This window comes from Ovis aries, chromosome 5, assembly GCF_016772045.2.
Source record: "Ovis aries strain OAR_USU_Benz2616 breed Rambouillet chromosome 5, ARS-UI_Ramb_v3.0, whole genome shotgun sequence".
NCBI lineage: Eukaryota > Metazoa > Chordata > Mammalia > Artiodactyla > Bovidae > Ovis > Ovis aries.
Genome location: NC_056058.1, coordinates 95,566,963 through 95,627,910, shown reverse-complemented (window position 1 = coordinate 95,627,910; position 60,948 = coordinate 95,566,963). Strand labels below are relative to the sequence as shown.

The following is a 60,948-nucleotide window of genomic DNA, read 5'->3' as shown; positions in this document are numbered from 1 at the left end:
ATGGCAGCCCACTCCAGTACTCTTGCCTGGAAAATCCCATGGATGGAGGAGCCTGGTGGGCTGCAGTCCATGGGGTCACAGAGTTGAACATGACTGAGCGACTTCAGTTCACGTCTTTGGTCTATATCCACTCTGGTAGCAGAATGTTTCCTCTTTTTTTCCCTCTTCTTCTGGAGTTGGAGTTTTCATTATTAAACTAAAAATGGCCCTAGAACTGTCACCCATCAAGAACCTTCAGTTAGAAAACATTGCCTGGTTGCTTTCTTCTGGTTGGAGTTGTTTTTCTTTTAATATGATTTTATTTATTATTTTTGGCTGTGCCGGGTCTTCCCCGCCACCCAGGCTTTCTCTAGTTGCAGAGAGGGGGCTACTTCCTAGTTGGGGTGCTTGGGCGTCTCATCGCAGGGGCTTCTCTTGCCGCGGAGCACGGGCTCTGGGATGCGAGGGCTTCAGTAGTCGCAGCGCCGGCTTCCTGGGGTCGAGCTGCGGTTCCTGGGGTCTAGAGAACAAGGCTCAACAGCTGCGGTGCACCAGCTTAGTTGCTGTGTGGCATTTGGGATCTTCCTGGACCAGTGATCGAACCCATGTCTCCCGCAGTGGATGGCAGATTCTTCACCACTGAGCCACTAGGGAAGCACTGGTTGGCGTTTGATGGGCCTACTTTAACACATTTTAGTTGACAAGGCTGGTCTGTTCAGCTGATTAGAACGTCATTTTAACGAGGCCAGCGGCATATGCTCCACCTCTATAGGATCTGTTAGTGTGTCCTCCTGGAGTCTGGATGCCCAGATTATAAACCCACACAATGCTCGCAAGGAAGAGGGGACACAAAGACAGCCCCCCTCCAAGCACACAGCTCAGACATCACATTGAGGGCACAAGGGACTGCGTGTTCTATTACTGAGTTGATAGTGTTAAGCATCGTGCTTACTAGAGGTACTCGGGGCAAGAACAGTAAATTCAAAGGGAAATACCATCGAAATGAAAACGTGAATGTGACTCGTCCAATTAACAGACATGCTGAAATGGATGCAGGCAGAAACAACACGGTGAGCTAGGGAGTGAGATAGCAAAGAACTGGGAACTGCTCCCTGCTTCTTGGATGTCTGGGTTACATTCTCTGTGGGGGAGATGTTCCTTGGTTCACATACAAATAGATCACTGTTTGTGGGAACGGGGGAAAAACTGAGGCAAAAGTATCTTGGCCCAGAAAGGACGGCAGAAACCCCTGTGCTTTATTCCAGGTGATTACAAGCAACAGGATTCTGCTCAACGCTGTGGCTACCAAAACAGAGGGAGAGAGAGAAACTGAGATAACAGGATTCTTAGAATCTGTTAGTCACCATTTGCTCTTCAAGACAGTAACAGCTTCTTTTTAAGGCTTTGGACAGCTGCTCACATTTCAATCCCTGAAAAGCTGGAGATCTGGATGTGAATACAGTGAGGAATGTTTTTCCTCTTAAGCACAGACTTCACGGTGACATAGATTATTTCTTGGTGTTCGTTCAGTACAGACATAAGCACTAGGTCCTCGGTGGCTGTAACACTGGCATCTTACTTTGTGTGTGTGGCTCAGCTGGAATAATTTTCCTTTTTCATTTGTTCTGAAAGGCCACACATAAACACCACATGTAAGGGTTAACTTTCTCTTTTAAGAAATGACTATGTATGTTTTCCCCAGTCAGAATTCGCTCCATTTAGTATTCTACCCAGTGGCACGAACAGTGCGTTTCTGTGTCTTCAGTTTGGGTGTAATTCTCTCCCAAGCTTTTCTACCCTTTGGCATGTTTCTTGAACAAAGACCAAATTGTGATCTTGTGATGTCTCTTTCTGGAACACCCAAGAAGTGAGAATTTACAAAAGTTTACAAAGCCAGAAAATCCTGCCCCAATATCCTCCCCACCAGGACTAACAAAGTTACTACCATCCAAGCTGCCTTCAAAGAACCAAATGCAGGTTCCATGTTTACAGGGGACCAAAACCAACACTAAAAAAAAGACCTTTGGGATGATACCAGTGGACTAATCTCACAGATACTGACTTATTTCCAATTGCTTAGAAATTAAAAAAGGAAAAACTATGGTAGTGATATAGTTCAGAAAATAAGTGAGTTTGTGGACAGGTTGAACAACATTGTCAGTAACCATGAAGGATTTTGCACACACACCCCCCGACTCCCTTTCTTCTGCTATTTCTCCACTCTTCCAGCAGGTGGCACTACAGTCACAGACCAAACATTCCACAGCAGGGTATGTAACTTTATTTTTCTACCATAATAATTTAAAGTATTTACACACTGCACACTCACTGTTTTACACAGATACTTATTCATATACCTATGAAACACATCTAAAGGTTTCTTTGCAAAGACTCGACACACTGTGGGGGTTTCCGAGCGTAACAAAGAGAAGGGAAGGACAAAAAAAGTTTTGAGTCTTCAGACAGCCATGTGGTGCATCTGTGAAAACCAGTGTGTTCCCACAAGATTAAGCTCCCCCAGAAGATGTCCTACCTAACGTGTATGACCCAAAATGCTTCTGGTTAAGGGGGGGGGGGATTTCAAAAACCAACATGTGCAAGGAACATTTTTTTTTTTCTCCCTCTCCAGACATTCTATGAAAGAAACAGAAGAAAATACACCAGAGAAATACTTGTAGAGAAATACCTGTATTTCTGAAACGGTTATCTGTGGGGAAGACTTCAGAGTCATAGAGAGACACTGACTGCAAAGTGAGAACAGCCAAATCCACTGGTACTAAGAGCTGTGATTCAGCCTTTCCAGGCAGATGATGCATCAGAACAACCTGGTTTCCTCTTCCCAGCTATTAGGAGAGGCGGTTGTTTTGCTTTCATTGAAAAGGACACAGGTATATTACATCATGTACACACTAAACCCAGACATCGTAGAAAACTTCTACCGTTTTCCACTTGTAGACTATTTGCACAAAAATAGTGGTTAGAGGTACCCTAAATATTTTTCCTCCTGCATTCTACTCGGTTACATAACAGAAGTACTAGGTAACTACAGCTTCTGACCTGGGCACGTGATTCCGTAAGGGAACAAAAGCAGTCACCATTCAGAGCTGATGGTAGGTGGGCCCCCGTTCGGCTTTGATACAAGGATAACAGGTTGGGGTTCAGCTCTCTGGCCCTGCATCTTTGCCCAGTAAGAGGCAGGATGCCTTCGGGATTTTTCCCAGACTGGCCAAGATCATTCTCTCATACATTGGAAGACAGGCTCGAGAGAAGCTTTGCCACCTCTGGTGAGTCGACAGCTCCATGCTGTGACCGACAGATCAGTTCACTAAGAAACAGAACTTTCACGAAGCGACATCCTCTTTGCTACCAGTCTGGTAGTGCCACTCATCAAAAGGAAGAAATTTACCTGGCCAACTAAAACTAGGCACAACCTTGACCCAAATCTCTGCGGCCTTTCAAGTTCACCGTCTGTTTGCATTTATGTAAATGATTCAACTACAAACTCTACCACTAATTCTAGGAACCAGATATTTACATTTTAGGTATAACAATAGAAACCTTCCCATCCTGGAGTTCCTGTTCGCAGCTACTGCTCTTGCTGTTGGGTGGTGGTGGTTTCCTTTTTTCAAGAGGTGCCAGCAATGATGGAATGGAAGGAGTGTAGCTCGGTGAAATCACTATCAAGTTAAACGAGCAACTAATAAGTCACCTACGCATATGAAGAGGGAAAGTGATTACATCGAGAGGCCACGTGGGGAGCAACACTGGCCAATGAGAATGTCTGACCAACCAGCACCCAGTCAAGCTGCATACAGGGTCAGGCCAAGGAAGCACGCCCATTGTCAGGACCCCAGTCCGTCCCATCACACACACAGACACAGAGTGGGAGACAGGAAGACCACGGTGTGGGCGGGGCCAAGGAAGAGGAAACCTTTGTGACGGGATCTGGGTCTTCACATGAAAGAATCAAATACACCCCAGAGCCTGAGCTCCCGGGCTCCAACAGTGAGCCTGGGGAGGGCTAACTGGGCGTGGACACTGTGAGTACAAGTCCAGACAGCCGGAGAGGAGGCGGCTGAGAACGCGGGCTTGTACAAATCACAGAGGGACGAGCAAGGCACGATCGCTGCACTTAGGTGTTTGCCTTTCTTTGTTCAATGTAGAATGGAGTTAAAAGAGGGAAAAGAGACAGTTTGAACAGGGAATGAGGGATGACAGAAGTCTGAGAGGGCTCTAGCAAGGTGCCTGCTATCTCCTTACCCATTGCCATCTGGAGCCCCTCCCGACCTAGAAAAACAGCAGTTTCATACCGTTTAACCTGCCACGCTCTAAGTGCTCGGATGTAACAATCCTAGTTAATAAGAACTGTGCTAACATTCTCCCCACCCTCTGAAAACAAGTGGCAGCTGTCCAAGAGGGAGAGGGCTTCCTAGAATCAGTGTTTAACAGCCAAAAGCACCTGTCGGGGGGTGGGGTGGGGCGGTTAACAATCCTTCCGCGTGGAGCGAGGGCAGGAGAAGTGGGCAAGGACCTAGTTCCAAAGAACAAGGCAGTGGCACCAGGAGAGCAGCAGGTGAAAGCTGGGCGCGCGGTGATGGTCAAGGCCGTGAGGGCACCGCCAGCAAGAGCTGCAAACGAGGTCGCCGGTCCTCTGCCAAGGGCGCGCGCCGCATCCGGTGTCTGTGCGCGTGTACTATATACGTACTGACCAGGTACACACATAAATATTTAATATATAAAAAATAAAGTGCTTTCTAACAGGTCCCCGGGCAGGGACGTTATAAAACATTTCACAAAACTGCAAAAAAAACAAAAACAAAAAAACAAAAAACCAAAAAACCACCAAAAACCAAAATTGGTAACGGTCCAAAACACTACATCCAACATTATGTGGAAAACAGCCAAACGCGATATGTACAAATCAGGTGGGCATCCCGGGACACACGCATCCTGTCATATACATGGTATATACATATATACTCTTTTTACTCAATATATTATGACAATATATATTTTTAAAAAATTTTGTTATAGACAGGAGAAACGGAACAGGAAAAAAAAAAAAAACACGAAAAAGACAATCCCCTACAAAAACACAACAAGGATCAAACATGTGAGTCCAAGACTGACAGACGACAGGGGGCGTCCACGGGGAGCCGCGCGGGCACTGCTCGGGAAAATATGCCAGCGTTCCTTCCTGGGGTGCAGTGCCTCCACGTCCTCCAGGGCGCTGTGCGCGGCGGCCGTGAAGTTGGCATCGCCGGTGGTGAGCAGGTCAAAGACACAGGACTGGAAGTAGATGTCCTTCACCGGCATCTGCTCGTGGCACCGCGCGCTGGCTGTCTCCAGCGTGTAGCCGGGCCAGGCCGCGGCTGCGGGGCTGCGGGGCAGGCCGGGCCCCAGGATGGCGGACACCTGGCCCTGCCCATCGTCGATGCGCTCGCCCAGGGGGCAGCCGGTCACGCACAGCTGCAGGTCCTGGCTCTCCTCGTAGGCCATGGCCAGCGCCTCGGGCATGCGGATGGCCAGCGTCAGGTAGCGGCCCAGCTGCCGCACGAACACCGTGGTCCCCATGTAGCGCGCGTGCATCTCCACTGAGCGGCCACTCTCCCGCTCCACGATCCGCAGGCTCTTGGGGTCGCCGTCCCCGCCGCTGGTGCTGCCGTCCACGAAGGCGGCCGGCAGGTCATCGGTCACGGCTTGGTACACTTTCTGATCCGTACACTCCCGGTGCGCTTTGAAGATGATGGTGATCTGTGAGGGAAGGAAGGCGGACAAAGTTTTAACACAGATGGGAGAGATATGGGCGCGACAGCATCCTTGGGCCATGAGAGCTGCCCTCCAGTTCTAGAGGCTGAACCAGCTAGAGACAGAATCTCCCAACTCAGCCTGTATCTGCTTCTGCCTTGCAAGTGAATGGTGTCACTGTTAGGGACAATTTTGAAGACCCTATGTATTCATTCATTGGAAGGATGGATGCTGAAGCTGAAACTCTAATACTCTGGCCATCTGATGAGAAGAGCTGACTCATCGGTAAAGACCCTGATGCTGGGAAAGATTGAGGGCAGGAGAAGGGGTCGACAGGGGATGAGATGGTTGGATGGCATCATCAACTCAATGGAACTTGAGTTTGAGCCACTGAACTCATGTATTTTTTCTTGATGTGGACTTTTTCTTTTTTAACTTTTTATTTCATATTGGAGAACAGCTGATTAACAATGTTGCGATAGTTTCCTGGTGGACAGCAAAGGGACTCAACCATACATATACACGTATTCATTCTGACGTGGACCATTTTTTAAAAGTCTTTATTGAATTTGTTACGCTACTGTTTCAGTTTTATGGGGGTTTCTTTTGGCCATGAGGCAGGTGGGATCTTAGCCCCTCACCAGGGATTGAACCTGCACTCCTCTACACTGGAAAGCGAAGTTTTAACCACTAGACGGCCAGGGAAGTCCCAAAGTCCTATGTATTTAGAATGTAAAACTGACACAGATCCAGAGAGTGTCTCAGCAAAAAATTTTTATTTTCCTAAGACCGAAAAATGTCGTTGGGATATAGGCAAGTTTTATTGATCATCTGTATCCTGTCTCCTCAAAGACAGATGAGTGGTGGTAGCTAGCTCTGAGAAAAAAAGAAAGAAGATTCCTTTCTGAGTTATGCAGATGCTCTAAGTAAACCTACCAGAACTGTGATTTCTAAAAAGTTTCTCCCTTGGACTCTAAAACAATATCCTATGACTCATCACTGCAAACTGAGCTATACACACACACTCAGGGAAGAGAGAAAGCTGAGGAAGGAGCCAGCCCAGCAACAGCTACCAACCATGTGCCTCAGGAAAGATTCTCTAAGTCTCTTAATCAAATGTTTCACATGACCAGCTAATCCTCGGGACAGCGAAATCACTTGGCAAGTGCGCTCCCAAGCACTGGCAGAGAATAAATACCCTAAACCTAGTTACAGCAAATGTTTTCCCCAAACAGCATGCTGGCCCTTCAGCTTCTCAGAAATCTGTCCCCCAGTCAACTCTCAACTCTCCAAATTAAGCAGAAAATTCATGGAGGGGAAAAAAAAAATCTAGTGATAATATAAAAACTTCCCTTTAGTGAACTTTCTTTCCTTAATTAGAATAGTACTTAGGAAAAAAAATGAACTCTGAGCACCTTCACCTCCAAACTCCTCGACATCTCTGCTACAGGGAATAGAAAGATGCTAAGACAGATACGGGCTTCTGGATCACCCAAGGTGGGAAAATGGCCCCCAAGCGGCAGCGGGGCGGGGAGAGGAGGGAGACAACATTTTGAGATTTGAGTTATTGTCTGTAAGTGAGGTAATGGCTTATTATGCTTTCTTCTTGAAGAAAATAAAAAAGTATCAGGTGACTTCAGTCAAGGAGGAAGGGAGACAGGCCAAACACTCTACAAATTACTCTGGATGGAGGCAAACCGCCACCTCCTGCAAGGGGACTAATCAAAACAATAGACCCTTGTTAAAAGGCCACGAGGGCCTCCCTCCCCACCCTTCTCCCTACAAGCCGCCCCCCGCCCCCCCGCCACCCTCAGGCTTATGTCTGAAGGCTTTCCCCCGGGCTCAGCCGGCATCTGCTCACGCTATTTAATTCCACATGTTCCCACTGGTGTTACTTGACTGGAATTTTCCAGCCATTTCATTTCACTTCAGCCAGTTGTAAAGCCAGATCCGAACCAGCTGTGGCTGCAGCAACTGGTTAAATTCATATCCGTTGTTTGCAGCTGCAACCAAAAGCCAGACAATGCACTGTGAGAATGCCTGGTGTTCTCCCTGCCTAATTACTCTGAGCCACAATTTAATTTCATGACCAGCCTTCTCACGTTTCAACACCTTCCTAACAACCTGAAGGAGGTGTACCAGAGATGATTTCAGGAAATTTTCTGTGCATCCAACCATACGACCTTCCAGAGCGAGTGCGATTTTTCGAGCTAGGTATCTAATGGGACTATAAAATAGATTTATTTGGTGACTCTAAAGACAGTTTGACAAGGGCTTTTTAGAGGCAAGCTGGGATCTCTTGGAGGTGAAAAGATTAATTCAAGTAAATTCTGCACCTGAAAGGACTGCAAGTTAATACAGATGGCTACAATAAGAGTAACAGACTTTGCATACAGCCGCTGTTCTCATTTTCAACCAGAACATCCACACTCAAAGAGTAACTGAATTCTTCTACAACAGCTAAGCCATCTGTCCTTCCAACCTAACAAACCTCAAATTTAAACCAACTTGGCCTTATTTGCAACAATTAAGGACTTTTCAGTTCCCCTTAGGAAAAACACAGAGGAATTAGTTTTGTTGGGACAACACAGCAGAGAGATCCAATTCCAAACAAGTTTCCTACAAAGGCAAGCAAGGGTCAATATTAACGTGAATGGAATAGTTCCTTGTCTCACCAAGTCTCTGCTGTTTTCATTAAAAACACCAATTCCAACTCAGGAGTCATTTCAAACACCTCTCACGCTACTGTCCTCTGCTCTACCTGTGACACCAACAGGTAACTCTCACGCCTCTGGGAGATCAGGTGAACCTTAAAGCTTGACCTCTGTACTACTATCTACACGCACAAAATATTCCAGTTTACCTAATGCGTTTTTGTCTATCTGTCGAATTTCCTAGGAGTGACTTTCTCTACAAGACAAGGAAGTTGATGTTTCTCTAGTTGTTTCTCTTTTCGGTGAGATAATTTGCTCTCAGAGTCTATGTATAGAATCAGCCCTTGAATCAAGATGTTGAGGGGAATGAATTAACCTCAAAGCATAAGAGAGGTTTCCTGAGCGGTCCTCAGGAGTTTAAGAAGATATTGAAGAGGTACCTAGAGATATAAGCAATGAAAATGTAGAAAGCACAGGTAACAGTCCCTGACAAGCTGTGTAAGGTATTTTCATTCCTCATACAATTACAATCTCAGGTCTTAAGCAAGCACTTAACCAGAAAGGGCCAGAAATTCATTTTCCAGTTCTATCCTCCTCTTCAGAAAAATTAAATAAAATTTATTCATTCTCAATAATTCTTCCTTTAAAAACACTCAAATGTTAATGGAAATGTTTGGAAATTCCACACGTTTTCTATTTCCAGCTAGCAGCTATCAGAGGGTCAGAACAGGACATTCAAAATTGTATTCTAAAGCTCTTAAACAGATATTTTAAAAACAGCTATGGGAGTTGGCGATGGACAGGGAGGCCTGGCGTGCTGCGATTCATGGGGTCGCAAAGAGTCGGACACGACTGAGTGACTGAACTGAGCTGAGCTGATGCTCTTTACTTTTCCCCCCTCTATGAACTGATCCGTATGCTGTAGTGACTCAATTTGGCACATCTGTTCTGTGCCACACCATTTATTATTGATGGATGGCATTTCTGTGCATTTCAAACATCAATGCCTTTTGTTAAACCTTCCCCGCCCAGCTCCTCCCAACCCCCACCTCAGACACACTACTCCAGTCTCCTCATTCGTTTTTAACGTTTCACTGCCTGAGATCCTTACCACCTACAGGGTCTCTTAGGAGAAGCAAGACAGCAGCTACAAATCAACCTTTCCACATGAGAAAGGCAATGAGGATTTAGGGTTTGCTGTGAAATGCCAACACTGAGAGGCACCTGTCTCTCCTCTCCATCAGGAAAAAACAAAAATAAAAATGAACTAAATGAAAGGGAGGTCACCTAGAGAACCAAGCACTGCCTTGCCAAAGCACAGAGCTTCTCCAGGCTCAACAGCCTTGTACAGTGCTGTGAGGTTTTCAAACAGCAGAATTCCCCATAGGCTGTGCCCTGAACTATTTGTGCTTATCATTCTTTGGAAGAAATGTTTATCGGGGTTTAAATCAGACCATTTGGCACTGCATGTGTGGGACCTTACTGGAATTCTCTTAATACCAGAATTGGGACTTTTATAGACAAGGGGCTCCAGCTCTCGGGTTAAGATGGGCCAGCAAACCAAACTGAAAATCACAGGAAATCAGCCTGGAACACAGGGAAACCCAATGTTGACAGGTATCCAGTTAAAATTCTGCTTGTGTTAAGAAAGCTAAGATTAATTTTATTTCATGTAATTAGCTGATATGTCTGCTTCCTCAGATCCTCTGGGTGCAATTATAGGTTGAAAAAACAGATGACTGTGGGAGAAATCAGAGAACGCTGTGCCCATGGCCTTTGCTCTTACCAGGTCAGCAGCATACAGCCTCTGCTTAGTCCTCAGAGCTGAACACAAAGGAGATCATTCCTACGAGAGCGTGTGTTTCAAAGAAATAAACACACCTGCTCTATCGCTAGCTCTAAAACACATCATCTTAACTCGAGGGGGCCAATGTTTCTCTATGTTGAGAAGTCTGAGACTAGGAAGCTCCAAAGCACTAAGGAAGGATCTCGGTTAGGCTGGGGAGAACTCTGGATTTCGCTCCTTTTTATGAGGCAGGAAATAAAAGCATATCCGTCTAGAATAACTTTCTGTTTGAACAATTTCACACAAAGCCTAGGAGAGTACATGGACCATACATAAGGAGGTCAGTAACTGATATCATTGATCATTTTCCTGAAAAACTAAAAAAAAAAAGAAATGAAAAAAAGTCTTGCCAGGAAGGCGTAAACTCAATGAAACAAATGGAACGTTACCATTGCAATTCAGCCTAGCATCAGCTAGCTACCTACAGGAAGTCTGAATTCAACATCTACAAAAGCACAGCTTAAGTCATTTCACTGGGTCAGGACAAGATAGCTCACAGGAAGATAGCCATACATGAGTTTCAGAGGAGGGTGGCAGAAAAAATTTCCCCCTAGATTCTTTTCCGGGCTTGAATGAGACTATAAAATTCTACAGCCTCCTAAAGATACCCAAAGAGGTTTCTCTGTCATCTCGAGTTTCTTTCCACCGAGCTCTGCTGTAGCAGCACTCACAGGATTCCAGAGACACAGAATGGATCAGACTTATTTATTCTTCAGGGTTGCCCTAGGTAATACATGCAGGAACAAGGGCTGCCTTGGCTCCTGGAGGGCTTCTTGGCAGCAGCTGGAGAAAGAAGAAACCAAACCAGAGAAGGACACCCACGGTTGAGGCTGCTAGGGTGGTCCAGGGGGGAAGCATTAAGCTCGGTGGCTGGAAGGCGCATGTGAGAGAGAGAGAGAGAGAGAGAGAGAGAGAGAGAGAGAGAAGCAGGCCCAGGGATGATACAGAAAAGTGACAGGCCAAAAAAAAAAAAAAAAGTCGACATCCAAAGAGCAATTTTTGTGCATTTAAAACAAGGAAGGCTGGAAGCATAAATAGGCTCAGAGGGAAATGGGCCAGCTTCCTTGTACAGACCAGAGGCACAAGGTGCTGAGTTTACAGGGAGGAGGGAAGGCCTGGGGTGCTTTGGCCCTCCCGGTACCCCGAGAACTCCAGAGGGACCTTCTTACTTGTTGTGCCCGGTCTCTGCACTGTGAGGAGGCCCTCGCTAGACCTCTAGATGGGAAGTCAGGTGCGTGGGGACAGTATTCCAGGCAGAGGCTGCCGCTACACTTTGGAAAAGTGAAAGTGAAGTTGCTCAGTCGTGTCCGACTCTTTGCGACCCCATGGACTAGAGTCTACCAGGCTCCTCTGTCCATGGAATTTTCCAGGCAAGAATACTGGAGTGGGTTGACATTTCCTTCTCCACGGGATCTTCCTGACCCAGGGATCAAACCCAGGTCTCCCACATCACAGGCAGACGCTTTACCCTCTGAGCCACCAGGGAAGCTGCTGCGGTTTGGACCAGAGGCTAAAAATACTGCAGTCACTAAGGGGCAGGAATCTGTCCCGGCAGGTCTGGCTTTCTGGGATCTCCCTCCTAATGGGGTGGAGGGGGGGCACACAGATCCCCAGGCTCTCGCAGCACCCTGGGTGAACGCTCTGGGCCGAGGTTCAGCACAGCTGTTTCCCAAACCAACGGGGATTATCAGGAAATCACAGCCCCTTTGATCATTTTTCAGTTTGGGTAGGTGATTTAAAAAGCAAAAGGCCTTAAAGGTCTTGCAATGCACTCACATTCTGTCACTTCTAGGTTGAGTTTCAGGTTCCCAGGGCTATTAAAAAAAAAAAAAAAAGCAAAGCCCAGTCAGGAACAAGGTGGTTAGAGCTGGTGACCATATATTCCAAGAAGCCAGTTAACTGGAAAGTTCCAAAACAATATCCTTCTGTCTTCATTTTCCTGAGGCAGGGAGTGGGGAAGGCATGGACCCCACATAAACACACACGTGTGCTTGTGTGTGTACTCACACCTTTAAAAAGGAAAGAGCAAACACTGACACCCTTTTCAGGGGCACATGCAGAGCAGATGAGAAGCTGGCCTTTAAATGCTGTCACACTAATCCCATCCACAGTGTACACAGTCAGCTCCAGCACGGAGACAACCCCACCGGCAGGAGCTAAGGGTTTTTGGGCTCCTACTCTTAAAAAAAACCAGCTCACTGGGACATACTGAGCTCCTCTCTGCACGGACCCAATTTCATCTGAAGTTCTTTCTAGACCCAACAGCGACGGGTTTTCACTGCAAGGCTCCCCCGTTAAATTCTGCATCTTAGCTGTGAGATGCTATTCTTGTTATACTGAGGACAAGCTGAGCAGCTTAAGAAGTCCTGAAGTTACCCCACCCAGGAGAACACAAAATCCAAACCAGTGGAAGAGCAAGTTCTACTTGCAGTCAAAACAAATAAAGACGAAACGGGTAAGGTAGCAGCTTTCATTGTTCAACACTGTAGGTACGACTCTTTTTACTTGCCACATTCCACAGGGGCAGAAACTGTTTGGTTAGCATTAATTGAAGCCAACAACCAAAAAAAAAAAAAAAAAAAAGTACCAACCATCCAATGTTTCCTGTTCACCCCTTCCTCTCAAAATGTTGACTCAAAGAAAATTTAACAGGGCAGAGAGAGACATTTGGAAACGTTACAGAAAAACAAGTTCTAACTCTCAGCTGTGTATCAGACTTGGCTGGGCACCTCTGGTTCCAACTATGGAGGAGGGTGGATTTGTTTTAAAGTAGCAGAGGCCCAGAGCACTCACAGGGAATTCCGGCTGGCTCAGGCAGGCGCTGGGTTACTGTCACTTACACATGGGGGATTCGGAAGGTCCTTTTCATCCTTCCAAACCACGTCTGGGACAGAGACACTGGCACACGCAGAGATTCGAAATGTGAAACTGACAAGGTATACACAGACACATTTTATACATTTTTAGACAGTTTTCACTGACATCGTATATATTTCTTCCTCCAGGGAACAGAGAGAAGACAGAGGCCTAGTTGCCCAGAGTACATGCAATTTGTACGGACAGAATGAAGGCAGACCTTGTTAAAGTATGGTCTAAAGAATAAGCCAGGTAGGCCTGTTTTCATCCCACAAAATGATTGTTCACATTACGGGGACATCATGGAGCTAAGAATGTCGCCCCCTTTTCTTCTGCTTCCTTTGCCCAAATATACTTTCATCCCCAGGCAGTCTGCTGAAACCTATATGAAGCGAAGGTGAAAGTTTCTGGGCCTAAGACCTTAAAATCCAGTACAAACCAGAGCTATGCAGGAAGCAGAAAAGAGCCAACAGGAATACCACCACCTGGAACAACTATAGCTGGTTTAGAAACTATTCTTTTAATATTGTCTCTACAATAAGGAAATTCAGGGAGGATGAGGATTATCTAAGACATGCGTTTATGAGTCTTAAAGATGAGACAGAACCCTGAAAAATCAACTTAACTAAGAACTGGTGATTCTGATGCTCAAGTACCCTAGCAAGCTTCTGGGTATTAAAGATCAACTACCTTCCAACAACAGCAATCAGGGTTCCAGACCCTGCTAGGGTATCTCAGAGGAGTGAGGCTATCTGGGTAGGTGAGGGACCACCTTGATGGAGGGAGGTGAAAAGGGAAATGGTACCAAGTCCTGGGAGTGAGAACACTGACCTGTGACACAGGCTGGTGGGCAGGGTTATGTCCGAGGTACAGCAGCCCATCTCTCCGGCCTAACCTCCTGGTCCTGACCCCCAGCAGCAACTTGCAGCACTTGGAACCAGCCTATAGCGTGGGCCCCCAATGTTCTGAAAAGAAACCCTAAAAACGGCTCCCCCCCACCCCCACAAAAACCCCGTAATTCTCCATGACATGGAGGCAGCAAAGTTTAGTTATGAGCTTAGACTAAGGCAGAGACTACATTCACCTCGGCATCTCCCAGACACGATAGGCCCTTCAATGCTTGGGGTTTCCAATGTAACACTAAATCGTACATTTTACCAGAGAAATGAACACAGGATACTGCGCAGCGAGCTATACAACTGCAAACTTCTTTCCCATCTGTTCTGTAATATATCTCAACATATCTTGCAACTTTTATTTTTAAAACATTTCTGCAAAACAAGGAGGACCAGGACGAGATACAAAACTTAAAGATGGCAAGAGTTATCTGTATTAACAGATAATCATAACAAAGAGAAATCTCAGATTTTAAGGGTTAGTTACAATGAATCGGCAAGGCAACTTGTGCACTCCCAGAAGGAATCTATATTCTCAAAGAATAGTGTATCACCTCTGTAACAGTGTTGCATGCAAGGACAGTGTCCATGTATTCAAAACCTAATTCTGTACACAAGAGGAAGAGGCATCTTCCTTAGTGGACAAAAATAAGAATGATCACCACTGTGCAGCTCACAGAGTCTCCACAAAGATACTAAAAACATAACTGGTTATAAAAACTTAGCTACAAAAAAAAAAAAAAAAAAAATCCACTAGGCTTAGGGTCAAAAGAGGACAGATTCCCAAAGCCTGATCCAGAGATACATCTAAAATAAAAAAAAAGATCATTGGAAGACTTTGCAACAGAGGCACCTCTGGCTCTGACTTTATAACCAACAGAGAATGACCCAGAACATTGGTTTAGGTGCCCACATTCTCCTGCTGAACAACAGGGCATGCTAAGGGGCATCAAAAGCAGGAGAGGACCCAACTCGTGCTCCAGGACCCTACAAGGAAAGGGCATTTTTATCACCAGGGAACACTGTGGGCAGCCAGTGAGAATGGAGCCCAGGAACTCAAGACTTCCTGTATCTCCAGTATCATCAGCCAGCAGCGATTTCCAGGAAAATCTCTCAGCAAGTAGCCAGAGCTCCAGAGGTACAGATATTTAAGGACTTTGAAAGACAGGCTCTCTTCTCGTGCTTTGGACAGGCACAGAGCCCTGCTGCCCGCGGGTTACTGCAGCTGGTGAAGCACCTGAGTGTCCACTCGCCTGGCTTGGTCAAGCACAAGGAACACACCTCCTCCCCAAAACCAAACTGCCTGAAGGTAAACCACCTGCTTTCACTAAAGTGTAGCAAGATCTGAAGATCTATAAAGGACTGGCTGTCATCTCAATATCCCATCCTACTTGCAATTTTGTTTCCCTGACTTTGAAGAATAGGATAAGAAGCTAGAATGTTGAAGAAAGGACATGATTACATTGAAAGGAAAGGTTTGAAAGACAAAGCAAAAGTACACAAGTTATTTGTACAAAATAATTGTTAAAAGTATTGCTACTGTTTGGTGGTTTAGTCACTTAGTCATGTCTGACTCTTGCGACCCCATGGACTGTAGCCTGCCAGGCTCCTCTGTCCATGGGATTCTCCAGGCAAGAACACTGGAGTGGGTTGCCATTTCCTTCTCCAGGGGAGCTTCCCGACCCAGGGATCAAACCCTGGTCTCCTGCATTGCAGGCAGATTCTTTACCAACTGAGTTACATTAGATGTGTAATAAATGCATCCTTGAAATTTTGGGGAAAAGGAAATCATTTTAAATGCACCTGAGAGATTGAAGATTTTCATACACGCTACTAGGACTCCATTTGTGAAGTGCAAAATCTTTTTATGAAATAATTCACACCAAAATTGCCTTCTGCAATCATGGCATATGCAATTCCTTCTTAGATCCACATAAACAGGGATTCCTAGTTACCCAACATGAAGCTGAGACTGAGGGGCGGGCAAAGAGAATGTGGAAGAGAAGGTACGCCACCCAGCACCCTCCACAGATGATCTGCTTGTTTACCTGTGTGAGGATCAAGAGAGAAAACAGCACTGTATCCCCTCGGAGCCCCAAACACAAACAGTGCTCCTTCCCACAGAGCCAACCCTGCCCGTTCCCAGCCCGTCCCCTCTCTCGTATCTTTCTGCAGAGCATTTGCAGGTCTGAAGCTGCGCGCCTCTTATAGTCAAAGGTGGGAACGGTGGCCCAGAGTGGACACAGATCTCAGCAGAGGTGTGTGCAGGTGTGCCAAGAAGCCCTGGCAGCCCCCGGGGTGGGGAGGGGGGAAAGCAGCCCTGGTGTCCCCTTTAGGAACACACCAAGCTAGCCAGGTGGCCAAGCACACAGACTCCAGGGAAGGGAGGGAACTGGACAGGCTGGTGCAGGGCACAGCCCGGAGCCTGGGCCCTGAGAAGGCACACCTTTGCACAGCTGGGAAGGGGGAGAGGACGTGGACCAGGGGAGATGAGACCACACCGCCAAGCACTGCAGGCCTGGCGAAGAAAGGCTTAGCTAGCAGGAGGAGAAGGGGACCACAGAGGATGAGATGGCTAGGTGGCATCCCCGACTCAATGCACACGAGTGTGAGTAGACTCCGGGAGTGGGTGATGGACAGGGAGGCCTGGCGTGCTGTGGTCCGTGGGGCTGTGAAGAGTCAGACACGACTGAGCGACTGAACGGAACTGAACTGAACTGACCAGAGACAACTTCGTTTTCTTTCCCTCTGTTGTTTAGATTTCTTTCCCCACTAAGCTTTGTCTTTCCATGATGAGGGAAATCTGGGTGTTCAGGAGGAAGGCAGAGCTCACAAAGACAGCCTTGACGATGATGGCCTGCTCAAGAAGCCCACGGCCCCAGGACTGAGTTGCCTGAGCGAAATACCTGAGTCTAGTGCTTTACTTTCGTGCTGAGGGTGGTGGAATGAATGGCTGCTTAGACAGGATAGTTTCAGCATCTCATTTTTTTCGTGGCATGTGTGTGTGTGTGTGTGTGTGTGTGTGTGTGTGTGTGTGTGTGTGTGTGTGTGTGTGTGTGTGTGTGTGTGTGTGTGTGTGTGTGTGTGTGTGTGTGTGTGTGTGTGTGTGTGTGTGTGTTAGCCACTCAGTCATGTCTGACTCTATGGGACCCCATGGACAGTAACCCACCAGGTTTCTCTGTTCGTGGGATTCTCCAGGCGTGAATACTGGAGTGGACTGTTTTCACTGCTTAGAAATTTTTAAAAAGTTTTAGTTTGGTCCTGGGTACAGCAAAAGGAACTGCAGTGCAAGATTTTAGGTCTTTGTTTGATTTCACCAGCAAAGGCCATACCACCATGGAGACAGGCCCTCAAATAGTAACCTTCACATGCTTCTGGGGGGCTTTGGAGAGAGTTACAAAAAGAGAAAAGAAAAAAACAAAAACAACCAACCACTGGAGGTCATGAAGCCACAGAGCAATTTGTTGCTGCACAGCATGGTCACCAGATGTGGGGGAATACTTTCCCAAAGGGCAATTAAAGACCAAGCATTCTCGTTGTCCGCTTGAATTTATGTTAAAAGATAACTTTTCCCTCTCTCCTTTCTGGAAAGGGCAAAACCTTTGATCCTTACCAAAGTGAGGGAGAAAACAAATTGTACTAATGTATTTGCTAAAAGCTATGATAGGCTCAGCCACAACTGAAACAGAACGATCTAAAGTACTTTAGCGTCAGCTGTCGCATTCATATACTACGCGTACTCACAAGGCAACCAGCTGTCCCCAGATTATTTTCAACACGATCAGTAAAAAGTACAGAGTTTTGAAAGGCTGAACACCAAATAGGAGTGGCATGTGACTGGATAGAAGGTTTGGAAAATAAATCTCTGGGCTTGTGAAAGACACAATACAGCTGACCCCTGAACAACAGGGGAGTTAGCTGCAATGACCCCTGGGCAGTTGAAAACCCACATATAATGTTACAGCTAACCCTCTGTATACAGGGTTCTGTACCCAAGGATTCACCCAAGCAGGGATCACATAGCATTGTAGTATTTACTACCGAAAAAAAGCCACATATGTGGACTGGCTGCGTTCAAACCCATGTTGTCCAAGGGTCAACTGTAAAATTTCCCATGCACACAGCAGTTATTAATCTCAAAAGTATCATGTGAGGGCTACCCTTCCAAGCCCTCAATTATCTGCAAAATTGATGATTTTCTGAATTTTCAATGGAATTGCCTTCTTGAATTTTCAGCGCCATGTCTTTTCAAAAACTATTACCAGGTTTTATGCCCTTTGAGTCTGCAATGATGAATTGTGGCTCACTGCTTTTCTTATGACTTTGCAGCTATTAACTTTATAACATGTAGCAAATGCATATTGTAATATACAGATAGGAAAAACTATGTCACAAAAACCAGAAAAAGAAAAGTTTACTTGAGATATAAAGTTTGGAAAGGCAACCTTGGGTTTTATTGGGAACTGGAGTGTAAATAGTTTTAAGTTCCCCTAAGATGTCTAGACCAATGTATGGTCTCTTTTGATCAGGGTGATGACTTCTAATTTTAGACTTGTGACACCCCAGGGTGTCTCCATACAGTCTCTGGAAGTGTGCTAATATTCTCTCCACAAAATGCCAAGTAAAATAATTTAAATTCACTTAAAAACTATGCTACATACATTTGGAGGCAAGGCCTGGAATCAAGAGAACAGTCCTTAAGTATTATAAAAGCATGCTAGCTGTCAATTACATTTTAGTCTAACCCAACTGATGAAAAGATACAATAAACAAAATGAAATGATACAAAATAAGAAAACCTGTATGTGTGATTTTATAGCTGGAGAAGCAGCCAAGGAGCTGGTTCCTTGCTGTTATGCTTTTTTTTTTTTTTAACAATAGAAACATTTGAAAAAATGTGTTTATAGGTCTTCCTTGCTATCTACAGGCCTTCTCCAGCTGCCCAGAGTCGGGGGCGGGGGGTAATCTCCAGGTGTGGGGGGCAGCCTCTCATTGTGGGGGCTTCTCTTGCTGCGGGACATGGGCTTGAGAGCTCTGACTCAGTAGAAGTGGCACGTAAGCTTAGCAGTCTGGAGGCAAGTGGGATCTTCCTGGACCAGGGATTGAGCCCGTGTCCCCTGCGTGGCAGGAGGATTCTTCTTTACCACTGAGCCACCAGGGAAGCCCCTGGGACACCATTTTTGTGGAAAACCCTTTTGGACCTCTTTATTTACTAACGCCTGAATCAGCTTGGCCTGACAACCGGAAACCCAGCCACAGCTCCTTGCCACCTGTTTGCACTAAGACTCTGGTGACTTAACGCTGGCTTCCAGGCTCCCTCTTCAGTGTCAAAGTTTCTTTAAAATGAACAAATACCAACCACAGACAATGGCAGCTAGACGCGGTGAGCTTAATTTTGTCAGTTTTCCCCTCTGGCTGACTTAAATTTTATCCTGAGGTTACACAGAATTAGGTATTACTGCTCTGCAAAATCCACTTCTTAACTTCCCCGGTCACCATGTTTTACTATAGCTTCCAAGTTTCCAGTAAGATTTCCTGATGAGTCGTGCTCTTTAGGCTTCATGGCGCTCTTTGTTCAGAACACCCACTGCAGTCATCTGATAAATCTGAACGTGGATTTCTTCAAGAGCCACAGACATCTGCACTCAAAAATGACATCACTGGAAAAAAAGAACTTTTTTTTTCATTAAACAGGCCTGCCTTTTCCCTAGAGAACCCAACTTCACTGTTTCCTTTTTATTTTTTGTTATCATTGCCTATTTAAACTTAGACCCACAAGAATTCCAGTGAGAAATTTTTTTTTTTTACTAAGTAACTTTCATTTAATCCTTCATCCACCTTCTGTGCTAAGCTGACCAACAGAAGTTCAAGTATCGTACTTCAACAGTCGTCTGAAGAATCAAACATCTGAAAGTTACAGAAGAAAAGAAGAAGGAAAAAAAATAAGTACACTTGCCTTATTTGTCGCAGTAGCACTGGATCCGGGGACCACGGGCACGTTCGTCACTTGAACCGAAAGATAATTATTGTCTATGAGCGGCCAAGCCCCTTCCACTTTGCATGTCTGGAAGTGATCCTTGAAAGTTCTAAGGTGAGGGTCTCCGAACAAGCCACAGAAAAGGTAATTGGGAGGGTTCTGGCCCCCGCCCCTGTGATAGTTACAAGGGTCATGGGTCACTTCCGGGTTGGTAGACGATGTGGGTCCATCCTTGGAACAGTTTCTCTGGCTCATGAGGTCGCTGATACCCAACACAGCAGAGTGGTACACAAGGTTACCACGGCAGGCTTTGGAAGTCCGCTGGGTGCAGCCAGCGTAGGCACGCAGAGCCTTGCAGAACTCAGAGTCGAAGCCATCGACGGCGGAGTTCAGGTGTGAAGTCAGGGACACGAAGTCCGTGGTGCATTTCTGGATTCGACACTGGGCTGGCTGCTGGCAGTCACCTAGGAGAAAGAAGATTAAGACCGAATGTTTTTAAAAGGCTTCACAACTTTCTGAGCTGCATGAGAAAAGGACATTCTCCTCTGGGAACTGTTTGTTCTATTTCCTATACTCCTATTTTAAGAAGGCCTTCAGAAATAGGGTTGCATTGTGGCTTCTTGGCCTCTCACAAAGTCAGCCACTGGGAGAACCACTGCATGCAGCTGGTTAACTTAACAACTAAAGCGTGGGCCATTGCGAGTGAACAGGAGTTTAGCCAGGTGTTCTTAGGCTAAACTACAAGGGAACAATAAAGGAAATATTTTATCAACTTTGCTTGTTTATAGATTTTGAGAAAGATCCCTTTGCTCTAAGGCCAAGTCAAAGATGTGAACTTTGTTTTGATTTTGAAAATTGCATAAGTAATTTGCTTTGAAAAGCACAGTCTGTACACAAAACCATGAGTAAAGCCTGCACACTTCAGGGAGGGGAAACTCCTACATTATAGCGTGATTAGTTAAAACACCTTTACCTGATTCCACTCTAGCTACAGGGGAAGAATAACAGGAAAAAAATCCAGGTACTAAGTTATTCTGTCTTCCTTGAGAAATATTTACCGACAAATTGCATATAAACTAACACACGTAACCCCCTGGTTTCTACAAAGTGTAAATGATCTTTTAAAAAAATAAAGTGACTGATTTGACCAAGCTAGGTATTCACTATCCCGTAACATCAATCACTCCAGGATTCTAGCTCCTCAACAGTTCACAGTAGAACTATACTAACTCAGAATGTACACAACACTGACAGGTGATTCCACCAACTATGCTTTTTTTCTAGAAACAGAACCGGAGACAGAATTCTTTGCGTATATATAAAACTACTTTCCCCCCTTAAATCAATGATTCACATAAACTTAATGATTTAAGTGAAGGTAACATAAAGTAATGAAAAATCATACGATTACTGCCCTACTATGTAAACAGTAAATTTTCAAATTATGGTTTGCCCCTAACTTTTTACACAAAAGTTTGTAAAATCTCTCAAAGCACAAAACCCACAATGAACTGCCAATACTAGGTCAGTGTGTGTACTAATCAGTTTAATATTGTATTCCTTAAAAGGAGAACACCAGAGTCATGGAAAAGAAAAACAACTTTCTTTATTGTTCACCTCAAATTTTATAGAAATGAACTGTAACACATATTTGTGTTACCTGCACATTCCTTATAGGTATCTCAACTATGGAGGAGCCTCAATCTCAAGTCTTAGGTTCCTCATTTGAGAAATGAATAGGTTGTTCTAAAGTAAATTCTGTGATCGTTTCTAGGCATGAAATATCCGAGGGGGTGCATCAGTCAGTAGAGTATTATTAAATGTGTAATTATTCAAGATTTAGGTATAACAAAACTTTAGGATGATATCAAGATTTAGGACATTATCTGATAAAGACTTAAAACTAACCCTAATAATCACTGTAGAGAGATATTTTAGTCTTTTCAGTAGTAAATTGCTTTTAAATGAGTGAAATAGCCTATAATCTTTGTTCATGGCATCAGCTGGGGAGACGAGGAGTAGGAGATGACCACCTCGTAAGGCACTTCCCCGACCATTCCTAAGTTTCCAAAACCAAAAAGGGAAAATGTAGTCAAGACTGGATATCTGACTTAACACAAGTAAAAGAGGAGATTAAAATATTTTAATATTTTGGAGCTGTGAATTTACAGCTATTACTTAAAGGCAGTAAATAAAAATCACAGATACATCTTTCTGCATTTGGCCTCTTTCACGTTTTCTCATTCCAAAGCTGACAAAAGCAGCTCTAGTATTTATAGCATTCTTCTCTACAAAGTAGATCAAATCATCTTTCAACTGTTTTTACTCAAAAAGGCAGAAGGGGAAACAAAAAAATAAAACCAGCCAACAACCCCCAAAGTGGCATTAAAGCCATTTTACAGATGGGAAAATCAAGGCAAAGGGACACTAAAGGCCTTGACCTGGCTGGACTGTAAACTGTGAGCCTGAAGCCCAGGACATGTGCCCTTCCTCAAATCTCATTTTCATTCCCTCAACAAAATTTCTGATTCTCAAGACAGTACTTAATAGTGTAAAAAAAAAAAAGTCAGAAACAGCAACATCCTTTCTCTTTTTCTTTTAAAATCACATTCACAGCAAGCAGTAAGCAAGAAAATAAATATATGAGCCAAGGCTCATTCAGTACCGAACAGCTTTTGGACGACACATAAATGACAACACAAGAACTGCCCGCTAAACTTGCAGTGCTTATTCTGTTCTTTTTATGGTCTATAAAATCTAGCCGAGCGTACGCTTACTTATAATTATTTCAAATAGTCATAAAAATATCAAAAGTAAGACCAGCATGGAAATGCAGATGCAACTGTTTAGAAAGGAAAAGCAGAATCTAGACTCCCAGATCCTTTTCGGTTCCCTTCCTCCCTTCCCCACGCCCTTTTTCATAGCAGGTAGGTGCTGATTCCTTTGAGAAATCTCACACAAAACACAGTTCCTTGGATTCCTTTGTTTTGGATGAGGTTTCTAACAGATTTTTTGAATAGAGACGGTGGGATGTAGGAGGGCTAATCAGAGAGAAAGTGTATGTGGGTCAGCAGTTTCAGCCCCATCACAGGCTCCTGTATATAATGACTAATTTGCAGCATACACCCAGAAATATCCAGGCTTCATGAATTTATAATGACAATGCACACTTTGCCTGTAAGAGGCGGTAAAGTAAACCTCCTGAAAAAATGCCAAGACAATGCAGAGCAGAAACAATTCAAGGATGCAGCCAAGAAAACCATGGAGTGTATGAGTAAGCAAGGAACTCCCATATTGGATCTCCATTCAGGAAGTGCAGAGGTTTGCTTAAGAAAAGAAAAAAAAAAAGAATAAAAGTATCCTTTTCATTTCCCAAGGGCAGAATTCAAAATCTACAGCTACAGACCTATTTTTTCAGATCATACCATCTATGATCTGACCGTATTTTCATCCCAGTAAATGAAATTTACTAAAGGATTTGTCAGTCTAGAGCTCTCATGAATGATCCAGACATAAAGACCTCATCATTCAAGGCGGTTTCCGCAATGTCAGGCCTGCACGGGTGAATCTGCAGCCCAATCATCAGATTATAATAAAAGAAATGAGATATGCTGAAATGAATTAAGTGAAACACAGAGCCATCTGGGGTGTGGAGGCAAATTATAAGGATCCGGGCATAAAACATATGGTGGCCCATCTGTAAAGAGCATGAGGTGAGGCAGGCTGCTCTGAGGAGACACAACCCCTGCATTTCAATAGCACCATTCTTCAAAGAACTCTCTCAAAAGGAGCCCTCCTTCCTAAAACCGGATTAATTACTTCATTCCAACAAGCTATCCACAGATATCACTCACTACAGCAACTCTGGGTAGAATCTAATGGGGACTTCAGTGTGAGCACATTAGGATATTGAGAGGAGTTTCACATTCCAAGTTCTTGAACTAAGGCACCTTAATTTTCTAAACCTTTAAACCAAACTTCTTAGGCTTTTCAGAGGCCATCGAAGAAACCTTCAAGGACCACATTCCAATCCTGTTACAGGACCCTGTGGCAACTAAAGGAAACAATATCTATGCAGTCAAGAGGGTCACAGTCCTGGCCACCAGCTCAATTTCCCTTTCAAGAAATCTACACTTTGACATTATGGACACTTTTTTTTTTTCCCCCACAGAAAACACTCCTATATTTTTTGACACGTCATAAAAAGTTTTCCATGCAACCGTGAGCAGACTGACTTTATTTTCTAAGGTTCTAAAATCACTAATTAAAAACCTTCATCATTGTAAAACTTGCTATTTACACTCTCTATTAAGACTTCAGTTTGCTTCCACAAGTGACAGTGTTAAAATGCAGCTGCTACATCACAATGCAAAGTTACGCAAAACTAAATTTAGTCCTCTGCTCAAATGTCACATTTTTTCCCCATTACTTAAAAGACCTCCCGGATTTTTAACACTGCTGGTATGACTTAATAAATAAATAAAAATTAACTCTGGCACAGCTGGGTGGCATTACAGTTCAGTATTCTCCAGATCAGAGTGTGGTGATTGCTGTCCCACAAATACAGGACAAAAAGATCTCAAAGGATAACGTATCTAATGCTCTAAGTGCTCTCAAACTAAAAGATAGATTCTTTTTCAATTTGGCAATGAAAAAACTTTTTGTCTAGATATACTGCTAGGAATGGTACCTATTTGTAAAGGGCGTTCTAGATTCCCCCCCTCCCCACCCCCAGCTTTCTTGAGATATAACTGACATGTATCATTGTGTTCATGAAAAGATCTTAAAAAGAAAAACAGGCAAAACAAGCTAGAAGGCTCATCGTCGCTAAGACAAAAAGGTTTTACTTCGCTAAGAACGGATTCCTCACTGCTGCTTCCACCGGGGAAGTTCCCGAAGGCAAGAGATCGGTCACACTCTCCTGGAACGCCCCAAAACACGCGGCTAGCCACAAAGCACGAAGTTTTCCCAAACAGGAGGTGAAAGCTGAAATTAAAAGGGGCTTTCGCAAATACGAAAACGATCTCAGTTTAAAGAAGTTTTAAGTGACTTCGAGATGAACCCCCAGGTTTTCAAAAGGGTAGAATTATCTTCCCATCGGGTGCCATTTCTTCGCCTCGACGCCACCCCCAACTCCAGGGCAGCAGCAGCAACCAGGCTCCTCGTCTCCTCAGCCTAGGAGGCGGCGGCGTAAACCTGATCCCAGCCTGACTTTCAGTAAAACACCCATGCAGAGAGCAATAGAGCATCCGGAACGTTTGTCTCGGGGGGCGGGAGGCAGGGCGAAAGGCCGCTCCCGTGTGCCCTGGGCGCGCCGCTCGGTTGGCGGGTGTGTTCCTGCCGCCGCGCCGCCAGCCGGCCACGGTGCGGGTCAGGAGCTGGGGAGGCCTTTCCTGCCCCGGCCAGCGCCTTCTGCCCCCCCGGGAGTAGGGGGATAGGGGAACCCAGCCCCCCTGGCCCTACAGGCGGCTCCCCACCCCCAACCCGCGCGCGCGCCCCCCGTACCTGCATGAAGCAGCCCAAGGCTGAGCAGCAACAGCAGCAGCAGCGCCAGGGGCGGCGGGCCGAGCCCGGGGCGGCGGCGGGGGCGGCGGCGCGGCTCAGCCCCGGCGGCAGCGGCGGCGGAGGCTGGGGCGGCGGCGGCGCAGGAGGGCGATGCTGCTCTCAAGCCCATGCCCGTCCATGCAGCTCTCGTGGGCTCCGGCGAGGGCGGCGGCGCGGGGGCCGTGGCGGGTCCCGGGCCGGGGCGGCGGCATGGGCCGGAGGGAGCGCCCCGCTTCCTCTTCTTCCTCCTTCAGCCCCGCGTCGGACGCGGGCCGCCGCCGCCGCCGCCGCAGGAGCAGCAGAAGCGAGCCGGGCGCCGCGGGCGGAGCGCGTCGGCGGCGTCGGCCGCGGGGAGCGGAGGCATCGTGGCGGCCGGAGTCGGCGGGCGAGCGGGCGGAGGGCGGGAGGAGAGAGCGGAGGGCGGGGAAGGAAAAGACACAAAGACGGTGAGCGAGTGCGAAGCCCGGCCGGCAGCGCGCGCGCGGGGCGTCCCTGGTCCAGCGTGGGCTCGGCGGGCGCGGAAACGCACCGGACGGAGCCCAGAGCGGCAGCCCGCAGCCGCCGGCTGCCGCGATCACTCTGTGCCGCGGGGGCCCCCGCGCTCGATCAATCTCAGCCCCGCACTGCCGCCCCGCCCCTCCCAACGCCCCGCCAATCCACGCCGGCTCCGCCCCGCCCCTCCCCGCCCCCTCTAACTCCATTGGCCGAGAGGCGGGAGCTGTGGACCCAGTCGGCCACTCATAGGGCCCCAAGCGCCCGCCCCGCCCTCCGGCCCCACCCCTCCGGGCCCCCGCCCCCTGCTCCCAGCCTCCCCGGGGTGATTCGAGTTCCGCGTCCTGCCCGCCGCCGGTCGGGTCGGCGGCGCTGCGGCCCAGCCTCCCTATTGCTGGCTGCGGCCTCCACGCTCCCCTCCACCCTCTCCTGCAATGTACTGCCGCCCCGCGCCCAGTGGAGACGGGCGACGGCAGCTCCGTCGTTACAAAGGAGCCAGCCTTTGGCCTTTCCGAGAAGGAAAGTGATCGGGTTCAATGTCCCTCTCCGTAACGCTTTTATTTAGATCACCAGCCCCCGACCCTGTCCCTGCCCTACAGCCCTGGCTCCTCGGAGGAAACGGGCGCCTTTATGCTTAGCGCCCGGCGGCAGGTCCCTTCGACGCCAATCGCATCTGCTGAGCCGCGTTCTGAGCCCGCTGCGGACTTTTTTTTTTTTTTTAAGTAAGTTCCGTTCAGTTCAGTCGCTCAGTCGTGTCCGACTCTTTGCGACCCCGTGGACCGCAGCACGCCAGGCTTCCCTGTCAATCACCAGCTCCCGGAGTTTACTCAAACCCATGTCCATTGAGTCGGTGATGCCATCCAACCATCTCATCCTGTGTCGGCCCCTTCTTCTCCCACCTTCAATCTTTCCCAGCATCAGGGTGTTTTCAAATGAGCCTTTTTTTTTTTTTTTTTCCAGTAAAGCCACCGCCTTCTGAGCCCATTCGGGACTTTTGGTAAAGCCAGTCGCGTTGGAAATGCGAATGTGACCCGTGGTCCGGAACGAATCGGATGGCCTGGGAAGGTAGCCACCAGCTCCCTGGTGGAGTTCGCGGGCAGCTGGTGTTCCCGTCACTCTGACATTTTTCCCTTCCTGAAAGCAGTTGGGGAGGGGGTTCTGAGAGTAGGGAGGACGTCCACGTGTTCTGTTATACTGTAGTTAGATTCATGAGGATAGTGAGTTTTATTGCAGTGTAATTTTATACCATGATCTGTTGTTGCTCCGTGGCTTTTCCACAAATGTTCATCGTCTATTAGCAAATTAATTCAATAGCAGGTCCGTTTCTACTTTTGCGATGGAATGGTTGCAAAAATGAGAGGGAAACCAATTGCTGGCGGGAAAGGAGACTTCCAGAGATACAGGAAAGCATGTTTTATGAGGTCGATGATAGGTTCCAATTTGTTATCAGCAAGTGTGAAGTGGTATCTAATCTCAAGAATGGCCTCAAAGGCCAGGAGCCACTTCATACTGTCCTCGTCTTTGCCTTTCTCCAACACTCCAGCGTTCTTGCCTGGAGAATCCCCTGGACAGGGCTACCGTCCGTAGGGTCGCAAAGAGTCCGACATGACTGAGCGACTTGGCACAGCACAGCAGCACCGCAAACGGCAATGGGCTGCCATTTTAAATGAACTTATATCCAAGTCGCAGTCTGCAACTCTGCTTGCTACATTACTCACAATCCCTAATTTAGGAATTTTCGTATCAACCACGGACATGTTAGTATTCCACATGTTAAAAAGTGCCAGTCAATGGACCAGGATAATTGAGGGCAAGCCCTCCATCACTCCAGCTTCCTCATTACACACCTTCTGAATTATACAAACCACTAGCTCCCTAATGAAGGATGCCTATCTATTTTTACTGCAACTTTTCATTACTTACTTATTACATACTATGATGACTCAAGTGGTAAACATACCTTTCACTGCCCACGATATAACCCAAGTCTTGTGTGTATCCATAATATGCTTAATAGTAGCTTCAGAGTTGCCCGGAGAAATGACTTTTTGGGGGGAGTTATGGGATATGATTTTTAGGTGATACTGTGAAGTAAATACTGTTAAGCCCCAAATTGATTTTCTTGCAATTACTACATATTAGCAATGAAATCAAGTCAATGAAACCCTGGTAAACCTCTTTTTCAAAGTAATCAAATGTAAACAGCATCTTTCAAAACATTTTGCTAATAAAGACTAATAGTAAGATGTTTCCTCTTCCTTAACCCAAGATTTAGTTCGACTCCTATGAAAGAAGAATCCCACTTTATTGACCATACTTTAAAACATATAACCAAGAGTTAAGGATCAAATTCAGTTTAGTTTGAGTTCAGGAGTTTTTTCACTCCTGATTTTCTGTAATTTTCCTCCGTTTCCTCTTCTCCCTTCTATATCCTGTTCCTTAAGTACATGGTTACTCTAGATTTTACCAACAGAGGGCACCCCCGAGTCATTGCACGTCCTAGTGTCCTAAAATGGAACTATTGTTCTTTAGAGGAAAAACTTCATTTCTTTTGAGGTGCTTTATTGCTCCTCTGTTGTAAACATTTGACAAGCCCAAGATTTATACGTCTAAGGATTCACTTTTTATTGCTGCATAAGTGTTCAGCATGCTAGAGGAAAATGTTAATTTTCACAATTAAACCGCAAGGTGGTTCTTCTTTTCAGGACATTAGGTTAGTTGACACATTCCCCGAGTACATTCGGACTGTTAACAAGATCCGAAGTCAGCTTGGGAAGCAAGAGCTTGGTGAATGGTCAATTATAGAGTACCCACTTCCCCAGCTAGAATGCCGCAAGTTAAGGAGTCTTTTAAGACTCTAAGAAGAAAAATCTGGAGAGGGAGCTAGAACACAAACATAAAATCGATGACTTATAAAAGTTTTATATTTTAATAGAAAAGAAAACCGTGACGTGACAGCTTGCACAACTCAAACCCATCCCACTTCTTGCCCCTTGTATTCTTCCTTCCTTCCTTTTTATTTTCAGGAAGAAAAGAGGAAAGCAGAACAGCACAATTAGGGGACACAGGAAAGCATCCCACAGTATGAACGGGCCAAATGGGTAGAAATAAAACACATGCCAGCAACATTAATGGATTCTAAACAGACGTGGTTTCTTTTCGGGAACCTTTACATGATGTCTAAACTGTTCCCCTGTTAATACACAGAATCTCCATTTCCAGAAAGCTACCAGGACCCCCTTCTAACAGACCACCCTGGGGCAGAGGAGCCAGGAGTCAGACCCAGGGCTGCGATGTGTGCCACCCATTTTAGAGGAAAGGTTCCCCACTGTTCCCCAGCAAAGCCGGGGAGAAGCCCGGAGTCCTACAGCCCGGCGGCTAGCGGCTTGTGTATCGTACTTACATCATTCTTAACCCTTCCGCTCCTGGAGGGGGCCTGGCGGGATCGGGGGACCCCTGAGTTCCGGAACACGCAGCACCTGGGTGTGACAGAGGATTTCCAGGGCCGGGGGTGAGCGCTGCGCCCCCGGAAGGAGAGGGCCCGGGGCGTGCGTGGGGCTCATCACCCGCTCGTACCCGACTGGCCCCCGCGATCCCTGCGGGATCAGCAGCGGCTCGCGCTGCTCAGAGCGGCAGGTGCAAAAAGCATTTGGGAGTCGCTTGCCAGCGCGCGGAGGTAATGCGCTTCCTGTCCATTTATCTCAGGAAACCAGCGCAGCCTTCCCTTCCAAACAGAATTAACCTCTCATTAGCCAGCCACTCATTCCCGAGAAGGCCTTAAAAGCTTTACCAGCTCGCTAATGTATTTAGGCTTTTCTTCCAGGCAAACGCAGCCGCTGCCGCGACTGCCATCAGCCCCTGGTGGCTGGGGGTGGGTGGGTGGGGGGCGTCCTCTGGGCTCCCCTGGGAGCCAACCGCTTACCTTCTCCCCTCCTCCCCCTGGCTTCAGGTCAGGGAAACTCTGGCCAACCCAGATCCCCAGACGGTAATCACGGGCAGACCCGACACCGCTGAACCGACTTGCAGCGGGAAACCGCCCCAACAAGTCCCCACTGATTTCGCGAGCGCCCGTCGCATCAAAGCCTCCAGCTCTGTGAGCCTCACGGAACCAGCGAGGGTACCCGGGAAGGAACTTCGACGGCCAGCTGGGCCCGGGTCGCGGGTGCTGACTCCCCATTTGGGGCTCCAGCCCCGTTCTCAGCACTGAGCAAGGTCGGGGGTGGGGGGTGGCGTTGGGGTGGAGGGAAGGCAGTGTTCGCCGGGATCCCGCGGATCCAGCCGACGCCGGGAGTGGGGAGTCCAGTGCGGTTCTAGGTCTGCACGTGGCAAGAAGGGGCCTTTGCAGAGCTGGGCTTTTCTCACCCTGGCTCCCCGCCGCCCCGAGGCGGGCAGATTTATACCACACAGGTGGACGGAGACCTAAACAAAACAGTCCCGCTCGCTGCCTGCCGCTCGCCATACCCCCACCCCGGCCCTCTGGCCCACCGCAAACTTCAGCAAAATAAACAGCTCACCACAGGCATTCTCTTGTCCGCAGCACGACGCTTGCCAGCTGGGAAAACAAGCCGCAAGCCACGCGGCCGGGGCGCTGAGCGAGGCAGCGCGGCGCCCGCTTCTCTTTCCCCGGTGGGGGCGGCGGGAACCAGGGGACGCCGGGGGGGCTCCGCCTCGCGGTGGGGTGGGGGGCTCGCTCTCCCGGTTCCCCGACTGTGAGGGAGCGCCCGGTGAGGCGCTGCGCCCTTGCAGCCCCCGCGATCTCTCCGGCTCCCTAGGGGAGGGGGGCGGGAGGCAAAAAGCCCTTAGCTGCGTCCTCACTTTCTCCAAGCTGCTGTCTCTTCCCTTCCGTTATCAAAGACCAAATCTAGGGGGTCTCCACCCCACTCCTCCACGTCTCCCCCTGCCGGCGCGCACCGGATCTGTGCAGCGCGGCTGCGGAGGGGCGCGCAGCCGCGGGCCAGGACCCCCAGCCTCCAGGTTCGCTCGCCCGCGTTTCCCCTACCCCGAGAGCCGGCACAAAGAGCCTTTCGCGCGGCCAAAGCCACCCTCCTCGCCGGCTGCATTGCATTTTGCTCCCCGTCCCCAGCCCCGCCCCCCCCCCCGCCCCCCCCCCGCACCAACCTATTCCCGGTTGGTGGCTGTGCCAGCTGTCGCCAGGGCAGGGCGGCAGGGAACGTGGGCACGTGGTTCCTACTCTGCGCTTTTCCGCACAGACGCGGATGCCCTGCTTTCCACCTTTCTCTCGCTGCCCACCAGCAGCGTCTAAATGCCTTCCTCCCTTTCCATACACGACCTCTGAGTGTCTTCCTAATACGTCTAAACTAGGGAGGGGGGCAGTGTTGGTCCTCTGGAGTTTCGCAGAAATAAGGGATCCATCCATTTGTCCCGTCCCTCTAAAAGGGGTTTGAGTTTATAGCTTAAGACAAGCCCAGGACAACGATTTGGGAATCACGAAGGGGAGAGAGGGGCTTCCCTGGTAGCACAGTTGGTAAAGAATCTGTCTGTAATTCAGATCTGGGTTCTATCCCTGGCTGGGAAGATTCCGCTGGAGAAGGAAATGGCAACCCACTCCAGTATTCTTGGCCTGGAGAATCCCATGGATAGAGGAGCCTGGCGGGCTACAGTCCATGGGGTCGCAAAGAGTCGGACACGACTTAGCGACTAAACCACCACCACCAGGGGAGAAAGACATCTAAGATACAGGCGAGGAAGTGTGTTATAAAGAACAAGCCCAAGCGCAGGCAACGTTCAAGGGAAGACAGTCCCTTGGGTAAGAGCAGAAGGCGGGATGGGGGTCGGGGGACTAGAGGGAAGGGACTAGATTTTCCAAAGTTGAAAGTAAGCATCACTGTTATTCAGCAGTAGCTATGATTATTCTGTGCGATCAAGGCCTGAGACAAGCAGACTGCGTCTCCTCGTTTGGACAGATAGTCCAGCGTCTTGACCTAGGCACTTCACTTTTTGCCTCCTTAGAAGTTTCTCCGACCCTCTCTAGCTTTTCTTCGCCTTCTGCTGTCCCGGCTCTGGTGCTGCTTGGTCTGTCGCTAGAGGCAGCGTAGAGCAGGGCAAAGAGGGCGGGGTGGGAATCCAGGGAGCAGGGTCCTTGAGGGACTTCCTGAAGAGAAGTCAGGCAACTGATGTCTTTGGCTCCTGGGTCACTATGGAGAAAGGGTGGGTTAGGGGCAGTGGCCGGGTTCCTTCTGGTTCTGAAATCCTATGATGAGACACACCTGCTGGCACCCTTTCTGTAGGTTCCTTTTCCTCTTTTAAAGCATTCATCCACTTGGCTTTATCTTGTCCAAGTGCCAATCAAATCGGAAAAAAATAAATAAAACCAAAAACTGGGGATGTTTCATGATAAACGTAAGATACATTGGAAAATGCTCTTTTTGCTACTGAGAATTAAAAAAATAATAATAACCCTCAGCTCCTGGTCCACAGAAACAAGGAATTTTAATGTCCTCACTTTGAAAACCACTCCAACAATCAGTAGAGCAGAGCTTTGATTTAAAACCTAAAGGCAAGCCTCCTGTGTTTTTCTTTTCCCTTCCACCAACACAAAGACAAGCTGCCACATAAAATAATGATGAACAAGAGTTCAAAGCAAGCTCAGGGAGCCAGCCCAGAGGACGTTTGCTAATGCAGCCGGAGTCCTTCACCACAGCCCCTGCTAAAGCTGGCCTTGGACAGCACATAAATAGTAGGCAGGAGCTGCCAGAACCCTTTTCCCTTCACCCCTTCCCATAAATATTGGTCAGTGGAACCTGTATGCTAACTTGTCAGCTATCATGTAAATGCATTAATCAAATCAATACACTAAACTTTCCCTTAGCCTCATGGGAAAGCCCAATGGTGGCTCAGAGGGTAAAGCGTCTGCCTGCAATGTGGGAGACCGGGTTTCGATCCCTGGGTGGGGAAGATACCCTGGAGGAGGAAATGGCAACCCACTCCAGTATTCTTGGCCTGGAAAATCCCATGGATGGAGGAGCCTCGAACAGGCTACAGTCCCTGGGTTGCAAAGAGTCAGACATGACTGAGAGACCTCACTTTCACTTTCTTTCATAATTCTTTCCAGAATTTTTGATTCACTACTCACTTTGGAATCTTTAGCCTTATTTCTCCCTCTGGAGAAACCTGATTGTTTCCTGTGAATCTTTTCTGAAACCAAGACAATAAAAGGTGAAATTTTATAATGAAGTATTAATTTTTAAACTATAAATCTCTTGCTTCTTCACTTTCAACAAAAGAATTTTAGAACTGCTTAGCTTTCATACCAATGCACACTTAAAAATTATATATTGAAGAGAATTCTTAAGCACACTTGCATTGGGAAATATAAGTTATTGTTTAAACAATAGTGATGGAGGAACATTTTGAGCTTGTCTAATTCTGTTCCTTTCATTTCTATCCATCACACTACTCTCATGACTGGCCCATTTCACTAGTAAAAGAACATGTCACATTTTCAGTTCAGTCCAGTCACTCAGTTGTGTCGACTCTTTGCGACCCCATGAACCACAGCACACCAGGCCTCCCTGTCCATCACCAATTCCCAGAGTTTACCCAAACTCAAGTCCATTGAGTCGGTGATGCCATCCAGCCATCTCATCCTCTGTCATCCCCTTCTCCTCCCGCTTTCAATCTTTCCCAGCATCAGGGTCTTTTCAAATGAGTCAGAACTTCTCATCAGATGGCCAAAATGTTGGCGTTTCAGTTTCAACATCAGTCCTTCCAATGAATACCCAGGACTGATCTCCTTTAAGATGGACTGGCTGGATCTCCTTGCAGTCCAAGGCACTCTCAAGAGTCTTCTCTGTTGCTGCAAATGGCAATACTGTGTTCTTGTTTATGGCTTTGAGTGGTACTTTGCTGTATGTATATTTTTATCCTCTTTATCCATTCATCTATTGAAGGACACATGTTGTTTATCTTAGCTTTTGCAAATAATGCGGCTATGAACTTGGGGTATATATATATATTTATATTTGTGTGTGTGTGTGTTTTTCTGGGCATATATTCAGCAATGGAATTACTGGGTCAGATGGTAGTTCTGTTTTTAGTTTTTTGAGAAACCTCCATCAGTGGCTGCATCAGTTTACATTCCTACCAACAGTGTACGCAGATTTTCTTGTCTCTATACCCTTGTCAATATTCATTATTTGTGTTCTTTTTGATGACAGCCTTTCTGACTGGTGTGAAATGTTATCTCATTGTGGTTTTGATTAGCATTTCTCTAATGATTAATGATGTTGAACAACACATTTTCATGTATTTGTTGGCCATCTGTGTTTCCTCTGTCAAAAATATGTTTGGTTATTCTGCCTATTTTAATTTAATTTTTAAATGTTGAGTTGTATGAGCTGTTTATATATTTCGGATATTACCCCCATCAGTCATATCACTGGTAAATATGTCCCCCCAAGCAGTAGGTTTGCTTTTTGTTTTGTTGACAAATTTCCTTTGCTGTGCAAAAGTTTTTAGGCTTAATTAGTTCTCACATATTTTCTTGTTCCTCTTTAGTCTCTAAGTCATGTCTGACTCTTTGTGACCCCATGAACTCTAGCTTGACACTCCTCTGTCCATGGGATTTCCCAAGCAAGAATACTGGAGCGGGTTGCCATTTCCTGGACCCACTTGTTTATTGTTGTTAAATCTTAAGAGGCAACATATACATCCTCCAAATATTCACTTTCGTTTACATTTGCTCTGTAAAAGGTAAAGCTCAAGAAACTGTAAAAGAACCTTTTTAGAGAGGTAAAAAATTGTGAAGTTACTCTTCTGTAAACCAATTTAGACCTACCATGGTAACTCACAACCTCTTACAGAGGTGTAATCTCTTTTCCCACACTCACCTGTATACACAGTGGTAGGAACATTATAAAAATATGACACCATGAAACATATGAAAATCCTTAAAATACCATGAAACCTAAGACATTCGAGAAATTGGGTAACCTCAATTCTAATAGCCAACATTACCAATGAGAGTTTAAATAATAATGAAAAAGTGTGCTCTCATATACAAATGATATATGTTTATACCTACAGACAGGAGAGAAAATTCCAAGGAGATATATTTTAATCCAACTTAATAAATTGAAAAAAACAATGGGGCCAAAGGAGTCAATGTTCAGATAATCACAAATGCAAAAAAACAGTATTTTCTTTTTTTCCCTCATATTTCATCATGTCATCATTTCAAGCTCTCTAACCACACAAAGTGGAGAAGGCAATGGCACCCTACTCCAGTACTCTTGCCTGGAAAATCCCATGGACGGAGGAGCCTGGTAGGCTGCAGTCCATGGGGTCGCTAGAGTTGGACACGACTGAGCGACTTCACTTTCAATTTTCACTTTCCACTTTCATGCATTGGAGAAGGAAATGGCAACCCACTCCAGTGTTCTTGCCTGGAGAATCCCACGGACAGTGGAGCCTGGTGGGCTGCCGTCTCTGGGGTCTCAGAGAGTTGGACACGACTGAAGCGACTTAGCAGCAGCAGCAACCACACAAAGAGACTCAGGCCGCGTTACTCCATGCCAGAAGAAAGGTGAGATTCAAGCCTGAGAATGAACCTATGGATGGATGAAAACAGTGCATGTTCATCACAAGTTTGAATGAAATAAACCTGCCTGAATTAAAGAGTGGGGCTCATTTCAAACGAAGAGCGGGAGACGATTCTCAGAGGTCAGGCTCTTGCTGCTGAGTTGTTAACGTGCTCTTCAGCTGTCCCAGCTGGGGCTGTCCGTCAACCAAGAATGTGAGGAATGCATGGCTGGCGCAGGGATCTCTGTGAAATAGATGACGTTTCCCTTGCCCCTGCCCCCTGGAGGGGGTGTCACAAGGGAGATGGGGGGTACACAGCCCTAGGCCCCTGAAGCATACAGCATCCAGGACACTCGGTCTTTGTTAAAGAAAGGATCATGCGCAGATGTAATTCCTTTCTTTTAATCCTTCCATTAAGCAAATACTTTTTGAGCACCCATCAATGAGCCTGGCAAGCTTCAAAATTTGTGGAGGTTGCTGAAAATAATTCAGACAGGGCTCTGAATGTACATTCTCATGGTGGGAACACAAACAAGTACAAGCCAATAAACAAAATAATTTTAATAATGCTATCGAGTTTAACGAATAGGCTTTTGTTAGTAATGAGGGTGAGAAGGAGTCACCATTACCAGAAAGGGCTTTCTGAGATATCATGGAAAGGCCTGGAATAATGTGGAAGGGAAAGGGTTCCAGGCAGAGGTCAGTGTCTCGAGGTATGAACAATCCTGTAGAGTTCAAGGAAGAGAAAAGATCTATGTCAAAAAATTGCTTTACATGGGAGAATTTTAAGCAATCTAAGGTAGAGTTCTTTAATTCCCGGTTGGAATTTGAATGAGGGAGATGTCCTGGTTGTTCCCAAGCCTTAGGAAGGTAAGAAACGGAAGGAACATTTATTTAATTATTATTAGGAGCGACACCCTGTGTCTGACTCGGAGGTGGGGGTGGGTGAGCTCTAACTGCCTCGTAACCTCTCTCTAAGCAGAGATGATTGTTTTCCTTTCATAGATGAGAACATTTAGATCGAAAGATTGAAAAACCTGCCCAAAGGTATGTGACACGTGGTTGGTACAGGATTTGAATCAAGTCTTTCTGATTCAAAAGTCCAATTTTGTTTCCGCTAGACTTTACTGCTCTGTGTTATTTAGGGACAATCCTGGGGTTAGAGTGCACAGAGAGCATTATTAAATTTTTGTGTCACTGACATATAAAATGAGTGTAATTAATAGGAGAATTAAAAAGTGGGCTTTTGGGAAAAAGCATTAAGAATAATTTTTAGAAATTTAGAATTACACCTGTAGTCCTCATCTAGCCCACTCAAGAATCTCTCAACTGTGCAAAGACCTGAAGATCTTCTCCACTCACATCTGTCACTCTGTACAGCTCTCGTCAAGACTTGAGTGAACAGTCTTCACTTGATAAAATGCCCAGTAAGTAGCCTATGGCTTGATCATGGGACTACGTGGTCAGATGCACACTCCTGCAGGGGGATGCCTGTATGTTTTCAGTGAATTCACAAACAGAATGATCTTGTGGACGTAACTGTGCCCATTTCACAACATAGCTTGTGCCGTTTTCTTAGTCAGGGCTGTGTGACCGTGGCAATGCTTGTGTGGTGTCCGCGGTCGTTTCCTACCACATTTAGAGCCTGGAAGGAGCACTAGAGGTAATTTTGTGGAAAAGATCCGATTGAATCACAATGGAAAATAATCTGAGTTATTGGTGCACATCTTCATTACTGTGCTCATTATTACTTTTAAAAGAATTAGTACTGTTTTATCCCTACTTCATTCATTCAATCAGTTAGCTATTCGGCCCATCTGTCTTTCCACAAACACTTACTGAACTACCTACTATGTGCCATTATTGGTATGTATGCTCAGTCACTCAGTCATGTCCGACTCTTTGCAACCCCATGTTGGACTTTGGTCCACCAGGCTCCTCTGTCCATTGAATTTTCCAGGCAAGAATACTGGACTGGGTTACCGTTTACTACTCCAGGGGATCTGCCTGACCCAAGGATTGAACCTGCTTCTCCTGCTTGGCAGGTGGATTCTTTACCACTGAGCTACCTGGGAAGCCCTTTTCTAGGCACTAGGGATATACAATGAAAGGGGAAAAAAAAGACTTAGGAACTGAGACATATATCAATGCATGAATCATAAAAGTCCTCCCTGCTAGCGGGAGAGAGAAAATAAACATAAACTTGCAGACAGTGTAGGGTATACTAAAAGGAGTAACATGCTCTGGGAAAAACAGAACATGATTGTGAGATGTGGAATGTTGATTTGTAGGTAACGTTCTTTAAAAGGGTGGTGAAGGTGGGCTTAACTGAGAAAGTGACATCTGAGCAAAGACTTGGAGGATTTGATTGAGTGACCCAGGCAGCTATCTGAAGCAAGGGAGTTCAAGGCAATAGCCAGTGCGATGATTCTGAGGTGGGAACGTGCCTGGCATTTTTGAGAAAGAGAAAAGAGGCCAGTTTGCTCAGAACAGAGTGAGAAAGGGAGACTTATGAGTTCAGATGTGTTATGGGGCCCCAGATCTTTAAGGCCATTGTAAGGAGTCTGGAGTCTAACTGAATTTGGGAACCTTAGGAGAAATTTGAGCAGAGGAATGAGGAGTGATTTGATTTAAATTTTAGGAATTCATTCAAGTTGTTTGGTTGAGGATTCACGATGGCCAGGCCAGGGTGGGAGCTGAGAGTCCAGTGGGATGATTATTTCAATAAACTGTGTAAGAGATAATAGTGGCTCGGACCAATAGTGGTAGCAAAGGAATTGTTTAGAAGTGTTTTGATTCTGGATATATTTTGATGTTTGAATCAAAAGAATTTCTTTCAAATGGAGGTGTTAGAAAGACAGGAGTCAAGGAATGCTGTCAGGATTTTGGCCTGAGGCACCGTCAAGATGTACTGCTATCAGCTGAGCTGAGTTGGAACAGGTTTTGGGTATGAAAAACAAAATGCACCAGTTAAGGAAATGATTTTATTCAGTCCGTTGCAATAAGGAGAAAAGTTCTTTAATGGGGGCCATCTCAAAGGAAAGGACCTTGAGAGAGAGGCAGATACGAAATGGAGTCATCAGGTCGTCTCATGGGAGTCACGAGGAAGGACGGGGTGGGCTCTTTCCCATCTGAGTCCTTTGAGGAAGAGTGGAAGTGAGTTATCTTCAAATATTTGAGGGAAGGGTGGTGATTTTTGGTTAGCCAGTTCTTCAGACACAAAAGAGTGGGAGCAGAGGGCACAGGTAAAGGTAAATATTTTCTGTGAGGAAAAGCAGAACTTTAGGTTTGGACTTATCAGCTTTAAGATTTCTGTTAGATTTCATAGTGAAAAATCCCTTCAACATTTCCTTGCCTGACATCGAGATGAGTGTTATATCCAGCACTGAATTCTCACGCTGCATGTAAAAATATGCAATTTGAATAATCAAGTTTATTTCATTTCAGTAAGCAGATGAAGTCTCGGAATTATTTTTCTCTTGTATAAATATTTTTGTTTTTAACAGCCTTCATATTACTAAAATTACTTTAATGAAATTGGAACCAAATTTTCCTTCATCTGACATTTCAGATGTTTCACTTTTCAGTGATAGGATTCATGGATCATGAAAGATTGCAGGGTGCTGGTTATGACTGATTTCATATTCATACCTATCTTTGTGTATCTTTGGAGAAGGCAATGGCACCCTACTCCAGTACTCTTGCCTGGAAAATCCCATGGACGGAGGAGCCTGGTAGGTAGCAGTCCACGGGGTCGCTAAGAGTTCGGACACGACTGAGCGACTTGTGTATCTTATGTTCTTTCTCTTGTAGATACCCAGATGACCAGTAAATTTTAAAAAACATACCTAGCTTTAGTAAATTTGCCTAAAGATACACAAAACCCTTTTTGATAACGATATACGATAAAATACATAAAATGATGCATTTGGTTATAGTGTTAGAGGTTAATGGTCTAGGTTTTTCTCACATGTCCTGCCAACACCTAGAGTGCCTCATATTTCATATGAAATTCAGGACAGCCGGTTTGATCAAAGCAGCCAGAGAAGTGATAGGAAATGTAGGCCTTTTGGGAAAAAGACTGAAAAAAAGTAGATTGGAAATCATATGAATGTGGAACGAGCAAAGATGAGTACAGAGCGGTTTTAGGCAGGAAAGAACATGTTGAGTTTAGAAATCTTATCTTAGAAGTTAAAATTTAAGGAACAAAAGGTAATAAGGGTGAGAACAAAGGATAGTTTTGTCTAAAGACAAAAGTCACTCTTGAAATATAACAAAGTATGATGAACAAGCTTTGTCTGCACATTTGGGAATATGATTTAGACTATCCCCTTTATTTTGGGAAAAAAAGAACTTGATTTTAAAATAATCCATAGTTGAGATCTGTGTTGTATTACTTGTTTTAGGCTTTAGAAAGGCATAATTGTAACTAAATTCTCTTAATTAATGTAGGAAATTAGCTCAGAAACCCAATGTAAACTACACTATTATCTCATTAAGTTCTCATAACAACCCTCCAATCTGTTACCATTATTTTCTGCATTGTACAGATAAGGAAATGAAAAGGTAAAGTCATGCTTGGTAGTTGAGGAAGTAGGAGCCTTCAGAGTCTGAAGAGCTCTGTTCAGCCTTCAGAGTCTGAACAGTATCGCTAATATCTGTGAGAAGGAGATGATTAAAAATCACTGACTGACGTGTCTCTTATAGAGTTGCCACGCGATCCAGCAGCCCCACTCCTGGGAATATACCCAGACAAAACTCTAATTCAAAAAGATGCATGTGTCCCAACGTTCACAGCAACATTATTTACAATAGCCAAGATACGGAAACAATTTAAATCTCCATCTACAGGATGAAGGGATACTGAGGATGTGGTGCATATATACAATGGAGTACTATTCAGGAAGTAAAAAAAAAAAAGTGAAATAATATGCCATTTGCAGCAACATGGACTGCCTTAGAGATGATTGTACTAAGTGAAGTAAGTCAGGAAGAGAAAGATTAGGAACGCATCACTTATACGTGGAATCTAAAATATGAAACAAATGAATCTATCTACAAAACAGAAACAGACTCACAGACACAGAGAACACACTTGTGGTTGCCAATGAGAACTGGGTGGGAGAGGGCTGGATTGGGAGTTTGCGGTTAGCAGATGCAAGCTCTCATATATAGAATGGGTAAACAGGGTCCTACTGTATAGTGGAGGGAACTGTATTCAGCATCCTGTGCTAAACTACAGTGGAAAAGAATGTAAGAAAGAATGCATACATAGGCATAACTGAATCACTTTGCTGTACAGCAGAAACCAGCAACGTTGTAGACCAACTCTACCTCAATTAAAAAAATAAAATAAGATCCCTTAAACATTATCCCTAGTAGTGTTTTCCATTTATATATTATACAAGAGTTCTATCATTTTTGCTTTGTCTTCTTTTTCTTTCTGGAATAAAACATTTCTATCACTTTTGCATTGAAGTAATTTCTTTATTGGCCTTTTAGCAACTCTTATGTTTTCTTCTGAATGAAAGAATTTGTATCTCTTTTATTGTGTAATACTCCCCGAGTGAATTTCACTTGTACTAAAACAAAGCATTGCAAGTGAAACTCACTCAATTGTGTTAATACTATATTTAATGAAGGATAAAGTGCATTAGAGAATTTTTGTCACACATTAGTGACACATTATTGATATTTTTCTTTTTTCTTATGCTCTTTGTGTTCTGTTCTCATTAGTGGTTTATACTACTCACTGCTTTCTATGTGAATAACTTCACATTTTTCTTTACCGAATGAACTATTTTTATTTTTAATCCATTTTACCAGCTTTCAGGTTCATATTCTATTTTAATTCTAATTTTCCAAAAATATTGTCATATATATATTCTCCTAGTCAGTTATAAATTTGATTAGTATTAAAATCTCCACTCCAAGCTTTTAATGAAAATATTGAAGATACTGGCTTCTAAAGGACTACTATAGAACTCTAAGTAGCATTTTCTCCCAATCAGTTTAGTTGGAATATCTTACATTCACATTTAATTACTCTCTGGGTTTGTTTTATTGTCAAATGGCATTTGTTTTTGGGTTTTTGTTGTTGCTTGTTTGTTTAGCAATGTTTTCTAACCAATAATTTGATTTTAGTTTCTCCGATCTCTGGTCACGGAAGAAATTACACACATTTAGTATTGGCTTGAATGATAATTCCAAGAAAAGGAGTACGACAAGGCTGTATATTGTCACCTTGTTTATCTAACTTGTATGCATAGTACATCATGAGAAATGCCAGACGGGATGAATCACAAGCTGGAATCAACACTGCTGAGAGAAATAGCAACAATCTCAGATATGCAGATAATACCACTCTAATGGCAGAAAGTGAAGAGGAACTAAAGAGCCTCTGGATGAGGGTGAAAGAGGAGAGTGAAAAAGCTAGCTTGAAGCGCAACATTAAAAAAAATTGAGATCATGGTATCTGCTCCCATCATTTCATGGCAAATAGAAGGGGGAAAAGTCAAAGCAGTGACAGATTTTATTTTCTTGGGCTCCAAAATCACTGTGGACAATAACTGCAGCCATGAAATTAAAAGACACTTGTTCTTTGGAAGAAAAGCTAAGACAAACCTAAACAGCATATTGAAAAGCAAAGACATCAGTTTGCCAACGAAAGTCCGTCTAGTCAAAGCTATGGTTTTTCCAGTAGTCATGTACGGATGTGACAGTTGGACCATAAAGAAGGCTGAAGGCTGAAGAATTAATGCTTTTGAATTGTGGTGTTGTAGAAGACTCTTAAGGGTCCCTTGGACCGCAAGGAGATCCAACCAGTCCATCCTAAAGGAAATTAACCCTGAATATTCACTGGACTGATGCTAAGCTGAAGCTCCAATACTTTGGCCACCTGATGCAAAAAGTTGACTCATTAGAAAAGACCCTGATTCTGGGAAAGATTGAAGGTAAAAGGAGAAGGGGGCAGCAGAGGATGAGATTGTTGGTTAGCATCAGCAACTCAATGGACATGGACTGTAGCCCATCAGGATCCTCCATCCATGGGATTTTCCAGGCAAGAGTGCTAGAGTGGATTGCCATTTCCTTCTCCAGGGGATATTCTTGACCCAGGAATCAAACCCAGGTCTCCTGCATTGCAGGCATACGCTTTACCATCTGAGCCACCAGGGAAGCAATGGACATGAGTCTAAGCAAATTCTAGAAGATAGTGAAGGACAGGGAAGCCTGGCATGCTGCAATCCATGGGGCTGCACAGTCTGAAATGACTTAGCAACTGAACAACAACAACAGGTACAGCTATTTTGGCTATCAGTGCTTTTGGTCATCTTTCCCTCCAGCTGCCAAAATGCTAATGTTTCAAGGGTCGCTCTCAAGGGCTAAGTCACTTAAAAAGCACACATCAGTGTGAATTTGCAATACTCGTAACCTGGTGGCTTCAGGAATGCAGTCTCACCCATGGATCCTGGAGCCAATCAATACTGGGTAATCCAGTAAGGGAGTTGTTAAATTACAAAGCTGGTTGAGGGGAGTAACTAAACTCTATGAGAAAGAGGTAAATAAAAATTTAACTTATCATTGAATTCGCTGTCTGACCTAACACTTGTCACAAGGAATCTGAGTCCCGGCGTATCCCTTAGTTTTTTTTATACTTCTTTGCAAGGCCCTCCATGTTAACTCACTGATTTCTTCAACTGTCAAGACTGATGTTAAACAAGATGCTCATCAAATCCCTTTTTTTTTTTTTTTTCCAGGTGTGAAACTTCTAGTTTCTGTTTGGGTTTCTGCCGGAATAGCTTTATTATTATATAAGTCCTCAAGTGAATCTTTCTCTTTTATTCTCTTGAAAATAACTCAATTAAATGTACCTTGATGGGAAATTTTTTTTTTCTTTCCCTTTCTGTTATCCTTTACAGGATGTTTCTAATCAGGAGGGTTAAAAAAAGTAAAATAATTTGACATTTTAAATTGAATAGGAGACCATACTTACCCTCTGGGACAGCCTACACTCTGTCTGTGGAGTGTGTTTCTCTGAATAAATTCACTTCTTACCAGTTTCTCTCTCACCAAATTCTTTCTGCGATGAGACATCAAGAACCTGAGCTTCACTAGGTCCTGAAACAAGGTCTATGATCTCTGTCGGAAGACTGTGGGGTTCCAGGCCCAGCCATGTGGGTTCGACTCCCAAACTAGGTGTTGGCTGGGATCCAGTCCTGAACACGTGGGTTCAAGTCCCAGGGTGAGGTGAGAGGTTTCAGCTGGACATGGCAAACCTGTGGTCTTTGGCAAAGTGAAAGATGTGAATACGGTGGAGGTGCTGCCGTCCAAGAAAGGCAAGACCAGCAGAAGATCACAACAGCTGACTGGACAAATCTAATAAACCTGACTTGCGGTTTATCTTAACCAGGAGACCATCCCCTCTGTAGCTCAGGAGAGCACCCCGTCGCCCCCATAAATCAACAAAAAAAATTGAATAGGAGACAGAATTCCATTATGCACTTTTTATTACTGTCCTTTGTTCTGAGAATAAGCATCAAAACTGATACAACACTTGAAGCTTTCCAAGCATCCACCCTCCCGTGTCTGGTTTGACAAGTATGCAGTTTGCATGCTCATACTATAATGTACAGCTGTAAGAATTCATGGTATATTGAGAACTGTGCTATAATTGTTTTTGGGCTTTTACAAAAAGACTGTGTCACAACTGTATGAATTCTTAACTGATTCACAGAAGAGTGTTAAGCTTGGTAGATTTTTTTGTATCTACGTTATAGACCAGAGGTCTCCAACCCCCAGGCCACCGACTGGTCCATGGCCTGTTAGGAACCAGGCCGCACAGCGGGAGCTGAGTGGCCGGTGTGCTAGGGATGCTTCAGTTATATTTACAGCTGCTCTCCATTGCTTGCATTACCACCTGGGCTCCACCTTTTATCAGATCAGTGGTGGCCTTAGGTTCTCAAAAGAGTGTGAACACTAAAAAAAAAAAAAAAAAAAAGTGTGAACACTAACTTTAAAGTCAAGGTGGAATATCCTGAGATTGCCACAAACAGAAATAAAGTGCACAATGAACGTAGTGTGCTTAAATCATCCCGAAACCACCCTTCCCACCCTGGTCCACAGAAAAATTGTCATCCACGAAACCAGCCCTTGATGCCAAAAAGGTTGGGGACAGCTGTTATAGCCAGTGGATCGTGTATTATTTTGCAGTTCTTGGACATCAACAAAAAATATGTTGATTAAATGTTTTGATAGGGAAAGTAGGCTTTCTGGTTTATTATGTTAAATACATTTTATTAATAAAACAAAATAGTCACAGAATGATAGAAAAATGAAATGAATGATGTCACAGTAGAAATATATATAACAGATGGAATGTAATATCTCTGTCAAATGTTTGGTATGCAGAGGAGTCTGAAGGAAAGATGTTATTCTGAAAAGTACGTGCTGAAAACACTTGGTGCTGGAAGAGCAATTCACTTTATTTTCTATTTATGTTTCTCAACTCTTTACACTTTACATGTGTAAAAATACACATGTATTTTTATTAGTTTGTGTTATGCAACATGTTCACAAAACACAAAGATGCATTGAAACAAAGTGAGCAAGGAAGTCAATAGATAGATACTCAACAGAAATAAAAGGACTCAGAATATTTGAGGTTTTACTAATTAGGGAAACTGGTTGCATACTGTAGTTAAAATCTATGAGAGATCATTCAAAATTTAGTGTAAACCTCTCTTAGTGATAAAATATATCAAGATTAGCTTCAGTGTCCCAAAGTAACTTCCCTCTCACAAAAGCATATTTGCTATCCTGTCATTGCCACACTTCTCCTGCTTGAAATAAAATTCCTTTTAGTTAGCATTTTTCTGTGGAAAATATACATTAATAGTGTGCCTAGGTGGAATCCAGGGGAGAACAAAAAGACCTGAAACATTTTGCAGGTCATGAAAGTCAAACATAAAGTTTGTGCTCCAGACTTCAGAGCCTATAATTCGTGTGTTTCTTCCTCATTGGGTAGCTCAGCGGACCTCAAAGAGTGGTCCCTGTACAAGCTATCTCCTGGAGAGTACCCCAGTACCGCCTAGAGAGGTGTTAGAGATGCTAATTCTTGGGTCTCACCGCACCCTGAATCCGCTGAATCAGAATATCTGAGAGTGGGGTCCAATAACCTGTGTTTTAACAAACCCTTCAAGTGATTCTGGTGCCTGTTGTGAGAACTTCTGGACTGGCCCCTTGCTGATTCAACAGAGTGGCTTTTAAGCCAGTAGCAACGGTATCACTTGGAAATTATTGAGAGATTCAGGTTCTCGGACTCTGCCCCAGACCCAGGGAATCAGAATATGTATTTTAACTGGATTCTCAGATGATATCTCTGCATGTTAAGCTTCCCTCTCACAAAAGCATATTGGCTAGCCTGCCTTTGTCACATTTCTCCTTCTCAAAATAAAATTTGGAGCCCATGAGCTAGCCATTCTCTCATGGTTTTCAGCTTTGGGTGCATAATGAAACCACTTGGGAGGCTGAAAAGACTACCTCCAGAGATTCTGATTTAATTGGCCTGGGATGTTGTCTAGACACTACCTTTCTTTCAAAGCTTCCCAGTTGATTCTATTGTGCAGGCAAGGTTGACAGCCACTGTTTTGAGCCCTCAAACAGCATTGATTTACTTTTGTTCTTGACAAATGTCTTTATATGAATATTTTCAACCTTGCTGGATGTCTTAATCTTCAGCTATGTGGTAGAAGAACATCCTGGGTAAGAGAGGTGACTTTACTCCAGATGATCAGATCGCACCCAAAGCACCACCTTAAGCTCTGGGCTCCCTTCTGGAGAAGAATGTAGAAAAACTAGAGCATGTTTAGAGGGGTGGGACCAAGAGAAGAAATGTAACTCATTCCTGTGAGAAACGGTTACAGGAATTTGTAATGTTTGGGCAGCCGGAATGATCTTTTCAAACGTAAATCAGATTTTATCACGTTCATGCCTGTCACTTGCCTTTGGATTTGGAAGGAAATCTAAGCCTTTTACCAAGTCCCTACATGATCTGGTGGTGTGTGCCTCTTCCACGTCACCTCACGCTCCTTGCTCCTCCCGTTCCTCACCCTCTCCAGTGGCTGTTGTTTGTCTCACTTTGAGAGTTTCCTTATCTAAGACTGAATTCATGTTGCGTTCCTTCTGCCAGAACTGCTTTCCCTTTGACTTTTCCTGTGGGTGAAGCACCAACTTTCAGGTCTCTACTCAGATACGATGCTCCCTTACGTACTTAGTATCTTCTAGTGCCTTTCTGGAACAAAAGCCCATTTAGGTTCTGCCTGATAACTCCTGGGATCTATAATTGCCTTATTTTACTTATTCATTTTCTTGATATTATCTCCCTTCCTAGAATGTGAGTTGGATGAGGACAGGGGCCTAATTGGACTTATTCATTGCTACATTCCCAGTGTCTAGAGCAGTGCCCCTCACCAAAGAAAGAAAGAAAGAAAGAAAGAGAAAGAAAGAAAGAGAAAGAAAGAGAAAGAAAGAAAGAAAAAGAAAGAAAGAAAGAAAAAGAAAGAAAGAAAGATAGAAAGAGTGAAGTCGCTCAGTTGTGTCTGACTCTTTGTAACCCCATGGACTATATCTCACCAGGCTCTTCTGTCCATGGGATTTCCCAGGCAAGAATACTGGAGTGGGTTGCCATTTCTCCTTCCAGGGGATCGTCTTGACCCAGATATCGAACTCAGGTCTCCCGCATTGCAGGCAGACACTTTACTCTGAGCCACCAGGGAAGCCCTGCTGCTACTGCTGCTAGGTCGCTTCAGTCGTGTCTGACTCTCTGTGACCCCATAGATGGCAGCCCACCAGGCTCCACTGTCCCTGGGATTCTCCAGGCAAGAACACTGGCGTGGGTTGCCATTTCCTTCTCCAATGCATGAAAGTGAAAAGTGAAAGTAAAGTCACTCAGTCGTGTCCGACCCTCAGTGACCCCATGGACTGCACCCTTCCAAGCTCCTCTGTCCAAGGGATTTTCCAGGCAAGAGGACTGGAGTGGGGTACCATTGCCTTCTCCGAAGGGAAGCCCTTGTAGGGTGTAAATAATGATTCACTGAATGAAAAATGAAGGAAGAGAGAAAACTTTAATAGTTATTTTCAAATATTAAAAATCCTGTAACTAGAAAGGAGTTCAGATTTGAATGGCTATCATTACAAGCAAAAGATGAATATTGTAAGGGGATTAATAGATTAAAAAAAAATTCACAAGGCTGAAAGGAGCTATATGCAGCCAGAGGATGAAGTCAGCTGTCCAAGTAGATGGGTCCAGGTTTCAGCTGGATGGCACTTGGCAGGGTTGTCAATGAGGTGACGTAAACATCTGGAAGGTGACTGGTTTCAGGGATCGCTGGTGTCCTATTCAACCTCATGATGCTGAGAGAATGAAAATGAAGGCGGGCTGCTAGGGACAGGTGTCCTGTCAGTGTCGAGAAGATGGAGCAGACAGCCTTACAGCCTTGAAGAAAGGCAGAAACATTTCAAAAGTCAGGTCAAGACCTGAAGAGGACTCTACTAGAGCCTGATTGTTGTATGTGTGTTAGAGCAAATAGCTCTATACTCATTCGTAGCTCTGAAGGTCACTACATCACGGCACAATATCTTTCACAGTACCGTTTATATTTTCTTTCTTAAAAAGTGTGACATATTTACTGTCATTTTTCACTTTGCAAACATATTGTAACTGTTGCATATTCTATTCACATTCTATACTATTTCCGTGGCTTTTGAGTGTACATCAAATAATCATTTCTGAAACCGATCTTATAGGCGTATCTTTGAAGTAAAATACTTGCATGTGTTTATGATTATGCTCTAAAAGTAAATTCCTAGTAATGAAAATAATAGTTGGAGGGGTGTTCAAGTATTGAGGCTTTAATAATTGTAATTTATAACAATCAGTTTGAGTCATTAATATTCTTTGTTTAAAGAGTCAGGCAAAATTAGTGGTTTATTTTAGAAAAAATTCAGCACAATTAAAAGAGTTTGGGTGCATAAATTATGAAATCAGCTTTCCAAAAAAGTTAACTATCCAGATATATAGATATATCTATTCACCAAAAGTCCAATAGCCTAGATGCTACCCTCCTTGCCTAATTTTTTTTTTTTTTTTTTGGCCACACCGCATGGCCTGTGGGATCTTGGTTCCCAGATCAGGGATTAAACCTGGGCCATTGCAGTTAAACCACAGAGTCCCAACCACTGGACAGCCAGGGAATTCCCCTGTCTAAATTTGTTACAGAGATTTATATTGCTTGAATAGAAATGTGCTTAATACTACCGATAATATACACATAATCTCTCTGACGTTATTGGTACTGTCCACTCCATCAGTGGAAATGCATTGTCAAAGTTAGGTTGAACTCTTTTCTAACTAAGGGAAAGAGGTTATTGGGGTAAATTATTTCATTCACTGATCTGTGCTGCAGCCATAGGCTGAATAGATGTTTCAGCCTTTACTTCATTTTATTATTTAGACATTCCTCATGTTTCCAGTTGGCAAATCTCATCAGAAGGGTTCAGTGGACATTCCAAGAAGGCCTGGTACCAACCAAATATTGAGATTATCTCTAAGGGTAGCTTTACCTCACTTTGGATATTCAGCTGTTTCTTTTCTGCTGTTGCCATATGCTATGTGTTATCATTAAATTGTTTATCAATGAGCTCAGTGCTTACAACTTAATTTGGGCAATTAGTTACTGGAATGGCTGATGGAGGCCCTAACAGAGAATTAGAGTCTGACTAATAAACATGTTCACAGCAGTTAAATTATAGTATACCACTGCAACTGCCAATTACATTGTTGGAACTTTGGAGGAGGATTTGTTCATCAGCAATAACATGGTCTGTGCTTTTTTTTCTCCCTCCCTGCATCATGATGAAATCATCAGTGGTCGCTCAGTACTCACATCTTCTAGGTTACATTCAATTACCTTTTTTTTTTTTTTCAGTCCTTCACCAAAATTTGTTATTTTACTTTATATTATCTCCTAAACTTGGTCTTCTTTTTTTCCTATAACTGTAGTTCTCTATCACATTCTCATTGCCACTTGCTTGAATTATCAATTAATATAATATTTACTGGGAATAGAGTTGAAAAAAACCAACAGTTATTGAGGACTTTCTGTAAGCTAGGGATCATACAGACATATTTCAAACATTATCTAACTTTTACTACAAATTGTGAAGGTTATTATTCCCATTTTACATACGGGGAAACTGAGGTACCAAGATGCTCTGTGTCTGTGGGTGTGTGTCGGTCACTCAGTTGTGTCTGACTGTTTGTGACCCCATGGACTGTAGCCTGCTAGGTCCTCTTCATGGATTCACCAGGCAATAATACTGGAGTGGGTTGCTATGCCCTCCTCCGGGGATCTTCCCGACCCAGGGATCCAGCTCAAGTCTCCTGCACTGCAGGCAGATTCTTTACTGTCTGAGCCCCAGGGAAGCCCTCAGATGCTCTATACTATAGACAATATCCAGTTTAAATCTAGCTGTGCTTGCTTTACAAGTCTCTCCACAATGCCACACACACGATCTCGACAATTAGTTTGAGTGCCTAATATGTTCTAGAAGTTAAATTGTGTAGGATCTGTGAAAAGAATATTATAATCCTTTTCCTGGGTGAATTCATATTTTGGAAGGCAAACAGTCCTACACACACAGAAGACCATTCTGAAACCCAGGTACATCTGGGGAGGGGCAGAACGAGTGGGCTCACAGAAAACAACAAGGACGGTTGTGAGGATCAGAATCATTTAGTGAAGGCTGAAGAAAAGAGAAAGAGGTCCATTTTCTTTGATGAAGCCTGGGTTTCAAAGTAGCAACTGACTGGCAGACATGTGGTCCAGCTGGATATAGGGACTCAATCAGTGCCAACTGGGACTGGGATTTCTCTTTCTGTCTCTCATCTCTACATTGTCCTGGTCAACTTTGACCTCAGGAGGGTCCTCCCTCATGATCAGCAGCAGTTATTAACCTTTTGTGGTCTGGTCTTCAAATGCCATGCAAAAAAGCTTGCAAATCTTTGTCCTCGAATTGCAAGAAGTATCTCTTTGTCTCTCGTTGGATCAGGGGCCCATCCCTGGTCAATCAGCCTGGTCCAGGGTACTGTGCCATGCTGGCTGGTTTAGGTCTGTGTCTCACACCATCCCCAAGCTATCTGGGGCAGCTCACCTGCAACCTACATGTTGAGAGGAGGGAGAACTAGCATCAGGGTTCTGTGCCAAGAGAAACATGAGTGGGTCCTGGGTGGTAAAAACAGCCATTCACTGTCATTGTTCTCCACACCTGTTGGCTTTTCTAGTGGTCCTTTTTCATCTCAGATCCAGTTAAATGCATGCAAAAGACACAGGTCCTATTTTCAGGAAGATCATACATAAGAAAACATCTAATCTCTCAATAGCTAACGTGTATTTTCTTGACATAGTTAACTGTGGCTCAGATCATGAACTCCTTATTGCTAAATTCAGACTTAAATTGAAGAAAGTAGGGAAAACCATAAGACCATTCAGGTCTGACCTAAATCAAATCCCTTATGATTATACAGTAGAAGTGACAAGTAGATTCAAGGGATTGGATTTGATAGACAGAGTGCCTGAAGAACTATGGACAGAGGTTTGTAACACTGCACAGGAGGCAGTGATCAAAACCATCCTCAAGAAAAAGAAATGCAAAATGGCTGACTGAGGAGACCTTCCAAATAGCTGGGAAAAGAGAAGCAAGTAGATACCTATAGAAGAAAAGGCAAAGGAGAAAAGGAAAGATATATCCATCTGAATGCAGGGTTCCAAAGAATAGCAAGGAGAGATGATCAATGCAAAGAAATAGAGGCAAACAATAGAATGGGAAAGACTAGAGATCTCTTTAAGAAAATTGGAGATACCAAGGGAACATTTCATGCCCATTCCATAAGATGGGCTCAATAAAGGACAGAAATGGTATGGACCTAGCAGAAGCAGAAGATATTAAGAAGAGGTGGCAAGAATATACAGAAGAACTGTACAAAAAAAGATCTTCATGACCCAGATTACCACAATGGTGTGATCACTTACCTAGAGCCAGACAGCCTGGAATGTGAAGTCAAGAGGGTCTTAGGAAGCATCACTATGAAAAAAACTAGTGGAGATGATGGAATTCTAGTTAAACTATTTTAAATCTTGAAAGATGATGCTGTCAAAGTGCTGCACTCAATATGCCAGCAAATTTGGAAAACTCAGCAGTGGCCACAGGACTGGAAAAGGTCAGTTTTCATTCCAATCCCAAAGAAAGGCAATGCTAAAGAATACTCAAACTACCGCACAATTGCATTCATCTCACATGTCAGTAAAGTAATGCTCAAAATTCTCCAAGTCAGGCTTCAATAGTATATGAACCGTGGACTATCAGATGTTCAAGCTGGCTTTAGAAAAGGCAGAGGAGCCAGAGATCAAACTGCCAACATCTGTTGAATCATCAAGAAAGCAAGAGAGTTCCAAGAAAACATCTATTTCTGCTTTATTGACTATACCAAAGCCTTTGACTGTGTGGATCACAATAAACTGTGGGAAATTCTTAAGGAGTTGGGAATACCAAACCACCTGACCTGCCTCCTGATAAATCTGTATGCAGATCAAGGAGCAACAGTTAGAACCGGACATGAAACAATAGACTGGTTCTAAATTGGAAAAGGAGTATATCAAGGCTGTATATTGTCACCCTTTTTATTTAACTTCTGTGCAGAGTACATCATGTGAAATGCCAGATGAAGCACAAGCTTGAATCAAGATTGCCCAGAGAAACATCAATAACCTCAGATATACAGATGACACCACCCTTATGGCAGAAAGCAAAGAGAAACTAAAGAGCCTCTTGATAAAAGAGAAAGAGGAGAGTGAAATAGCTGGTTTAAAACTCAACATTCAAGAAATGAAGATTATGGCATCTGGTCCCATCACTTTATGGCAAATAGATGGGGAAACAATTGAAACAGTGAGAGACTTTATTTTCTTGGGCTCCAAAGTCACTGCAGATGGTGATTGCAGGCTTCAAATTAAAAGATGCTTGCTCCTTGGGAGAAAAACTATGACAAACCTAGACGGTATATTAAAAAGCAGAGACATTACTTTGCCAACAAATGTTCGTCTAGTCAAGGGTATGGTTTTTCCAGTAATGTATGGATGTGAGAGTTGGACCATAAAAAAAAGCTGAATGCTATGGAATTGATGCTTTTGAACTGTGGTGTAGGAGAAGACTCTTGAGAGTCCCTTGGACTGCAAGGAGATCAAACCAGTCAATCCTAAAGAAAATCAGCCCTGAATATTCATTGGAAGGACTGATGCTGAAGATGGGAAGCTCCATTACTTTGGCCATCTGATGCGAAGAACTGAATTTGCTTTTTAAGTTCATGCTACTAGAGGCATATGAATTCATGAGTATGAATAATGCTGATTCTACTTATGCATAAGCATATATGTGCCTTTTCGTATTGTCCAACAGGTCCCTAAAGTTCTAATCTCTTACAAAAATTTTTTTAAGATTTTTCTGTTCTTCAGATTGCATTATTTCTGTTGAACAAACTTCAAGTTCATTGGCTACCTACTGTCACCTTCATTCTAGCAAACTATCTAAATATATATTAAAAAAAATTTCTGACAAAAATATAAGGTTCTCAGTTTTGGAATTTCCATCTTTTAAGTTTGTTTATTGTGTACACATTTTCCTTTATGTATTGGAGCGCAGTTATAATAGCTGCTTTAAAAAACCTTGCCTGCTCTTTTCAATTTATGATCATCAAGGATTTGTCTCTGTTTATTAAATTTTTCTCTTGCAAATGGATCATATTTTCCATTGAGTAATTTTGGACTTTATCCTAGATATTATGAAATGTTATGTTGTGCAAAGTCTGTTATATTCCTCCAAAGAGTGTTGATTTCTGTGTTTTCTTGCACTCAAATTGCAAACTCTGACTCCTGGGAAACTGTTCAAATCTTAGACCGGGTTCTTTTTTCTTTAGTGGAGTCTGTCCAACACATGCATGGTTCAGGGATTAACCAGAGATTTGTGCAGAGTCTAAACACAGAATTTGGGACTTTCCTTCTCTGTTTTCTTTTTTTGTTCTAGAATTCCCCTCTTTCCCACTTTCCAGTGTTTGTGGTTACTCTGAACTCTGCCCTCTGATTCTTGAGGCAAGAAAGACTGTGGTTTTTCTACCGAAGTTTTAGCCACCTTGTGCAATGTTAGCTTCCGGTTGCCCTTAGGCCAAAAGCTGTAAAAAAATGAGAACCTCAACCCTTGCTGTGGTTTACTGTCTGATGCCTTCAGGTTGTTGCTTTGGGTATTTTGTTGAGAGTTTATGGTTGTTGTATGCAGGGAGTCAGATGTGGTAAGAGAGTATACACCCACATCATGAGGGGAACCCTAATTAACTCCTCTTAATATGAACTTAATCTTATATCCTTTGTGCCTCATTTGGTGTCACGGTGTCTTGTTATTTCTGTGAGGACATTGCACCCTTATTTCTCTTTGAAATTCTCCAAATGCTATTTCAAACTCATTTTTATGTTGTATGAAATAAGCTCCACTTCAAGCATAATTTATATTCTCCATTGCTTCTTTTCCTCTTCTAATAAAAAAAAATTTTTTTGTTTTAGAATTTGAAGGCTTATTTTGAGTACATTTGTTTTTGCTTTCTCTATCCCCTGTACTTTTGCTACGTTATGTTTTTGTGTTTTGGCCACACAAAAAGGCTTGTGGAATCTTAATTCCCCAACCAGGGATTGAACCCACGCCATGGCAGTGAAAGCTCTGAGGCCTAACAGCTGGACTGCTCGGGAGCTCCCTGTTTTATGGAGGACTCCACTTACCTTTCTGGCCCTCAGTCAGAAAACTAGGATTTATAATCATACTTCAATAATATATGGGAATGTGGAAGACCTAGTAAGCAGTTTAGCTGAGCTTCTAGTAGCAAGGTTATGCTTTTCCTTGAGCTCACAGCTACTGATAAGCTACAGCCCCTGCCAACAGATCTGCCATGTTCCTTTCACAGGTGAGAGAACTCACGTCAGGCCCTGATTTCAAGCAGTGACACAATTGTCCCCTTCTTGCACAAAGTACTTTCCTCTTCCTCCATAAGAATCAAATTCCCAGTGGCTGTTCCTCTCTTTTGACCTGGGTGGAAACTCCCATCTACCCTTTGGGTGAGTGAAGTCACTCAGTCGTGTCCAACTCTTTGCGACCCCGTGAACTGTAGCCCACCAGGCTCCTCCGTCCTTGGGATTCTCCAGGCAAGAATACTGGAGTGGGTTGCCATCTCCTTCTCCAGGGGAACTTCTCCACCAGGGGATTGAACCTAGGTCTGCCGCATTGCAGGAAGACGCTTTACCCTCTGAGCCACCAGGGAAGCTATTGGCCTTTGGGTAGCCTGGATATTATCTTTTCTACAAATCTGAGTATGTCTTTTTGGGTCTATCTTAATAGTTCACCTATTATTGCTATGGTTTGGAGTAGACGGTTTATAAAGCATGACCTCATTGCAACGTTTGACTCTGAAGTCAAGACAAGCATTTCTATCTTGTCTACTATATACAGCAATGCTTCTATATCTTCTTTTGCTTCTCCATTTTGTGTTTACCAAAAAATACATTTAGTTTTCCTTTCCATTTTCTCCTGAAGCAGGTAGATGCAATCATATTTGAGTGAAGCAGGACTCCTGATTTTTAGAATTAAGGTCAGGAACATGGAGTTAGTGAGTATTCACATGTGAGGAAAAGGAAAGGAAACATCATAACTTGGGGGTTAAGATAATAGGATATGGCCAAGATGCAGTAGGAAGATCCTGTGGTCAATTCTTTACATGGGCATCCCAAAATAATTATTTATAGAGTAACTGTTGATGAGACTGACCTGAAGATGAACAGAAAGGATTTTCTACGACAAAAGGTATAAAGAAGGAACCATAATGAGATGGGTCGGAGGGGCACAATATGGTCCAGGTAAAGTGTTAGTCGCTCAGTCGTGTCTGACTCCTTTGTGACCTCATGGACTGTAGCCCGCCAGGCTTCTCTGTTCCTAGAATTCTCCAGGCAAGAATACTGGAGTGGGCAGCCATTCCCTTCTCCGGGGGATCTTCTAGATCCAGGGATTGAATGCAGGTCTCCTGTACTGAAGGCAGATTCTTTACCATCTGAGCCATGAGGGAAGATCCAGGCAGGCAATCCACAAATAGGAGGTTAATCACCATGGCAGAGGTCCTCCCCTAGGAGTGAGGGGTCCACTGTGCTCCCTAGGCCTGGTGCTTCTGCCTCAGGAAGATGAGCCCTGAGAATACCCAGTGGTGCTTGCATACAGGAGAGCTGGGCAGTTACAGGAAACAGAGAGCATGTGCCCTGCTCTTAAAGGGCAGATGCAGAATCTCACATATTCCAAGACCTAGGGCAGAAGCAGTCATTTCAAATTAGATCGAATCCACCTGCTGATCTTGGTTGTGTTGTTGTTTAGTGGCTAAGTCACATCCAACTCTTTGTGACGCCCATGGGCTGTAGCCCACTAGCTTCCTCTGTCCATGGGATTTTCCAGGCAAGAATACTGGCATGGATTGCCACTTTCTCCTTCAGGAGATCTTCCAGACCCAGGAATTGAATGAGCGTCTCCTGCATTGGCAGGTGGATTCTTTACTGCTGAGCCACCAGGGAAGGCCCCCAAAAGGCGGTAATGGGGACTCCTCTAGGGACAGAGACCCAGGTGGAGTCACTTCAGGGCACTCATTCTACCATGAAGACGCTGGTGCTGGTGAGCCCCATTTTGGCACTATCCTAGTCCATGAACACTGGAGGCTTGTCTATGTACCAGCCACTCAGCAGCAGTCCTGAGGCCCCTTCCCCTGGCCCTGGCTCTGCAGTAGTAGCTGCCCCAGAACTTGCTCCCCACCAACAGGGGACACTCTGGGTCCCAGTGCCAGCTGTGCCAGGACCTAGACCCACCCACCAGAGGCCTGGCAGCCTCCATACAATGCAGGACTGTCCACCAGCTGGACTGGGGCTAGAGATGCATACCAGTGCACCCACAGCAGCTGGCCTGCCATAACAGAGGGGTGGGCTCAGGTCATGAAGGCTTTACTGCAAAATTCAGACTTGAATTGAAGAAGGTAGGGAAAACCACAGACCATTCAGGTATGACTTAAATCAAATCCCTTATGATTACACAGTGGAAGTGACAAATAGATTCAAGGGATTAGATCTGATAGACAGAGTGCCTGAAGAACTATGGACCGAGGTTCATGGCACTGTACAAGAGGCAAGGATCAAGACCATCCCCAAGAGAAAGAGACACAAGAAGGCAAAATTATTGTCTGAGGAGGACTTACAAATAGCTGAGAAAAGAATAGAAGCTAAAGGCAAAGGAGAAAAGGAAAGATATACCCATCTGAATCCAGAGTTCCAAAGAATAGCAAGGAGAGATGAGAAAGCCTTCCTTAGTAATCAATGCAAAGAAATAGAGGCAAACAATAAAATGGGAAAGACTAGAGATCTCTTCAAGAAAATTGGAGATACCAAGGGAACATTTCATGCAAAGATGGGCTCAATAAAGAACAGAAATGGTATGGACCTAACAGAAGCAGAAAATATTAAGAAGAGGTGGCAAGAATACACAGAACTATACAAAAAGATCTTCATAACTCAGATAACCATGATGGTGTGATCACTCACCTAGAGCCAGACATTTTGGAATGTGAAGTCAAGTGGCCTTAGGAAGCATCACTATGAACAATGCTAGTGGAGGTGATGGCATTCCAGTTGAGCTATTTCAGATCTTAAAACATAATGCTGTTAAAGTCTTGCACTCAATATGCCAGCAAATTTGGAAAACTCAGCAGTGGCCACAGGACTGGGAAATGTCAGTTTTCATTCCAATTCCAAAGAAAGGCAATGCCAAAGAATTTCAAACTACAGCACAATTGCACTCATCTCACACACTAGTAAAGTAATGCTCAAAATTCTCCAAGCCAGACTTCAACAGTACATGAACTGTGAACTTCCAGATGTTCAATCTGGTTTTAGAAAAGGCAGAGGAGCCAGAGATCAAATTGCCAACATCTGTTGGATCAGTGAAAAAGCAAGAGAGTTCCAAAAAAAAAAAAAAAGTCTGCTTTTGCTTTATTGACTATACCAAAGTCTTTGACTGTGTTGGCCACAACAAACTGGGAAATTCTTCAAGAGATGGGAATACCAGACCACCTGACCTACCTCCTGAGAAATCTATATGCAGGTCAAAAAGCAACAGTTAGAACTGGACATGGAACAACAGACTGGTTCCAAATCAGGAACAGTGTAAGTCAAGGCTGCATATTGTCACCCTGCTTATTTAACTTCTGTGCAGAGTACATTGTGTGAAACACCAGGCTGAATGAAACACAAGCTGGAATCAAGATTATCAGGAGAAATATCAATAACCTCAGATATGCAGATAATACCACCCTTACTGCAGAAAGTGAATAAAAACTAAAGAGCCTCTTGATGAAAGTGAAAGAGGAGAGGGAAAAGTTGTCTTAAAGCTTAACATTCAGAAAACTAAGATCATGGCATTTGGTCCCATCACTTCATGGCAAATACATGGGGAAACAATGGAAACAGTGACAGACTGTGTTTTCTCAGGCTCCAAAATTATTGCTGATGGTGACTGCAGCCATGAAATTAAAAGACACTTGCTCCTTGGAAGAAAAGCTAAGACCAACCTAGAAAACATATTAAAAAGCAGAGACATTACTTTGCTGACAAAGCTCTGTCTAGTCAAGGCTATGGTTTTCCAGTAGTCATGTATGGATGTGAAAGTTGGACTCTAAAGAAAGCTAAGTGCCGAAGAATTGATGATTTTGAACTGTGGTGTTGGAGAAGACTCTGACTCTTGAGAGTCCCTTGGACTGCAAGGAGATCCAACCAGTGCATCCTAAAGGAAATAAGTCCTGAATATTCATTGGAAGGACTGATGTTGAAGTTGAAGGTCCAATACTTTGGTAACCTGATGTGAAAAGCTGACTCACTTGAAAAGACCCTGATTCTGGGAAAGATTAAAGGCGGGAGGAGAGGGGGATGGCAGAGGATGAGTTGGTTGGATGAAATCACTGACTCAATGGACATGAGTTTGAATAAGCTCTGAGAGTTGGTAACGGACAGGGAAGCCTGGCATGCTGCAGTCTATGGGGTCTCAAAGAGTTGGACATAACTGAGCGACTGAACTGAACTGAGTAGCCGAAAACTTCTCTCACTGGGGAAAGGAAACAATCATCCAGGTCCAGGAAGAACAGAGAATCCTATACAAGTTAAACCTAAAGAGATCCATACTAAGACACATTGCAATTAAAATGAAAAAAATTAAAGATAAAGAAGGAATCTGAAAAGCAACAAGGGAAATACAACTCCTTGGGAAATCACAAGCCAAAAATCTATAATAGATACACAAACAAAAGAAAAAAGAATCTAAGCATAACACTAAATATAGTCATCAAACCACAAGGAAAGAGAGAAAAAAGAAAGGAAAAAAAAAGAGAAAATTACAAAAACAGCCAGAAAACAATCAGCAAAATGATAAGTATGTACCAATGAAGTCCATGTGGGATAGTGGTAAAGAACCCACCTACCAACGCAGGAGACAGAGAGACGAGAGTTCAATGCCTATGTCAGGAAGATCCCCTGGGGTAGGAAATGGCAACTCATTCCAATATTCCTACCTGGAAAATTCCAGGGACAGAAGAGCCTGGTGGGCTACAGTTCTTGGGGTCACAAAGAATTGGACACAACTGAGCGATTGAGCACACAGCACACATATCAGTCAGTAATTGCTTTAAATGTAAATGGAATAAATACTTCAATCAAAAGACAGAGGGGCTGAATGGATAAAAAACAAGGCCCATCTATGTGCTGTTTCTGAGGCTCACTTCAGATCTTATTAAAGGTAGATAAATAAGTGCATAGTGCATAGATTAAAAATGAGGGGATGGAAAAAATGCAAATAGAAACTCAAAGAAAGCTGGGATAGAGTACCTCTATCAGATAAAATAGATTTTAAAAACTGTATTGTTAAAGACTGTAACAAGAGACAGAGAAGAGCATTACATAATGGTAAAGGAATCAGTAGAACAGGAAGATATAACAATTGTAAATATAGGTACACCCAACATAGGAGCACCTAAATACATAAAGCATATATGAACAAACATAAGGGGAGAAAGTGGCAGTAACACAATAATAGTAGGAGACTTATACCCCTTACATCAATGGACAGATCATCCAGAAAGAAAAATCACTAAGAAAACACTGGTTTTGAAACACATTAGGCCAGATGGATAGCTATATATCTTTACCTATCTTTATCTATAATGTATATCACTATACATTCCAGCAAGTCCACTTCTGGGTATGTTTCTGAAGAAAACAAGAACACCAATTTAAAAAAATATATATGTACTCCTATAAAGGTAAAGAGTCTGCCTGCAATGCAGTAGACCCGGGTTTGATCCCTAGGTTGGGAAGATCCCCTGGAGAAAGGAATAGCAACCCACTCCAGTATTCTTGCCTGAAGAATTCCGTGGACAGAGGAGCCTGGTGGGCTATAGTCCATGGGGTTGCAAAGAGTCAGACACGAATGAGCAACTAATACACACACATGTTCATCACAGCATATTTTACAGCCAAGATATGGAAGCAACGTAAGTCCATCGAAGGATGAATGGATAAAGATGTGGTATATATATCTACAATAGAATATCACTCAGCCATAAGAAAGGATGAAACTTTGCCATTTGTAACAATATATGTGGGCCTAAAAAGTATTATACTAAATGAAATGTCAGACAAAGACAAATACTACATAATTTCATTTATATACAAAATCTAAAAAACAAAACCAAAGGAAAAAACCTAACACAACAGAAGCATAGTCATAGGTGCAGAGAACTGACTGTTGTCAGAAGGGAGCGGAATTTTTCAGTGATAGTGCGGCTGTAAGGTATCGTAAGAGTAAGAATGCACAATATTCACTCTAATGTGGGTTGATTACCTGAATTATGATTTTTGTCCTGTTTCCAGAGGCCCCACACTTCAGGTGATAACACTCAACTTGTCCCTGGCTTATATGAAATTTATATGTATTTAAAATTTAGAGTGAGGCAGTCCATAGACTGAATGACATCCTCAGAACCAGTAGAATGAATCCGAGGTGAGAAGAAACCATATAATCCTTGAGTATTTGTATCAATCCCAAGAGGGATTTCAGATGTCTATCGGGATTTGAGCCTGTTATATTAACTAGGAGATCTCAAGTTAAAATGTTATAGAAATGAGGTAGGGGTGGAAGGTAAGGTGATCAAAGCTCTGGACTGAGTAGGAGGTAGTAACAGATCAGCTGAAG

The 60,948-nt window shown here is 44.2% G+C and overlaps 1 protein-coding gene across 3 annotated transcripts; it reads right to left on the bottom strand.

Moving 5' to 3' along the window:
• Window positions 1–2,237: 2,237 nt before the first annotated feature.
• RGMB (repulsive guidance molecule BMP co-receptor b) lies at window positions 2,238–31,032 on the bottom strand. 3 transcript variants are annotated; one of them, XM_060416616.1, is made up of 5 exons: window positions 30,507–31,032; window positions 29,396–29,471; window positions 25,462–25,748; window positions 19,936–20,420; window positions 2,238–5,733 (listed from the first exon to the last, which is right to left on the bottom strand). In XM_060416616.1, the coding sequence occupies exons 2-5, from the start codon at window positions 29,398–29,400 to the stop codon at window positions 5,065–5,067; spliced, it is 1,446 nt and encodes a 481-aa protein (XP_060272599.1). In that variant the 5' UTR covers window positions 29,401–29,471; window positions 30,507–31,032; the 3' UTR covers window positions 2,238–5,064. The 3 variants fall into 3 exon arrangements, with proteins under 3 accessions (XP_060272599.1, XP_042106722.1, XP_060272600.1); XM_042250788.2 differs by lacking the exon at window positions 30,507–31,032 and adding an exon at window positions 29,569–29,643; XM_060416617.1 differs by lacking the exon at window positions 30,507–31,032 and having other exon boundaries at window positions 29,396–29,643.
• Window positions 31,033–60,948: the final 29,916 nt, after the last annotated feature.

What these genes read in the sequence shown, in the direction of transcription:
- RGMB (XM_060416616.1), bottom strand. An exon ending in CCTTGGGCTGCTTCATGCAG is followed by an intron (nt 20,421 to 25,461) that starts GTACGGGGGGCG and finishes TCTTTCTCCTAG; the next exon opens with GTGACTGCCAGCAGCCAGCC. An exon ending in GTGCTACTGCGACAAATAAG is followed by an intron (nt 5,734 to 19,935) that starts GCAAGTGTACTT and finishes CTTCCCTCACAG; the next exon opens with ATCACCATCATCTTCAAAGC.